The sequence below is a fragment of the Amblyomma maculatum genome, chromosome 6 (genome assembly GCF_055883805.1).
Source record: "Amblyomma maculatum isolate TAMU_Amacu chromosome 6, ASM5588380v1, whole genome shotgun sequence".
In the NCBI taxonomy this organism is placed as follows: Eukaryota; Metazoa; Arthropoda; class Arachnida; order Ixodida; family Ixodidae; genus Amblyomma; species Amblyomma maculatum.
Window position 1 is genome coordinate 77,540,449 of NC_139349.1, and position 64,987 is coordinate 77,605,435.

The following is a 64,987-nucleotide window of genomic DNA, read 5'->3' on the forward strand; positions in this document are numbered from 1 at the left end:
TCGTCAAGTTGATCGCCTTTTGAGAGCTGGCTATACATCGCACTTAGTGTCGGTCGCAGAATTAATAAATAAGAACCTAAAACGGGCACGTGCCAGAGGCGAACAAGGCCGCGAGAAGCTGAGAAATGAACGTGGTTTGCGTCCCTGCCTTATGTGCACAATATTTCCCACCATCTGAAGAAGACTGGCCGCTGGGCGCGTGTGAACCTTGTGGTCACCGCTCCAGAAAGCTTACAGAGCCTTTGTTGGCGCGTAAATGCTGTACAGACGTTAGAGCAGCAAGGATGCAAAATAAACCACCAGATTCGGTTTGTGGAATGCACAGAAGGCTCTGAAATGTGGAAGAAGATATATTATCCAAACAGGCAGGTGTACGTACAAACGATTGAGAGAGCACAAAAATAACATCGGTCAGAAATGCAGGCATATCAAAATGCATGCCAGAGATTGCCCGTCAAAAACGTACACCGCAGAACTTGAACATGGCGAAGTGCTTGGAAAACATAATGAACAGCTGGTGCGCGACATAATCGAGGCCGCTGAGATAGCCAGATTGCAAGAACAGTGCCTTAGCAAAACATCCTTGCAGCTAACAAAACATGAACCTGATATTTTAAATGTATAGGAATTTTCTGGAGTGCGCAAAAGTCTGTGTATCGCGGTGGACAGAAGCGACTGTGTGTGGCACATGTGGGGCTGCATACATGAGTACTCATTGAAATAACATTGTTGTAAGCCAGTGCCCGTTCTGTCGTCCTCTTCTCGTGTTCCCCTCACATTGTTTGCGTTGTTTACCTATAATTAATCACCAATACGTCCAACCTGCTGTTCAACAACAGGTTTGGTTATTGCCATTCAAACAGCAATGCATACATTCAAGGAAATGGTTTGAACAAGCAGAGCATACAAATGTGGGTCACATGACAAAATTAATAGCGATAGAGCAATGATGTCATGGTGCGGCAAAAATAAAAATTCACAGGGCTTACAAGCTCCTCTTCAGAATGGGTAAAGTTAGAAAACTGCTTAAAAGAATAAGAACGGGCTTTATTTGGCATCTACTGTGCTAGCCGAGAGATTGCTAGCCAGCTTGGAAGAAGCTGTTAAATCCTTTGTGTAACACATAAACAAGCTACAGCCATGTGTGCATTCTGCCACCGTATCTAAAGAAAAAGTCTTCAAAGATACATATTAGCATGTACTCAAGAATATCTGTAATCCTGCCATTACGGCACTTGTAGAGAGACCCGTAGTGGTAAGTCAGTTGCATATCCATCCTCCCTCGGTGAAGAGAAGCTGTTCTATAGCCGGCTCAGGATGTTTTTCAAAGAATGGCAGGTATGGTGGTGTTCCTGCATTTTTTTTTAAATAGAGCAAGACATTTCGCATCAGTGCACAGCGCTCAATTATCATTTTAAAAAATGAACTTGTTATATAACGTACTCTGATACTCAAAACAATATGGGCTTTTGGGGACCACGCATCAGCTATTATTAACTCCTGGGGCCCTTCCAAATCGGTTTTCACTGTTTCAAAGCAAACAGTTACTCGTGGCAATAAAAACACAATGCTTCAACTAAAAAGCAACAAAAACCACGTGCCTGGATCGTGCTCAAACTGACTATATATAAACAAGAATGTGCCCTAACATCTAAAAGGGAAATCTTAGGAAACTTTTAAATTGTTGTAACGCAAGGCATGAAATTCTTCGGCAAACAAATTCACACACACACACGCACGCACGCACACACACACACACACACACACACTTTCACATCTTCCATGGGCATTTTTTTTTAAAGAAAGAAGTAATTTTTCATGTTGAGCCCTGTATGCTTTGTATAGGGTTCAGCAGACGTCCCCCAGAACATAGTCTGATGTAGTGATGCTGCATTTAAGGTCAAACTAGTCCACCAAAAAGCAAATTAAGCATTGCATGACCACGTAATGCTCTTTCCTATTTACTTTCTGCCAACACCACGTTAGCATCTATGTTAATTCATGTACCCCCCCGAAGCCCAACCTTACAAGCCTATTACGTTTGGTATATGCCCGACATTGATATGCAACTGTATATAGCATTTTTAATCAATTGAAGATGCTTGATGGCAAGCTATGAATTTTTAATTTTTACATGAAACAACCTTTTGTTCTCCAGGCAAGATATTGCACCATGAATATCTGTTGAATGCAAAGGACAGCCTAAATATGTAACATTAAACGTGTAAACATTCATGAGTGAGCTTCTGAAAAGCTACAGCAACAGTTTGGCGAATGGAGTTGCTTGTGAGTAAGACCATGCGGGCTTTACTACCAACAGTGAAGCTCCTATTTTAACTCTAGCAACGGGCACAAATATTTGTGAAGATCATATTTCTTACCAACAGGCACAAATACCATACTAAGTACCACATTACATGCTTTCCACAAATGAAGGTGGCAAATAACAGCTTCTATTAACTATAACTCAGGTCACTGAGTGCCACTATATAAACCAGATGGACGCTACCTAAAATGGCTTCTTATCTCATGAACATACATAATGGTATCAATGTTCCGCAGCTGCTCAGGATATTAGACATGCCATAGTGACAAGCTCAAGATTAAGTTTAATCGCCTGGTCAACTCTAAAGGGCTCTGGCATAGCAAAGCACACAGGCGCCTATTACATTTTATCGCCGTTGAAACGCAGCCACCGCGGTAGTTTGGTTCGAACTCTGGCTTAGTACCCAAGCACTTAATCACTGAAACCTCTGGAAGTACCATTGCAAATTCATTTATGATAAACATCAATTTTGGCACTTCAGAAAGGTTCTATGCTCTCGTAACGTTAGTGAGAGGAGCAGAGCTAGCACATGCTATTGAGACTAATGCTTGCACATCTGTGTGGCTGCGACCGAGCATGTTACAAAAGCACATATGTTGACGCAATTGTGTTTTGCTCACAGCTTCTAATGCAGAGCAACAAATCATCAGTGAAATATAACACTGCTCTACTTGCAAGCCAGAGTCATGACGGGCTAGTAGCAGCACTTTATTATGATTACAGTGCGGCTAATGCTCTCAGCACTTCAAACCACTTCAATGCCCTGGTCAACAGATTTTTACTTTGACAAAACTAAGTAGGGCTATCATCACGCAATGAGTTCTGTGCATTAATAGTCTGGACTAGCCTAAGGGGCCTTTCTAATGCACAGTAAGTGGAACATGTACTAAACTCGAAAGTCAACGGAAACTAAAGGGTTCAGGGAGAGCCTCAGACCGTTAGCCAAAGTTTCTACAAGTGGACTTGGCTTCATCTCGGCAGGGCAATTATGACTGGCGAGGTTTATCAGCACTTTAGCTTTCAAACAAGAAAAGTAGGGGAGGATAGAGGAGGCGAGTAGCGAAAGGACTGAAACAATGAATTGAAGATGGTTTTGTCTGGAGTGGGACATTGTGATCCCCTGAACAGAACAAATAATAATAAAAATTGGCAGCGGCAAGGAAATAAAAAGCGTGAGAAACTTGATGAACCATAAGCCCGTTGGATGTTGGCATATTTTTATTGGACTGGATTAGCGACTTCAAAGTGATAAAATTAAAGCTGCAGCAGAATATTTGAGAGTGGTCTGGAAACAGTAAAACATCAGCATAGAATGGCCAAGACTGTTACCGTGAAAATAAAGGATAAAGAATAGCAGATCGCCTGAGACCTGGTCAGAAAAGCACTTGCAGTGCATTACAGGAGATTGTACCAAAAAAGAAGGATTCGAAATATAAAATTTAGTTAAGAACCAAACATAAATCTAAGCAATGCATTCTAGAAAATATATGGCAGTCATATACAGATAAGGGGGGGGGGGGGGGGGGAATGCCTAAAATGTGTATAAATTATGATGCATACATTTGCCACTAAGAGTACTCTGGGGCAAAGGGGATATATTTCAGATTTTATTTGTCATTTCAAGACATTCATGCCAGTTGCAATGCTTTGAATTCATGTGTTAGAAACATTTTTCGTCCTTGTGAATAATCTACAATTTACTAATGGAAATGACAAGAAAACGGCAGTTTCCAAAAATTTTAATTGGAACCGATGTACAATTTATGAAAAACATGTCTGTGTGTTCGTCCAGTACCCTCTCAAACACTTAGTCATGCATTACATCCTCCAGTAAAATCTTATATTGACTAGTCTTCAACTTGCCGTAGGATGAGGGGGGCACTGTTATACCCGTGTTCAAGTCGGGTGACAACTCAAACAAGCGAGGCAAGCAACCCATGTGCAGTACAAGCATATCGAGTGCTATCTCGTAACACAGCTTTTGCCATAACGTACACTGCTCTGTGGTAATTAGTATGATGTAGGGTAATGAGCTTGCAACAGCTTTTGGAGATAATTCAGTGCCCCAATATGAGCATGACCAATCCGCTTCATGACCATCAGGAGCATTGGGGGATTTTGGCCGAGGCTTTAAATCTTCAAAGGCCAAAAAACACAGGGCAGTATTTGTAATCTATAAGCTGAAAACAATGTAACAAGCGGTATTTGTAATCTATAAACTGAAAACAATGCAACAAGAAGGAATAATGTCTTCGAAAGGAAAATTAGAATATCTGAAATTACTCCACCCTGCTATTGGTATTCTAGAAGGCAACCATATACAGCATGACTTGCAGATTTTTACAGTATTTGTTCCCTCATTTACGGTGTGCACCCCATTCTTGTTGAAATATTTTCTATTTTGCGCCTTTTATTACACTTGTTTTTCTTTTGATGTTCTACTACTTTGCATGTGCACATAATTTAATTCGCTCTTTTCAAGCCCCTCTTGTTCCTTTTATTCCTTTCTTAACGTCACCCAACAAGACTCGTCAGCAATGCCTTCCTAGAACCCTTCATTTCTTTTCTTCCCTGTCCCTTCATATCTTTCTCTCAACACCTCCTTGATTTTCAGCTAAGTCGGCATGGCGATTCATCATCTGGTACCCATTCGCTTCTATACACAGCCTTTGTATTCCTTACCAAGCCACCACCTCAGCTTCTATTCTTTATCCTTTTTTCGCATTAACAATGTTTTCCAGCATATTTTGGTATTTAACCATTTTCGGTGCACGCTCCTCACATATTCTGCTGTAGCTGTATTTTTCATCAGGCTCCTTTGAAATCGCCAATCCTCTCCAACAAACACGCGCAAACATTTAACTTGCTTCTTATGCTTATACGTCACGTACCATGCACTGCTCTTTAATTCCTTGCTACTGCAACTTTTTACTTTCTTCGGGTAGTATCACAAGTTCCAAGTTAAGACAAAGCCACCTTCAAGGTATTATCCATTTGTTATTTCCCTGTTCACCTTTCTCCTTGGGAAGCACAGCCCCGCCGGGGTGGTGCAGTGGTAGACGCCCGACTACTGTGCCGGAGTTCCCGGGTTCGAGCCCGACCACGGCGGCTGCGTTTCGATGGAGGCGAAACGAAGTGGCGGCCGAGTGCTGTGCGATGACAGCGCACGGTAAAGATCCCCAGGTGGTCAAAATTACTCCGTGGCCCTTCACTACGGCTCCCCTTTCTCTCTTTCCACTTTCACTCCAACCTTCATCCCTCGTCTTACGGCGCGGTTCAGGTGTCCACAGAGCAAGTGTGACAGATACTGCACCTTTATCTTCCTGTGAACCAATTATTATTATTATTATTATTATTATTATTATTATTATTATTATTATTATTATTATTATTATTATTATTATTATTATTATTATTATTATTATTATTGTTATTATTATTGTTATTATTATTGTTATTATTATTGTTATTGTTATTGTTATTGTTATTGTTATTATTATTGTTATTATTATTATTATTATTATTATTATTATTATTATTATTATTATTATTATTATTATTATTATTATTATTATTATTATTATTATTATTATTATTATTATTATTATTATTATTACTATTATTATTATTATTATTATTATTATTATTATTATTATTATTATTATTATTATTATTATTATTATTTGTGCTGCAGCACAAAGACCACATGGTTGTTCCTGCGCACATTAAATAAAGATTGATTGATTGATTGATTGATTGATTGATTGATTATTATTATTATTATTATTATTATTATTATTATTATTATTATTATTATTATTATTATTATTATTATTATTATTATTATTATTATTATTATTATTATTATTATTATTATTATTATTATTATTATTATTATTATTATTATTATTATTATTATTATTATTATTATTGGGAAGCACAAGCATATACAATCTGCTCCAGTGATGACCGTGTAAAGAAGGAGTTCCGAGTAAGCGGACAGATAGCCGAGAAGGAAGAAGAGGAAGTGCTTTTGCGGACCAGCTGACTAAAAGTTAAGCCACCACCGCCCCGGTTTGTCTCGCTACCAGTGCCCGCTACCAGTGCCTAGATCCCCGCTTAACAACCGCACTGCTCAGTCGATAAGTTCACTTCTCGAAACATTTGCTAGTAGAGTGAGGCTCCCCCTCAACCCTTGCTTGGTCTCCTAAATTTGCGCAGCCTATTTACATCTTGTTCGACCCTATTTTATCAGAAGACGGCTAATATTCAGGTCATATTTTTATGAACGCTCTTGGTGCCAGATGCCACACGAACTACTCCGCTAGGGATTTTATACCGGCTTCACAAAGCCTTTGAGTCCAGCTGTGGCTTACTGTAAACCTGGAGCTTAAGCAAGGATTATATTTTTAAGGCGAAAGCCTTTCAAGGCTCACGGAACGAAGTCCCGTGCGCGAGATCTGTCACGCTCCGCGAGATCCCGCGAGATTTCTTGTTTAGCGTTCCTGCCATCTGCAATCTTACACTTGAACGCGCGCCAAGGAACGCCACGCGACAGTAGCGGTGGTGTACGTACCGTCCAAATTCACACTTGCCGGTGAAAGTGTGACAGTGTTAATGTGGCCTTCATTCCACTTATTCGAGCCCTAGAGGAGCCCCGCCGGGGTGGTGCAGTGGTAAGACGCCCGACTACTGTGCCGGAGTTCCCGGGTTCGAACCCGACCACGGCGGCTGCGTTTCGATGGAGGCGAAACGAAGAGGCGTCGTGTGCTGTGCGATGTCAGCGCACGTTAAAGATCCCCAGGTGGTCGAAATTACTCCGTAGCCCTCCACTACGGCTCCCCTTTCTCTCTATCCACTTTCATTCCCACCTTCCTCCCTTCCCTTACGGAGCGGTTCGGGTGTCCACAGAGCAAGTGTGACAGTTACTGCGCCTTTCCCTTCCTGTGAACCAATAAGAAGAAGAAGAAGAAGAGCCCTAGAGGCCATCCCTTCTATACGGGTGCTTGCGTATGCCGATGATATAACCTTATGGTGCTGTCACCCAGATACGTCTGTCCATCAGGCGGCCCTCCAGCATGCGCTGGATATATTGACATTTCGCCTCCCTCCTTTGGGCCTAACTCTTTCGCATACAAAATCCTGTTTCATTCGAATTGGAAATAAAGCTGGCTTACGGAAAGCTCCCAATATAAATTTTATGATAGATAATACCCCAATTCCTCAGGTACAAACCGTTCGCATTCTTGGTCTTCTTCTACATTCCTCTGGGACTGGCACACCGTGGCTGACAGCCATCCGTAAGACCGCTCACGCTACTTTAGGTCTCATTCGTCGCATAGCTATGCGCTCTGGCGGCGCGCGTGCTCACACGGCCCGCCAGCTTGTTCGCTCTGTACTCCAGCCACGTATAATATACCAGGCACAGTTTCAACGTCTCACCCGCAGACAGTGGGACTCCCTTGAGGCCATTAATCGTGAGGCTATGCGTGCAATAACGTACCTCCCCCGCCTAACACCCATACCAGTACTTCAGGAGTATGCCCAGCTAAATACGCTCACTGAACTCGTTGATCAGCGGACGGCAAACAGAGCTCGCAAACAGTCTTTACAATTACATCATTTAAAGACACTACCTCCATGGTCGTACTGCCAGCTCACGGACAATCGCCCCACTGCTTCCCCGTCGGTATCATCCGCACATCTGCCTGAAGGGTGCATATTATATACCGATGCATCACATACTGCAGAGCGAGGAGTTACTGCCGTGTATAGTCCCTCTCATCCGCATCTCAACACTCACGTGACATATACCGCGGATACGTGCACCCCTCTGGCACTGGAACTCCAAGCAATTTACAATGCTATACATTCCCTCCCACCAGTTCCGACATTCAATGCAGTTAATCTTTACACAGACTCTCTCACTGCCCTTAAACAGCTTAAGGCCGTTCGACGCACATTCCAAATAACACAGTCTATACATTTGCTATGTTCAAAGTACCCATGTCCTATTCGCATACACTGGATTCGCGGCCATGCTCGCGATCCCCATAACATACAAGCAGATGCTATGACGCATATAAACACATCAGCCGATCCACCACCTTCCCCTCTTCCCCCAGATCCGTTCCTGTCCCACGTTTCCGATTCGCAAGTTCTGCGCCACCGAACACGCGCTCTCATTCCTCCGTGTTCGCACCCTCTCCCCCGTAGTCTTACTCGGCAGGAGGAGGTGACAGTGCGCCGGATCCGGGCAGGGGCGGCTCTGACCCCATCTGTTCGACATCGATGGCGGGAAAAAGACCTACCAGTGAGTGACAGGTGCCCTCACTGTGACACTCCACCTGACGTCTGCGATGTGCGCCACTTGTTGTGGACGTGTCCATCAACAACGCACATCAGGCAACGGATAATCATGAAGGTGGGCCTGCGGTGGAATCGCGATAGTGATTATGACAAATGGACAATGGACAATCGCTATACTGCCAACCTTCTCGAATTCATAAGCACAACTGGACTGCACTCCTTCTTTTAACTTTCTATCTCCTGCATCCCATTCCTCCTTTCTCAACTTATGCCTTGTGGCAAACGCTTCGAAAAAAAAAAAAAAAAAAGTGTGACAGATTCTGAGCCTTTCATTTCCTTTCAACAAATAACTATGTAGCGCTGCAACGAACGCCGATAAGAGGTAAACGATGAGAAGCAAATGATAGGAGAGGAAGGATAAGCTTTTGCCATTCTCCTCTTCAAAAACATCTGAGACCATCTAATTTTTATTTCTTCCAGCTTTCAGCTCTGATGAATTAGGGATTCATACTTGTCTCAGCCTTTAGTCTTTTCGAATGGCTTATGTTAATGAATTAGCCTAACTATTTTGCCATATTTGGGTCCTTGCATATGTCCAAATATATTTGGTCGCAAATAAAAGCCTTAAAGTAAGCTTCCAGTGTGTTGCAGATTTTTATTTTGGCACATAATTTTAATACCTATCACTTTATGCAACGACCCTAGTTTTCCATTCGTAAAATTTTATTACGAGAAGGCTTAAGAATTTCCAATTTAATGACACATGAATAACAAAGAAGTGAGAAGCTCCATTTCTGTCAACGCACGTTCCAATCACATGATCGTAAACTTCAAACATTTATTGTTCCTGCGTCCATTTAAATCAGGGTTTTGAAGAAAATCGATGCTTAGCATTATATTCCAAGTGGATTGCAATTGGTCTAGGCTGACAGCCAACTAGCAAGAATGAACAAGTAAATTATTTAGGCATAGTTTTCATATGTATTTCACTGATTTATGCTATATGGAAAAATAAATAATTCAGCATTAAAAACTGCAGCCAGAACATGCACCTTTGATTCCATACACCTCCTGAATATTTTCCACTTGCTCCAGTTCCAGTGCTGCGAGGTCCCATGAGGTTGTTTGTCCTGCAGACGTCCGTATAATGTCATCATAAATGCAGATGTCAATGTTTCCCGATAGTGTTACGGAAATGCCGACAGCAGACGAAGCAAATTGGCCTATCGTCAGGCGTGCTTCACTCCGCAGCATTGCGAGTAGGGTAACGCGGTGCGTAAGACGGGGTTGTAGTAGCAGCAGCAACCACGTGGTATTGGCTAAGGAGCAGGGGTGGTGTGGTAGGATTGGAAACGAGCCCCACATGCGCGAATTCTTGGTGGACAACAGCCTGTATCATAGCTATTGTTGCCTCTGCAGGAGGTGATGTAAGTGTAACAGGAGTCAAGGCCTCGATTTCCCTGCGGACGATAGTAGTGAGGTTATTCTGACTTGAAGGCTACTACAAAGTGGGCAGATCGTCACATGAGGATGTAGTCGCCGTGTTGGGAAGGCGCTCAAACCGATGGACGATGCGACGCTGCTTCGCCTGTTCGAAACGGCGACCGACTTGCAGGACTGAGCCCACCGTAGAGCAGTCTTTGCAGAGAAGTATATTGAATGCGCCATCAGCGATACCCTTAGGTATATGGCCCACTTTATATTCTTCGGTCACGGAGGTGTTCCCCTTTCGACACAGGGCGAAGACGTCCTGTATGTAGGCGAGGTATGATTCGGTTGACGATTGAGCACGAGTAGCCAGGTCTTTTTTGGCTGCTAGAGCTCGCCCAATCGGCTTGCCAAACAAGTCCTGAAGTTTTTGTTTGCAGATGTCCCAAGTAGGTATCTCCTGTTCGTGGTTAGTAAACCAGGTCTTCGCCGTTCCCGCTCGGTAGAAGATGTTGGCAAGCATTATGCTAGCATCCCACCGGTTATTCTTGCTGCACCATTCGTATTCATCGAGCCAATTTTCAACATCCTTCTTGTCTTCGCCGTTAAAAATAGGCGGATGGCGGATTTTGGTTAAGACCATGGAAGCAGCTGGAGTTTCCATAGCGGGTGCTGCGTCCTGGGATGCCATGCTTACTATGGCAGTCGGTGGGTGATCTCGGGGAGATCACGTCTACTGCACAAATCCAGGTTCCTGGCGCGGAAATACGAGAAGCTGTGGCAAGGGGGCTCGAAAGCGCCTCCACCAAGGTGTTACGGGGTAGTTCAGCTTGGGACTGCAGAGAGCGGACACGGAAGACAAGACTTTCAAACAACAGGCGTTTTCTGCAGGCCCCAGCCGACACTGCTCGAATGTTTGTCTTCTCCAATACTCACGAGATTTTTCTTCTTCCGTCCTTATGCGCATATCAGTGCATGCACCGCCTAATGTAACTATATGAAAGTCCTAAAATACTAGAGAAAGCTAGGTAAATATTTTCAAACCTGAACATCACGAGACCAGTTTGTCAATAACACTGCTAGTAGTCATTATGAAGCCAAACAAAGAATAAAAAATTAGAGGGACACTTAACCTCTGCCATTAAGGGTATGATACGTTAGCATTTCACCCACAGAAAATGTTTCTCACTTTTTAATTTGTCTATTTAACTTTTTTTTCATACATAAATACAGACCATTAGGAAAAAGTTCCCTTTCATTGTGAGGAGTTTGACACATTTGCCATTCTTTTTCAATTATTTCACTTAAAGGATTGGTCAGTTACGCACAGCATAATTTTTTATCGTCAAGCACTGAATTTTCATTACGAACATTTTTACATATTTGAACCTCCTTTTCCTTATCGTTCATTTATTCAAATCAGAATAATATATTAGTTACAATTATTTCATACACTCATCATCGCCTTTCACACACCAATCAGTCCTCAATCACCAGAAAGAGGAATTACCATGATACAAATTTTTTTACGCAACTCCTGATTATTTTATATACGCGGTGCAAACTGGTAGGCCGAGAACTTTTCGACAGAAGGAACATACTGTATAAGCTACCGCTTAAAACTTGTAGCGCCCCACAGCCTTAGTGTTTCAAGCAGCACACGCTTTTTCCTATTTGTGTTTACCCGGGCAGCGCGAATGCCCATAAGCGAGCTGCCAGTCATAGAGGCCTGTTGTGCCAGTGGATCCCGCAGCTGCCACCAATGTTGTGCCGGTGGGGTTATCACACAGTAGCCCACCGTCAACAGGGTTGTGCCAAGGAGTTGGTAACGCAGCGCTCGTCACCCGTTTCGTGAACGAGGGCTGTCAGCTCCCTGGGCGGTAGCGATGAATCCGAGTCGGCGTTGGTGAGATGAAGAAAAGGCTTTATACACTATTTACAGGTACTTAAACAAGGAGTTCGGCTCTGGGGCCGAAAGCTACCATAGCCGTACGCGACTGTTCTCGCGCAGCGACGGCCGGGGAGATTCCGCCGCGTCCGCACTGTCAGGGGGCGAACTGCTCCTGATGGACGCTAGTGACGAACTCACACTCGGAGTCTCGAAGTCGAACGGAAGCACTTGAGACTCCGTCGCCGAGAACCGTTGACGCTCAAAATGGACTAATCCGAGGGCAGCACTTTCGCATGGCCAATGGGAGAGCTTGCTGCGCTCTCGCTTCAAATATGCCACGGGGCGAGAAGGGGTTCACCGTCAGGGCCACGGCGCGCCGTGCTGCCTGGACGTTCAGCTCATGTTGAAACACGCCGCTTTTCTCCCTTTGGTACGGCTCGCCTCCAGTGCATTAATGCTTTGCAGAGAAGTATCCAGAGTTTGTGAAGGAGGCGTTCGCCGAAGAGGTTTGGCGTCCGGCTGAATTTCTGGGCGGCTTTGGCCAGGCACAACAGCATGGCCAGGCACAACAGGCGGCACGCTATCGGCGCGGAAACGAGGGAAGATAAGCGCGTCGTGACTCGGAAGCAAGGCTCGCGATTTTTGCCCTGCGGGAGCCCAACGAACGTCGCGGGCCAGGGGGATGTGGACAGACGACGGAACGAAGACGAAATACGTGCCTGCAGGAATGGCTGAGGCGTACTTGCGTGAGGTGGTGCGACACGAGGAACAATGTATCTTCTACCGCCATTAGCAATTTGGCCCTATCGCTCGCCCTATCCGCGCTGCAGTGTTTTGTCTTACCGCGGTAAAGCCATTACTCTCGTTCTGTTTTATTCTTGGTAGTCCATTCTCGCGCTTCCCGACAGTACGTTTCCAGCGCAGTGCCCGCCCGATGTTGTTTGTTTATTGAATGCTTTTCAGTTCATCCGGAATAAACCGGTGGCTTAGGAGAGCCTGAATTTGTGACTCGTCGGGCAAGGTCTTAAAACTAAAGATAGCGTTAAAAAGAATGCAAAACGTCCAGATGCACAAACAAGCGGTCACCACTGGTTTCAAACGTTGTGCTTACGCAGTGTAATTCAAGCACAGCCAGAATACATTGCCACGTGCGAAAAAACCATTCGACGAGACTGAAGAGTACAAGCGCATTCTCATATACATCTAACTTCACAAATGGTAAATTTCACAGAACAACATTGCCGTCCTAAATCGTATGCACAAGTAATCTAACATTTTTTTCGTCATAACAATACCACCATAAATTGAACCATTTTCCCACATATTTTGTTCCAAGGCTGCCCCCCCCCCCCCCTAGGCTCGTGTGGCAACCGCTCTAGGTGAACTCGGGGCCCGAGCAGCAGTCTAACGCTTCTAATTATCTGAACGTCAATCTCAGCAGTATGACAGGCACGTTTTCTGCAAAACATTCGTTCTGAGATTCGCCACTCAACTTGTGTCAGTACATAAAATAGCTTACCTTTCGAGGGAGGTCGAGCATTGCCGTGCATAGAACAAAGAACGCGAAACACGCGGTATAACCTTCGAGGGCTATTTCTGCTCCTAGTGCAGGACAGGCGGCACATTGACAACAGTGAACGAAACTACGCACATTTGCAGTTAAATACACGCACTAAAACACTAATGTTGACTTCGGCACCTTGACAATATAGCCAAGAATGCACTTGGCGTGAGCACTGAAGCAACTGCGCACAAGCCACCATGCCACGCGCTGAAGAAAAAAAAATGACGGAATGACCAAGGTAGATGACGTCAGGAAGCCACCAGGTTACCGATGGCGAGCTTGGCGTCAGGCATGCAGTTTCGCTTTCGCTTTCGGTTTTATTGCGAAGTGAATAATGTATTTGCCACACAGATGCAGTAGCCAGAATGATTGCTGCCGATTGCATGTATGCCTGCTCTGGCGCCGCGCAGGATGGTCTCGCGGTACGCATTAAAATTAAAAACAAACCCGCATTAAAACACGGAAACACTAAGTACAAAGCAAACCGATTCACATGCATCCATAACGAAGCAAAAGGGGGACTTTAAATGGAGACTGTCGGCCTCCAGATCTAGGTAAGCTGGACAGCTCTAGGTGCAGCTCCAGTTCTAGGTAAGTTGGACATGGAACGCAAAAATAGCTGATTCATGAAAACTGAGCTGAAAAGAATGGTACTTTTACAATTTAAAATGACTACGTAACGCGCCACTTACCAATTTCCGTTACTTAGGTAAAGCTTCGCCTCGTTCACCACCGAATCAGTGGCGGGTGCAATGACGGCCTACAACAGATAAAATACGGTTGCAGACTAGCCCCCGCCGCGTATTTGGGTTTGCTCGCAAGGGGCAAGCAACAGAAGAGACGAAGAAAACGGGCTGTTCCGACTAGCATCTACCGCCCCCAGGAGCCGAGCAGCCTAGCGATTAGCGGCGCATGCTTTTTCAATGGGCGTCACGTTGGACGCGGCACTAGCTTGAGAGAGCCTATAATACTACTACTACTACTACTACTACCACTACTACTACTACTACTACAACTACTACTACTACTACTACTAAATAATAATAATAATACACAGTATTATTTTTCTGCTAATTATTATTATTATTATTGTCATTAGTAGTAGTAATAGTATAGAGGAAGACTCGTTTCACGAAGTTGGCACTGAATTGTCCAGTTAACGGCCGAATTAACTGGCTAAATATTATCTTCACAGTTTCAATTAATAATAATAATAATGATTGGTTCACAGGAAGGGAAAGGCGCAGTATCTGTCACACTTGTGTCTGTTGACACCAAGGGATGAAGGTGTCCACAGACACAAGTGTGACAGATACTGCGCCTTTCCCTTCCTGTGAACCAATTAATATTATCATCATTAATAATTAAAACTGGGAAGATAATATTTAGCCAGTTAATTTGGCCGTTACCTACAGACAATTCAGTGCAAACTTAGTGAAACGAGTCTTCCTCTATACTACTACTAATAATAATAATAATAATAATAATAATAATAATAATAATAATAATGATAATAACAATAATAATAATAATAGTAGTAGTAGTAGTAAAAGTAGTAGTAGTAGTAGTAGTAGTAGTAGTAGTAGTAGTAGTAGTAGTAGTAACAGTAGTAGTAGTAGTATAGGCTTTCTCAAGCTAGTGCCGCGTCCAACATGACGCCCATTGAAAAAGAATGCGCCGCTAATCGCTAAGCTGCTCCGCTCCTTGGGGCGGTATATCCTAGTCGGAACAGCCCGCTTTCTTCGTCTCTTCTGTCGTTTTGTCCCTTGCGGAGCCACCGTACCGAGCAAACCCAAATACGCGCCCCCGCCGCAAGCGGCGGTGGCCCCTGTCCCAGCTCCATCAGGGCCAGGATTAGCCACCCTTCACCATCTTCTCTAGTCGCTGACGAGCACAAGGTTGCTCTACCAGATAATTTTTTTTTTTACCTGTTGACTGGCCAATAAAGACCGATCAATTGATAAACATGCATCATAGCGCAACCTCCATGCTAACCCGGTCGCTGACGAGCACAAGATTACTCTAACAAACAACCGAAAAGAGACCGGGTTAGCATGAAGGTTGCGCAATGATGCATGTTTATCAATTGATTGGTCTTTATTGGCCAGTCAATTGACTAAATTAATTATTGAATGCTTTTGTCTGACAACGATGTTTTCATTATTTTTTTAATCAATTGACTGGCCTTTTTATTAACTTCTTTTGTCAATTGACTGGTATTTCATTGGCCAGTCAATTGATAAAGAAAATTTATATCATGGCAGCACTCATGTAATTTTGAGCAGCAGTGAGGTCACAATTAATTGATTAAAAATGAAACGAACAAATTTGCAAATATAGAAAATGTGGGGTCTGTAATTGATCAATCAAATTTTTCAGGAGGATTGCCTTCAAAGGCAGAGGCCTAAAAGAGAGAAGCATCTTGGGACTAATGCAGGCGTACATAATAAGCCGAATATTCTATGCCCCACCATTCCTCAACATCAGGACCAATGAAAAAGATAAGACAGGCACGCTCATCAGGCGTTGCGTCAAGATGGCATTGGGTCTACCCATCTCCTCAGTAGTGGCACAATGGTATTGAGGAATATTTTAAACTCGGTGATTTTAATGCGCACTTGACTTCTTTGTGAAGGGAGGAAACGGGCAATACGCGCCGTATTTGAGCAGAATTTATTTTATGAAACGACATCTGCCTGCTAAATAGGGGAAAACATACATACTGCTTCCGGAGCGCGGCAAATTAGCTACTGGGATCAATTTTTCAGCTCCCCATCTCTCTTCACAAGTTCACAAGACGCCAGAACCACAAGTTACTGCACCGAAAGAAACTTCATTGCTACCGTATTCATTATCCAGGAACGCCGCAAATGTCTCAATTCAATGCATGACTTGTTTTTGCACAATAAGTTAATTCTACTTATATGCTGTGCTTCTATGCATTAAGTCAATTTGTCATTTGAAACATGAAAAAAAAAACATGAAAACTCCACATGTTGTGAAGAAGATGATGAGCCCTTTTTGCTGGACGCTGATGAAGAGGAAGCAGTCTGTGGAATTGTGATCGCGCAGATCATCGTGCTGGTTTGATCATCGTGCGCTTCCTTGCCGATCTCGACGCCGTCCTCGACGTATAGATTAAACCTTCTCTTACACTTGGTGGAGGTGCTGGGTTACTGGATAATCTTGGATAATCTTATTGTCCTGAAATTATTTGTTTTTGTATCATGGCTTCAACTGTTATTATAGCATGACCGGCCGGGCGGGACCGGGCCTTTACATCTAAGCGCCGGGCCAGGCCGGCCCCAGACCCTTTCCGAAACGGGCTGGGATGGGCCCGGGTCTGTAGCGTCGGGACCAGGCCGCGCTTGGGCTCTACATTTCGGCCCGTGCACACCTCTAGTAGGCGGATAGAAAACCTATCTTAAGAGTTTGCTACCTTGAATGCGAACAGTGTACATACATTACTTGGGCTTTCCTTTGAGCAACAGGCCCTATTCATAGGTGAACTACAATACAGTCATGACCATTGTGATAAGGATCACTTAGCCTGCACTTGAGACAAGAATAGGCTTTTTCTTCAAAACCATCTTGAAATGTCTTTCCAGGGATTATGCATGTATATACAGGAATTGCCTAAAACCACTATTCCACCTAAGTGCGTGTATACATCATCACGAATAAATGGGAATAATCTAACATATGCGTTTCCTTTCCTGCAACACGGTCTAGGGTTAGGTTTTCTGCCGGTAGATTTCCCTCAGCTCTCGTACGAGCTATAATATCAACAAAAATAATGGAGCGTGAACAGGACAACTAAAAAACACGAACGACAAACTGAAACGATCTTAGCTGTGGTAGGCCAAACGCCAGCTCTGACTGGTTTCACTTCCAAGGCTCAAAGACGTTTATTTACAAGTGCCGATCGAACTCGCTAGTACTTCCACTCCAAGAGCTTATATACTCGTGTTTTTGCGCAGCCATTTCAGCTCTGCTCGTGTCACATTATGCACATAGCATATGTGCACACATCTCGTAGGTGCAGCGGACAGCTGTCATATACAGCTTACATGGCCCTGATACCTACTCAGAGAATCCGCTAAGTGAGGCTCGGCTTGGATAATAACTGTCTTTTAACTGCTGCTGGAAATAGGCTTTGTGACGTACATTGCCTGCATGCTCAACAGTAAAAGAGCAGATTGCATCACTGCGTCACGAAATGCATTTTTTTTTTAATTTCATGCGAAATGGAAAAGGAAATGAATGCTGTTTTTTCTTATCATGGCTCAATTGGACACACTCTGCGTACAAGCTGCCGAGGAAGTACAAAGCTTTTTATCGCGTTGATTCCATGCTACATGGCTCCGGGCAGACTTGTTCGCGCAAAGCCAGGGCGTCCTCGCAATCCGGGCTGGTGTCGTAGATCTTCACGCTGATTGGGCCGCTCGGCGTGACGACTGCGAAAAGTAAAAGGTCATAACAAAAAAAAAAACAGCATGAAATTCCTAAATACTATCAGGATATCTTTCGTTTCCTACGCTCCTCATGGGGTTTATGTTAAGCACCAGTTGTGTATATGATTGATTACAAAAGCGGGGAAAATGCAAAATTATTTTGCACCGAGATCGACGTGCGCTTTGGACACACTTACTCACGCATGAAAATATTCTGGATCCCTCTCCTATGCCAAAGTCTGATGACCGAAGCAGAAAAGTTGGTGTTAAAATTCAGCAAACTTCTCGCTTCTTCTAAGGCGAAGAACCTGTCTTGAAGAGAGGAGCCGCATTGTGTGGTAGTAACCACGTGGGCACAACACTCGGTGCAATAGCTCTATGTGTGAAGGTAGAATTGATACGGAGAGTTTTCTTTTGGCTTAGGCGTATTTCAGGTGAAAGACATTTAAACCAGTGTTCTCTGCTCTGTAGTCGCAATGAGGCCTCTTAACATGCATTGTTTCACGGTGACATCATGACGCACCGTGAGCATAGCCTATAGCACATGAACAAAAAGAAAAACGTCCTCAATATATACCGCAAGGTGCATTAAGACGTAAAAAAACTCACGGAAAAAAAAAGCTCACTGTTTTAATAAAGGGTAAAAACATAAAATGACAAAAGCATGGCGAATCCTGCATGTAGTTCCCGGCTTTATTTCTGTCAGCAAAGAAGAAGGAAAACGTCCGCTCTTACGCCAAAAGTTTAGCTATGCAAAAATTACCTGAACTGCACGTAAACTACCGACAAAAAGCCTGTTTATGCTTCCGAAAAGTTCCCGATCGTATTCCATCTGCCAAGTGCTCCTCACAACTGAAAAGAGATACTAATTTGCCACTGATGGAAATGAAGCTCATGTTCCTTATATAGAAAGTCATTTAAAACATTGTTGCTTTGGAAAGACAAAACCCAACTATATAATACTTTATTTCGGTGTCGCCGGAATAGTGCACACGTGCCTAACATGCAAGACAGCAAGCTGCGTTAAAAGCGTGGAGCCAGCAGATAAGTTGTCGCATGTTCTAACGGGGCAAAAGAATGAGTTCAGCCGCGTGTTTTCGTCGCCAGGATATGCACACGTGTCGGATTTACCGAGCGCCGTGTCTCTTACTCATACACATGTCAGATCCCAACACATGCCTGCTCGTTTTATTGATTTCTTTCTTTTTTTTGCGTGTGCTTGAAAGCAAACAATCTAACGGTTTTACCTACTTTAGCCAGAACTACCCATATGCTTCGCCTACCAGTCCTCTAGGGCGGAGAGCTACGCATTTCGTGGTGATCTATACGGGTTGCTATTCATTTCAAACTAAAATTTTACCCAAACACTCTATTAACAGTGGAATATAGAGCAATTATATCTGCTTCTCATATTCATGATTTCTATTATTATTGTTACTTCCTCTTTGCATTGCTTATATTCGCGTGTACGCGTCACATTAATTCGCTTGTGCGCTCATGCATAAATTTTGTGTTTTCAGTTCGTGAATTACGTAAACGAGATCAGTAACCACAGATAAATAGATCTCATATTCTAAACCTCAAACCTCATCATTGTCAACACATTTACCTTCACTGCAAAACAAGGTATTCTCCCACTCAGTTCTGATTAACAGTCTTCTGGCATAGATATGGTCGCCCTACTAACCCAGAACTCCTCATCCGACAACCTGTCTCATTGACCCAATATACTTTTTAGCTTGCAAGAGTATGAAAATAAGGGCACGTGTTGTCACACACGCATGAAGGATGCCAACAGTTAGGCAGCGAAAGGAAAATATTTTTTTTCTATTTAGTAATTTGAGTTGCTAGTCCAAACGTTTATTGGAATCATTTTCTTACTCAAACTTGACTAGATAGTATAAAAGCCCACCACATGTCGTGTGTGAGTTCCGAACCTGATTTGGCGGTCGTGGGTTTGAATCGTAACAACGTCACGTGATTATTTGTCTTCTACCCTCTAATTATTTCCCTTCAGTCATAAAATGATTTCAATATCAACTCACTACTAACAAATCGAAATAGTAAATAAAAATAATAACATCCCTTTATGCTTTCCTTATTTACACCAAATATTGCATTCTTAAGGGCCTTGTAATTCACGGTAACTCAGAAAGCCTTAAGTGTAATTTTGAAGATATTGAGGTAAAGTACAGAAATATCAGCCCTACTTGCGCTAGCCCGTCAGGTTAAGAACCAGGAGATTAAGTGACATTAGACAGTTTGCTGCAACAGGGAGACCCAAAGAAAAGGGGTCGGACTCATCGGAAGACAATGAAACAGGAATTTGTATTCACTTAACTTCAGCGATGAATAATATAATGGGGACCTTAGTATTCCCTCTCGTGGTTCATTCATTTATTTGAGCAAGTTGCACGCTGTTGTTCACAGATGGCCTTGCACATAGTTTGAAATTGTTCCCGACAGTCGTTCGGAACGACATGGGGAGACAGCGGAATGTGTGCCGTCTCAAAGCCGACTGTTGAAATGGACTTTCACCGCACCAGTATCACTGGGGACTGGGCACCTACCACATCCACGGCATTTCTCAGCTTCTTGGCATAGTAAACGCACACACGTAGGGTAGGAGGTCAATAAAGCTAACTGAAATTTGCACCGCTTACCTTCCCTGAAGAAGTATGCATTTCCATTGTAAGGCGGACGTAGAAGATACAGCTCCACACGCATTCCTAAAGCAAAAAAAAAAAATAAAAGAACAACGAGAAAATAGGGAAAGTTGCTAAACTAAATTATTTACATATCTCAGCAGCATTCTCTAAAAAATACTAGAGAACTTGCGAAATATTTGATTTAGTAAAATTTCTACAGCGATCTAGAGATTCCCCCTACAGGTTTCTACGTTTCTGCGTGATTTATTAACAATCATTTTGCATTCGAACTGAATATGTAACGTTTATTAGCATTTGTTACTTTTCTTTAAGTAATGTACTGGGGACGCAGTATTGAGTCTTGTGGCTAGGTCACCCACCCTGTTGAACCGTACAGCGTTAACATGAGTGCATTTGAAGCAAAGACAGAGAAACAAAATCTAATTCAAATTTGTCGTTAGAGCTCTCCGAATCAATGCATATCAAGGTTTCTGTTCGCTTTGTTGCACTCTTGGTTCCAACTTACATGGTGGTTATGTTTCAAACAGTTGAAAATTACGTAGAAACTCCTAGTTCCTTATTCTAACCAACATAAGTGTACTTCAAGGTACCTACTTATCATTATTAACTTCGAGTGTACAATTTGGCATTCCATCATGCCTGGCCAAGTTACGAAATCAATTAGTACCTTTACTGACAAATCGGACCGCATGACACACTCTAAGTTAGCTTACCTTCACCGGTCAGTATAGCATTGTCGTTTCCTGGCACGTACTCTGCGTTCACTTCAAACCTGTGAAGCGAAAAATAAGAATTTTTAGAGCGCAGCTCTTAGGCATCTATTCCTAGCTTGAGCTATGCCGCGTCGTCATCTGCATCGGCGTAACCGGTGGGCAGCTGTAGAGTGGCTCAGAGGATCGTGCTATCACAGTTGGCACTGGCCAACGTGGTGCGCCAGGTTCTGGCCGAGTAGGCAACTCTATCACAGCTGACAGTGGCCAACCAGAAGCGCAATATTCTGCTCTGCGTAGCGTAAGGCACCATAATCCACCACGCAGATGTCGCAGACAGTCGCTTCATTGGCAGAGTGTGGAACTGAGAGACCCCTTAAACCTACCGCATCCTACATTTAAAGCGAAGTATGCCTTGTAAGTGTCAAAGTGTGACTACAAGGCAGCAATCAGAACATATCAGAAGGTAACAACAGAAAGCAAGCTAACCGCACCTCATTTCTAAATTTTCATCCTTCTGAAAGCATGCTAACCGCACCTCATTTCTAAATTTTAAGGATGAAATTAAACGGTGTGTCTCACAGAAATAACCTGTATACATTAATAATGGACTATTCGTTTGGACGGCGGTTTCATATTCAAAATCGGCTCGAAAGCACAGGTATTCACATCGTTTTCTCCGGGCTCCCAGGCTCTAAAAAAGCAACTTCGCAGACTGCCTCATCCTCAGGCAGATTACCGCCGTCCCAGAGGACAGTGAGGTCAGTGGCCGATGCATCTTCGAAGCTGGTGGCATTGCGGAAACACTGGTACGTCTGCACGGGCTCCTCATGCATTCTCTGCGCATGTTGCCAAAGAATGGAAAGAGATAAGAGTAAACACAAGCAAAAAGGAACGAGCTAAAAATAAAAGTAAAATACAGAAACGACAGTACGGAAACGAGGTACGAGCAAAAAATAAAGGAAAGGGTTGTATCCCAGAAACAGATGAATCATTGGAGATCCCTTAAGCTCATTGGCTTTACAATAAGAACTGTGATTCATAATGACGCGGTTTTCATAAATGCATATGTAAACGAAGAAAAATTCTGTAAGACAGAATTTAGAGCAATGAACACTAAGGAGGGATACGCTATACAAATCACGAACTCTAACGCATGCTGGGTAAGCAGCGACAAGAAAAGCAGTTACGTAAATTGAATAGAACGGAGACGCAAGCACACTAGAGAACAGGAAGCACAGGCCTAAATTTAGGATAAATTTGAGGAACAGAAGGGCAGGTAATATCACTGCGAAAGTGGCATTGATAGACAGCGAGAAGGTAAGTGCAGAAATTGAGGCGCCGGAATGCCTGTTCAAGTGCTAACTTGTTTAATGTCTGAAATAATATCATTACCTACACAAACCAAGTGATTGGAATTCTTCCTAAATCATTCTGTCGTATAAGTTCTTTTACTTAAGCAAATACTTGCCGCCTGACTCTAACAGAAGCTTAGACAAACAGCGATCTCCTAGTGTTCAACTTTTGCACGTGGCCCTCTGTTTCCGGTAGAAGCATTTATTCGAAACTTTCGGTTAAAGTCACTTTCTGGACACGACGTGCCCCAAACTTAATGTCTATGTAAATGTTCGAGTACCCAGTAACATGCAAATTTAAATTTTATTAATTCAAGCTTTCGAATAAAGTTCCTGAAAAAAAAAAAGCCGGACGAATCATTTGCTTGCAATGAAACCCATTGCAAGCAAATGATTCGTTCGGCTTTTTTTTTTTTCAGGAACTTTATTCAAAAGCTTGAATTAATAAAATTAATAAAACAAATAAAAGCCCCGTTCCGGCAGTTCGTGATTTTGCTAACCTACTTTTTTTACGATCATCGTTTGTTGTTTTCTACTGTTTCGAACTGCTCACTTTGGCTTTGAAACAAGTGGATATAGTGACACATACTCAGTTTGTCGACTAAGAATCTGCAACAACAAAGGCATGAAAAGCAGTCAACTCATCGCATGCAGCAGAATACAAGGCACTCAATTCGCGCGCACGCAGTCACGGAGAAAAGTAAGTTTGTGCGATGTGCGCTCGGGGCAAAAAAATAGTTATTTCTTTCTGAACGGCCACAGGAAGTCAACACAAGCATTGAAGCATCAGAGGACAAACTTGCTCCCTCCTCCAGCAAAAAGCCAGCTGAATGACCTCCGCGGCAACAAAGCAAATATTTTTGCGTGAACGTGAATCCCGCGGAATTTTATTCATTATTGCAGCTAAATTTAAGTATACTTGTTGACACAGACAAATACAACGCCGCGGACGCGCATATTATGTTCCTCGTATTTGTTCCTTGCGAATCTGAGCATTTTTAGCTACATACCTCGAAGAAATCCGACATAGGCGTTCCATAAACTGCCGGCGATGCCAAGAACAAAAACAAGGCTACAAAAGTACTTGAACACATTTTTACGCTAGCCTCGAAGCCGATCTGGCTGTGGGACAAACGAGACGACTGTTTTAAATTAGTTGCAGGCTGCCAGCTGCCCTTCCAGTCACTGTCCGTCAGCCCTTCGCTCTGTAGCCTTCCGTTCCCTCACCTTTTTCCGGGAATGCATTGGAAACTTTACAAGCAGTGCCGTGGGGTGCGTTCAAAGCCCCCATGCTTGGGCCAAGGATAAAACACGACAGATTCATTTAACGTTTTTGCTCGTGGTGCTTCTATGAACCCCGCATTGCCCTGTCCTCTCATGTGGGCCGTTATGAGGTCAGTTACTGCACTATATTTTTTTACGAGGACAGCCATATGTAGCTTTAGCGTATATATGTTAAAATAAACGCAAAAAAGAGCTGACAAAACAGTGTGACAGGCAGCAGATAATCCGAAATTCTGCAATGAGTTTTTTCCCTCATGCTCGTTTTTCTTATTTCTCTTTATTTCTTGCCACGTGCGCAAAGAGAACATTGCATGTCGACTCTTCAGTGCATGCTGTTAGAGCCCTATACGCAGTCGAATCAGGGATAATTTTCCAAGTCATTTTAATTTCTCCCATTCTTCTGGCCGGTCTCCCGTCACTAACCTGGGCCCACTTGCACAAAACAATCTTAAGACTGTCTTAGCTAAGTCCAGACTTAACTGGAGTCTAAAGAATAGGCCGCTAGCATGGCCGCTTAAGACTGGGGTCAAGACTGGGCTTCAGTCCAGACTTGAATAAGTCGCTTGTATGATTACGACTCTAGTGCTGTCTTGGTTAAGACACAAGGACGCCAGGTGTCTAAGTAGAGAAATTAGGGAAATACAGGGATGCGCTGGCACTGTCCCTGCTGTAAGATGTACACATTCCGTCAATTTTGCGTTGTGTAAAATCCGTGCCATTGCTTTTTGCGGCTGAAGATTGTGTTAACAGGAAAAATGCCCCAAGTGGTTGCTGAGGCCGTTCTGGGAAGCCACTCTGGTGAACATGAACCCGAAGCGTTCGACGTTCGGAACACGAGCCGTCTTAAATAAGCTTGGTCTTTCTAAAGACACCATTTAAGTCTGGACTTAGCTCGGACTTTATCGTGTAAGCCGGCCCTGGTCTCAAAACTACAGAAGCAGTTATGTTCTTTTTTTTTTTCTATTAAGGTAGAAGCCCAAGTACTTATTTGCGCCCCTGATGATCGACGGAGAAGGCTGCGCTTACAGCACTCTAATCCAGGTGCTCAAAACAGGACATGATAATTCCTACAGATTCCTAAGCTCACCGAGCCTTATAACTCAGGTTGAGTCCCCACCAATGACGCGGTTAAATATTGATACGCAAATACGCCTTCGATAAATCATTCTTAAAACCTTTCTTCAAATCTCAACGGCGATGACTGAGTTGTTGACAAAAAAAGTCGGATGTGCCCTAGCGAAAAAAGTCATTGACTAAATGGACTTTTTAAAAAGCGCTGCATTTAAAGCAAAATTAATAGGAAACAAAAACGCAAACGGGCAAGCAAAAATGCAGGGTGATGGGGACAAGAACAAAAATGGGTCGTTTGGTGCTTTCAGCAAAACACAATGTGAAACCGCACAGTAGTACTTGCGAGCGGGCATCATCGGTGTGAACGTCTTGCTTTAATCTCGTGTGTGTGTGTGTGTGCGTGCGTGCGTGCGTGCGTGCGTGCGTGCGTGCGTGCGTGTGTGTGTGTGTGTGTGTGCGTGTGCGTGTGCGTGTGCGTGTGCGTGTGCGTGTGCGTGTGCGTGTGTGTGTGTGTGTGTGTGTGTGTGTGTGTGTGTGTGTGTGTGTGTGTGTGTGTGTGTGTGTGTGTGTGTGTGTGTGTGTGTGTGTGTGTGTGTGTGTGTGTGTGTGTGTGTGTGTGTGTGTGTGTGTGTGTGTGTGTGTGTGTGTGTGTGTGTGTGTGTGTGTGTGTGTGTGTGTGTGTGTGTGTGTGTGTGTGTGTGTGTGTGTGTGTGTGTGTGTGTGTGTGTGTGTGTGTGTGTGTGTGTGTGTGTGTGTGACTATGCAGCGTCAGAGGTCTTCGGAGAATGTGTAATCGCTATATACAATAACCAGCAAGTGCCCTCTCTGCTTAATGCTACGCAGCAGAAGACAATATTGCATATAATACGTATATTATTAACTTTTCCAAAAATATGACAGGAGATCTGCTGTGTCAAAAGATATGGCTATCAATAGTTTCTACCATTAATAACGTTTTTATCTTTCATTCTATGTACGGCATAGCATCTCTACTGCTCTTTTCTTTATGTCATACTAACTTTCATTTGTGCCTACACTCGTGAAGCTGACCACCAACCACGCTAGCACATGTTAACGGCACTCTTTGCGAATCTATGTACATTTGTGTTTTATTGCGGTCCTCGCCGAAAACAAAAAATACAGTCACTGTATTCCAACTTGCCAAAACGTCTGAAAACCTGCGAAGTATAAACGTAGACCACTCCTCAACCGTTAAACCCAGTGAAAAAATCATCATTAAACAAACAAGATGCTGTTATCAGTATGGAGTTTGTTTAATAATGCTGTGTCCTTCTACACGGCTCCCCTAAGCATGGGCTATGGAAACTCTCGAAATCTGCCATTAGGTTTCCTTGATAGACTCTTCGTTTTCTAATAACAATGTTCATGTGCAGCTTATGACGTAACGGGTGCGAACCTACTACGGTAACAGTGCAGTCGTAAAGCTTATCACCTTAAGCGAACAAATGCCGATGGTACCACGGCAAAATCAAGTGGGCGGATGAAATCGGAAAGTCCGAGGAGATAAAGGGAGAGTGGCAGAAGTATCCTTTCTCCTGCAGGACGCCAAATTCTACAAATGAATGGCTGCGATGATGATTACAGCGATAGTATTATTTTAAACTTTGTGTAAATACGTCTCACTACTTTCGGCAAATGTTTTGTTATCACGAATTTCGGTTAGCTCTTAGCTGGCAGCACTAAACATAAGCATTCCGGCCTGTAGCCCCCAATTATCGGACAGACAACAACATTTTAGGTTCTAAATAGTCTCCCACGCAAATCACAGTAAACGGTGTCTGATCCCTCGCCAAACGTTTGTTTCAAAACCATATATACTTAGAATAATGACCGCCAACAGCGCGCAAAAAAAAAAAAATCTTTTTGAATTATTTGGAGCTCCGGGGCTTTGGATAGAACAAGTCGTCCTTTACCTAAACCTCACCTTCTCATGAGCCGGTTAGCCCCCTCTCGTTGTAGGAGTAGCTTGACGCTAGACCAAGCATATAAAGAGGTTCTCAGAGCCGCCCTTCGACCAATACCATCATTTATTGTTCCTCCAGAAAAAAAAAAAAAAAAAAAAAAAAAAAAAAAAAAAACTACCTTCTTCTCCGCGACTACTCTAGGGCAAAACAGATGCACTGGATGGTGTCTCGAAAGCCTAGTAATGGTAACGCTTGGTAAATCTGCGTGATAAAAAGTAAATTATGCTCCTATAAAACAACCACTTTCAAATCTGACACTCAAAATGTTTAACAAGCAATGAAAAAGGCCTACAAAGCAATTGGCAGCTTTAATTTTCTGCAGAATATGTTCAGAATACTCTTGTCGAACAAGATAAGTGTTTAAACAGCTTGACAAGTGTAAACCCATAATTTAAAGCGAAATATTTCAAGCTATTTTTGTTCACTATAATTTAGAGTCCTAGCGTGATGAACTAAGTAAACTGATTTAATTTCACAGACGTTAACACGATACAAGAGGGAGGACTTAGTACATATCCAGTACGTTATTAACAAATGCTCAGGCACAGAATAATTCATTTAAGATGGCGAACTATTTACACAAAAACAAGAGGGATAAAAAGAAAATCAGCAAAGAAGCAATTATGGCGAATAAGTTATCGGGAGGAAGGAAACACTACAATAAAAAATAAATTAAAGAAAAAAAAACAAATGCCCTTCTGAAAGAAACGAGGAAAGGCCACTGTGGATTGCAATTTATTTTGTTTGTTTATATTGTAATTAAAGAAAGAAAAACAAATGCACTTCTGAAAGAAACGAGGAAAGGCCACTGTGGATTGCAATTTATTTTGTTTGTTTATATTGTACTCCCGACAAAAAGTTCAGGCAAACTGGGCATACAGTATTAAAAAAGTAACAAAGAAATGACTTCAGAAAGGCACGAATAGCATAGTTGGCCAGTTATCGTGGGGCAACGGTATAGGATTCCAATGTGGTATTCAGCGTGGAAAAAAAAAAAAGAACTAGTAAGACTCTACTTAACGAACATGGATGTTGACAAAGCGGAACTGCTAAGTTTGGATAAAAAAAAAACCTCAAGCGTTTAAAAATAATGAAACATAGCGTTTAGTAGCTCCCTGGAGTCCCGCCAGTTCAGTTGAGAGACAAAGCCAACTGGAAGGTTATTTGACTGAAATGGGCTGCATTACAAACCGACTGCTTCTCAAAACGTCATCGGCATCGAGGATGCCAATGAACGAAAGACAACTGAATGTTTTCGCAAAGCTGCGCGATGTGATCAAGATGCAGGGACCACACTACGGATTTCATCTCACATCCCTTTTAAATTACTTGTCCACACCTTGAAAACTACTCAGTAGCGTGTGCTCTTGTGGGTTCTCATTCGCTAATCCCACTACATAACCCAGGGCCACTATATAGGCACCGCTCGGCAATGCCAAATTTACTGCACGATGTACTAGGACCACAAAGTCATTTGCTGCTGCGCGGTATATTCATACAGTTTTTGCTGTGTAAGGTATTCAGGGCGACGCATGAATAATGTGTCAGATTTTTTTTTTTTTTTCAAATTGACCAAAAACATTCGCGAAGCGATAGTAACACACAGCAGCTTCAAGCGATGTGGAGCTGTCGCTGAAATAGACAGTTACAATATGCAGCGGTAAGAATCGACTATATGATTCACAATGCTAGTCCTCTAGAAAGGATTCCAAGCTTTTTTAAGGGGCGAAAGTTGAAATCACATTCTAAATTAGTCCCAAAATCACCTTTTCAACAAGTAATAAGCCAAAGTATCATCTTTTACTCTGGCTACTAGTTTACTAGTTTACTTTGAAGTAAACCGAACAAACTCCTTTCTTAGAGCATCATCCTTGTGATTCTGCGCTTGCAGTAATGGTGGAATCAACGCATTACCGGCACTGACGTCTTAGGCGAAATTGGACCAAACTACCCAATTTTTCCCCAGCGGCTAGTTCATTTTAATTTCAGCGCTGCCTCACCAAATTCGCATCATTGGTCTTCGCACGGGATAAAAAAGGCTTGCAAACTTCAATGACGTATATTTAGAAAAAAATTCAGTCTATGAATATGATTTATGAGACGAGGTATGCGTTGGCAAAGGTCTTATGACTATGCGACAAATTTCTATGACTGACTGAGGAGCCAGTTACAGTGACTATAAAGTGTGTTTATTTGCATAAGATTTCTTGTGCCGAAGCCTTGATTATGTCACAGAATATGCTACGTGCAGAGAAGTAGGTGCCGAGGCGTGCCGTCAGCGGCCTGAGAAATCTTGTGCACATGTGCGCGACATTAGTACACAGATTCGTGGAGTGCCAGATGTCGGACTGACTCAGCCTGACTAAGCAGCGTTTCTATGAACACACTTCGGTTGGGCCTAGATGACTGCCACACCAAGCATCCAGCAAGGAAACAATGCACAGTCTTGTGCCCAACCACCGAAGAGGCAAGAGAGCAGGCGCTGTCCCGAGATGGCAGCGTATGCATGATCCTTTACAAGCGGGTCGGGCCGAGTCAACCAACTCAGTGGAGGCTCGAGCTACTAAGCATACATGAGCCCTACAGCCTTTGTTCAGCTGGACAGATTTACTAGACCCGACATTTTCAGGCTGATGTAAACCCTGGCTGCCTGCTGATTCATGCCGCAGTTTAGTGGCTGGACCTTAGACGCTTCGGCCATATTTGGACGCGTTTGCCTCACTTTCTCCCTAGCCAGATGAAAGGAAATGAACAAGCATGACCACCCCTACCCTAATATAGTGAAGTAAAACTGTACGTATGCGGAATTTTTATAAGTCACTTGTAGTTTCATTTATAGCATAGGAAATGAAAAAGAGCAGTTATTTAGCAATTACAGCTGTCAGGGTAAGAAAGCTGACGCATTTGGTAGAGCATCTTCCGCAGATAAGAGTTGACGGCACGTAGATATATTATTTTCTACTTTCTATACAATTTTCTTTCAGCCAAAAATGGTTGCAATATAATTTTTTTGTTAATTAATGCCGTAAATAAAGAATGAAGACATGTTCTTAAGCTTACCTTGGTTTCGTTCACTTTTAGCTCCCATAATATGTACTCCATAAAAGTTTCTCCTTGCCCTGAGTTTGCCTGCTAAATAGCGCAGCGAGACCCGCAGTTCTGGCACCCTTGATGCCACATATAGCAAATAGAGTTCTCGTACGGCTGTGGTTCTCACTGTTATTACACGTTCCGATTGGCACTCGCAGTAATACACGATGTTCTATAGGTTCACTGCTATGATCGTGAATGCCGCTAGTGAGTAATCTCCGGATTGTATTATAGGCCACATAATTAGCCCGTCAATGGAATATTGGACAGCTACTTTTACAACGCAATTTATTGTGTTGTACTTTAACTGCGAAGATCAGCCCTCATGGCCTCATGTGGCTGTTCTCTCTCTTAGTTTAAAATCAACAGTAACGCGATTTCGCTGCTAATTTCCCAGCGATCAACGCCACAAATTAATAACAAAAGCAGCCGGCATTTATGCTTTGGTTTCGCTAGCTGTTCTCTTCCGTATCGTGTACAGCAGGATGTACAGTAATTCCAGATTTCCTATCACTGATCATAGCAGCTATTTTATTAGCAGTGTTCTTTTATTTTATTACCGAGGAATAAAATAACTGCCCAAAACACTTGTTCCGGCTGAGGCAACAAGCTCCAGCTGAACACGAGCTCAAATAGAGCATTAGGGAAAGCGAAGATTATCAATGTTCGGAGCTAGCTGCATTATATGTTGGGAGGTTTCAACGTAGTTCGACAAGGTGAATGATGCAGCGGCTGCATAACGCCCAGCAGATACGGTCATGCAGAGTTGGGCACAAGAAAAACAGACACGGGAGAAAGCGCCCGAAAGTGATAATGTCCTTTCATTGCACGGCTTACGCGGCGGAAGTCTCATATATAGAGGGCCTGGACAAATGACCGAAAGGCTTGTACAAGTACAGATAATAAGTTGGCGCCAATTTCAGTCCCATAGGGACAGGCACCTCGCATTGCGGCACTTATGAGACGGAAAATTGGAGTCATCAGAGCGTGTCACCACAAAATGTGGAAAGGATGCATGGGCAGGGCGTACCCACATTCTGCTGGCAATCATAATTTCAAAAAATTCCTCTAAAGGACAGGCCTCGAACTGCTATCCTCCTGTGTTCCATTCGAGAAAGCGCTAACCACTACTAAAGCCATTTTTGTTTTTAAACGTGGTATATATCACACTGCAAATATGCTTTATACGCACGAACTATTTACAGAGGTTTAATGAAACACCGCGAAAGATTAGAAAGAATACAGTGTAACATAACAGTAGACAGGAGGTAAAGCAAAGCCCTTCACCTAGAGATACCCTACGCCGATCTCATGCGACGGTGTCCATAGCTCCCTTGTCTAGCTTAAGGACGCTGGAGGGCTTTGAGAGGGTAACAAAGATAAGCGATAAGTAAATGAAGTGCGCAAGTCAAAATTACATGAAAAAAAGAAAAATAGAAACATAACTGAAATAAGACAAATAAAATCTAATTTTGACAAACACATAAAAATGGGATAAATTTAAAGACACAAACACACACACACACACACACACACACACACACACACACACATATATATATATATATATATATATATATATATATATATATATATATATATATATATATATATATATATATATATATATATATATATATATATATATATATATATATATATATATATATATATATATATATATATATATATATATATGGTACGTGGTGACAAGCAAAGAGGCGGCCCAACATGAAGACAGGATGACCGATGATTTAATGCCTGGACTAGCGCGAGGGCTCCTCTCATACCAGTACCGATCTTCTTCGCAACACTTCCCGAGGCCACCTAGCGATCGTCCCGATCGTTTCGTTGAAGCTTTTAATTACGCAATAAACAATCTTCCACTGCTACAGGTGAGCGAATACAAATATCTTGGAGTCACCATTACAAATCGCCTTTCATGGTCCAGCCACATTAATAGCATTTGCTCGTCTGCTTCAAGGAACCTCGGCCTTCTAAGACACAAATTAAAACACGCTCCCTCTGAACTTAAACAACTTGCCTTCAACACACTAATTCGTCCGAAACTTGAGTATGCTTCCGTCGTATGGGATCCGCACTTAAAAAAGGATATAAGGAAACTTGAAATGATCCAAAGAAAAGCAGTCCGTTTCATTTTTAACGCTTACCATAGCTCTATCTCGCCATCCGTTCTGATGTCTACGAAGAACATATCCACTCTAGAAAGAAGGAGAGCACTTGCAAGGCTTAAATTTCTGTACTCATTTTACTCTAGTCAATTTAATATTAATGCTGCTCCCTATATATCCCCCCGTTCTACACGACAGACACGCAATAGCCACAACCATAACCTTACCCCGTACTTTGCACGCACAAATACGTTCAAAAACTCATTTTTTCCCCGAACAATCACAACATGGAACTCACTGCCAGCAAATGTCTTTTCGGCTCAGGATGCCGCTGCTTTTGAAAAGAGTGTCTTATTGTATGTGTAAACTTAACAATATCATTGCCCTCTGTTTGGTTTCTTCTTTTATTGTTGCCGGAACGCTGGATTTGCGTAGTGTTTGATTTTATTTTTGCTTTTTGAATGTTGCCCCCCCTGCTTGGTCTCTATGACTGCAGTATGTGTAAATAAATAAAAAATAAATAAGTCGATGGTGACGTGAGGGTGTAAATGTTCTGGAAAAGATAGAAGAGAACGATGCGCTTGCCACCCGATGACAATGAACAAGGGGATGCTTGGGTGATCCGCCTCCCCTGGAGCTGTTCAACCATCCGTCACCAGAGTTCATGGGACCGATGGCTCGAGGTCGCGACGAGCGACTGGGCGGGGGTTGCGAGTGCATGTTCGGTTCCTTTGGGTCCTTCGGGTCCTTCGTCTCGGGTCTCGTTGGTCTATCTCTTCTCCATGTCTTCAGATCCGGACTGGAGGCTGGGCGGTGGTAATTGGCCGGGTATGGGCAGGAAGGGCAGGGGCAAAGCTGCTCGATGATGCCCCAGGGCTCTCGGTCGATGGTCCCGGCTTACAGATGGCGTCGATGCTTCAAGGCGAGGATGGGGATGACGTACGCCGCACCTCCAACCAAAATGTAGGAGGTGCGGAGACAGGATGGAGACAGGATGAACATGGAGACAGGATGAACGATGATTTAATGTCTGGCCTAACGCGAGGGATCATTTTGCGCCACTGCCATCTTCTTCTTCGCAACAATATATATGACCGCTTTGAGACCCCTCTCTCTTTCTAACACAAACTGTGTACATTGGCATTGGCTTACATCACACAAGAAATTGAGTACCTCTATCAAGTGCGACAATGCCACTAAGGTAAATAACGATGTCTTCTGTGTTTGCGGTGTTTCAAACCTAAGATATCTATGATATCAGTATTTGAAAAGAAAGTACGAACAAAAGCAGAAGTATAGAATGACAAAAATGGGAAGGAAGCTGGGCTAACGGCCAAAAGTAGAAGAAAGCATTCTGTCTCAAAGAGGTGCTTGACGCCGGGCAAGGACGACGAGAGGTGCACCGCGCAGGCCAAAGCCATAGCCCGGAAGCTGGAAGAGAACCTCAGGGTCCTCTACGCGGACGCCTCGCTCCGAAAACACAGTAACCGTGCAGCGGTGGTGGTTACGTCAAAAGACAGGCTGATCGTCAGCGCGTCCATAAAGACAACAGACCCCGCAGTTACCGAAGAAGCAGCCGTGGCCCTCGCACTCGCGCAGCCGAGCGTGGACATCGTAGTCACCGACTCAAAGACAGGTTACAGAAGCTTCCGCAAATGGATAATCCACTCCGCGGCACGAGCCATTCTATTCAGGTACAAGCCTCCGAGAACCATAGAGCTCGTGTGGGTCCCGGCTCACTCACAGGTAGCAGGCAACACCATCGCTGACTACCATTCCCGAGAAATGTCAATCCGGGGCGAGCACGAGCCGGAAGAGCTACCGCATCCGGTTACCAGCTTCCGGGAGATAACCCGTATGTACCGAGAGAAAAGGTGCAAACTGCCAGAACCGCACCCCAAACTCACCAGGCAACAACAACAGACGATCCTGTGTCGAGCGCAGGCGGGATCGCTTACGCATCCCGTACTAATGAACTGCGTGTACCCTGCGGAACACGATATGCTCTGTCCTTTTTGCAAAAAAAGAAAGAGGCATCCTGCTGCACGTTTTGGCAGAATGCACAAAACTCAATGCCCCCCTCCTCCCCTTCCCGCCAATACCCCCAATCCCCAACCCCTTGAGCGATGGGAGACCTTGTTATCCAGCCCCTCCTATCCATCAAGCTCGCACTGACGGACAGGGGCCAGGAGCGGCTGGGAACATATGGGTCCCGCAACTAAGGAACCACCCCGTCTGGTGCAAGCATGCACCACCGAATTATTTCGGGCATAATAAATGTTGATTCCTCCTCCTTGTTAACAGAACCTTCAGTCTCGAAGTTGGTGTGACTGAGTGATAAGTCAATAATCAATGGAAATGGCGCAAAAGCCTACTCTAGGGAGAGAGGTAGTAAGTTCAGGGAGGTAACAATACGGTGTCAATGCCTGCTCACGTGCAAACTTCCAGAGAGATAGCAGCGCGGGTGGGGCTCGAGCGTCGCCGTTGCTCGCTGTTCTCCAGGCACTAAGTGTTGTGACATGGCCTGGAAGGTACCTTTTTCTGATATCATGGTAGCCAGGGCAGTCCCACAACATGTGTTGCACTGTTGGGTGGGCATCCATGTTGCATTTTCTGCATTTAACTGCGGCCACGTTTTCGTCGTAGTAATATTTCTAATCTTCTGGCTCAGCTGTGAAGTCGGGGTGCCTGGGCTTTGAATTTGCCAGCCATTTGGCAGTCATGTCTACGATGAGTGCGTAGCGCGTGCACGCCCTATGTATGAGAACTTGGGCTCCATAGTAAAGCCAAGGTAATAGAGAGTTGGGATTAACAGGAGTCAGCGCCTCGAGGGCCGTCTTTCTTGTCTGGCCGCACTGACACATGCGATCGGGTCGGGGTCATCCGGTGTGCCGGACCGAGTGTAGTTGGCCGGTAGACATATATAAGTTGCTGTAAATAAATTGGTTAATGCTCAGTCTTAATGCCCAGCTGAAAAGAGGTAATAACTTTTTCCTATATCTTTTTTCTATCTACCATGAGGTCTTTATCAGCAAATAGGAAGCTTGCAAGGAGATTAGTTGCGAAATGCTGAATGCGTGACGGAGTGTACGAAAGCAAGCTGCTAAGAAGCTGGCACTTGTCACAATAGATTACGCTAGCAAGTTCGCCGAATTCCTTAATCAGAGTAAATTTGCACGTTTTCCTCAAGAGCTGTAATTGTTTACATGCCAGCAACAATAGCAGTGTCCAATGTGAAAATTGCTAAATTCAGTCAAGATTGGTCCGCTGTAGTTTTGTTCGTCGAGTACTACATTAAAGTCATCAACCTCGACAAGAAAGTAATACTTAATGTACTGACACCCGCCTAACTGTAGAGTTTATTATAACGAAGGGTGAAAAATCACCGCATTTGAAATCGCTTACTTTTTAGTTTGGTAATGATTAAATGCACTCAGCCATATGTGCGCGTGACGTTCGATGCTCTCTGTGGGAATAAAAGCGTCTGATGATATTTAGCTCCAAAATTCCGTTTGTATAATAGCCATGGCATTTTCAGCAAAACCTTTGTTAATAAGTATCTGTCGGGGTCCCTACATCGCTGAGTAATAATGTGCATGACAAAAAAAAACATGTTCTAGGTGATCGCAGAGGATTTGATTCATCGCATTTATTTTAAAAGCTCTCAGATAATTTCTTATGCTTTAAGGGACATATAGCGTGCTTCACAAATAGAGAAGTCAAGCGTTACGCGCAGCAGTTTGCCTCTCTTATTATGAACTGCCATTTTACCACATTGAAGAAACTACAACATGGCATTACTGCGAAATAAATGTCGACCGCTCACACAGAGTGCTCTCCCAGGCAAGCACGGAAATATGCGCAAACTGGAGCGCTTGCTATCCGCGGAAACGCGATGAAGGCCACATCTGGGGACAGTCGTAGAAAGCAAACAGAGCCTGTGAATTCCTTGTTTGTATGGGTTTTTTTTTTTCTTGGTTGGGAGAGGCGGCTAGCGAGTTTCTTCTTCTAACGATATCTGGCCCCGTGGGTAAAACGGTGCTTCACGAAGAACATTATAAGCACTGATGCACTCGATCGTGTTCATCTTTCACACGAGTCCTCAGTTTGTGATAAGCGCATTTATCTGAATCTATCGGTTCAGGCCCGCTTCAGAACACGACGCGCATTAATCTCGATAACAGTCTTCATGTTCTAATACCCCAGTTTTAACACCTAAATTAGGACTAAAGTATGCAACCTTTTATAAAAAGCTCCAACGCAAAAACCTAAGGAACGAATTGCTTGCTATGGTAAATAAAGATGCAAAAAACTCTCTCCCATAGGCTAAATTTTTGCTAAGCTCGGTTTCGTGATCGCCATTTTCATTGTGCGGAAGAATCTACGCCTCGGCAGCTGGCCCTAAATAAAGGGCTACCGCACTGCCTACTCAGGGGTCAACTGGGCATCTGCAGCGTTTAGACACTGAGAGGCAATAACTATAGCTTGCATCAAAGGATACACTCGCCTACACACACACCACATGCTAACGTAATACGCTCCTTGTATTTCGGACTCCTCAAATTGATGCTAAGAGAAATAGTAGTTCAACTTCGCAAATCTGTGATTTAGCCACGTACCTTGAAAAAATCTGCCATTGGAGTTCCGTACACCGCCGGCAATGCCAATGAAAAAAGCAACACTGCAAGAGTGCTCTGATGCATGTCAACGCTAGCGTCGAAGACGTACTGGATGTGCGACAAGCAAGATGACTATTTTAAGTGGTTTATGCATGCTATCTCCCCTCCCGCTCATCGCCCACCTTCCCTTATCCCCCAGTCTTTCTGTCGCCTCACTTCGTTCCGAGCTTGTTGGAAGCTCCATAAATCGCCCAGTAGTGTACGCGTATTGCCCTCCTGTGGTGCAAGCTATAAAATGTCACTAATTCCATTCACTGTTTTTTTTTCTCGTGTTAGTGTTTTCATAAACTCATCATTGCCCTCGTCTCTCTTGGACTATTGCGAAGATATGGCCGCAGTATATCCTTTATGACGGCAGGCTTATGCACCAGCCACGCATGAAAGGTAAAACAAGCGCAGAAAATAGCTGGAAAACAATTCTGGCCGGCAGTACACCGCCTGAAAGCTTGCTGCCCACTTCCCCCTTATGCTTGCTTTTCTTCATTTCCTTCCTAGCAATATGCTCAAAAATAACGCTGTATGTCGACTCTTTAGGACACGATGTTGCATTCGTATAGTATGGTATGTGGCGTGCAACGTCTCGAAATGGCTCAGGCTATGAAGAAAGCCGTAGTAAAAGATTAGAAGTAACTTGCATTTCTGAAAGCTCCTCTCACACTCTTTCGTCCCCTCCCACGAACAATCTTTTCTGAGCAGCTTGTAGAGTAGTTCTACGATCGTTGCTGTTTGAGAAAGGAACCTAGCGTAAACATTCACCAGTCCTAGAAAAACCAGTCCTTAAGCTCGGAGACGCTAGTCGAGGTTGGGGCCTTCAATATGGCTTCTACTTTGTATTTCGTGGGATGAATGCTGACTGCAGCTAGAGGCTGCAACGAGGAGCTGTGATCAAGAGACACAACTCAAGGCCGTCCAGCAGGTCTCGGCAGCTCTAGAGAGGCAGCGACCGAGCGAAACCGAGGAGAGGGGGGGGGGGGGGGCAGCACCCCCAAGAAGGGGGCGGCGGCCCTCTCGAACCTGCGGAAGTAGCGAGGGACGTAACAAGGCCTCAAGGAGCACAACGCACGAGACTGACGTAGTGGCCGCGTCACGGTAAAAGCTTGTGCTCCCTGCTTGGAGGGAGCCTAACCGATTCTGCAGGCATTTTAAATAAAAGTTGCTCTCTCTCTCTCTCTCTCTCTCATCGATTTCGTGACCTAGGTAGCGGACGCGGTGTATCATAAATTGACATTTATCGGCGTTGGCACGTATGTCATGCGTTCGTAGTCTCTGTAGCGCCTGTTCAGCGCGTCTCAGGCACTCGTGTTCGGTCTTTCCTGTTATGAGAACATCATAGAGATAGCACACTGTGCCCTCCAAGCCAACCAATACCCGATCCATCACAGATTGGAAAATGGCAGGGGCGCTTGCGACACCAAACGGTGAAGGCGTGTAGCGAAAAAGGCCGCGATGTGTGTTAATCGTTAGCAACTATTTCGAAGGACTATCCATTTCAAGTTGCAAGTACGTCTTCGATCAATCCAGTACACTGAAACAAGTCCCCCCTGCCAATGAAGCAAACACATCTTCCGGCAACGGCCACGGGTAATGAATTACGGTTATACAAGGGTTTAGGGACACATTGTAGTCGCCACATATCCTGACGGCTTCTCCGTCACTCTTCAGACCTGATACAACAGGCGTTGCCTATTGGCTTTCGCGTACCGGGTACAACACACCTGCCGCTTCCAATTCCTTCGACTCTTTTTCAACTTTGTCTTTCAGGGCGTACGGCACTGGCCTGGCTTTACAGAATACAGGTTGTGCTCCCTGCTTCAAAAATAGAGCCCACAAATTCTTTCATAGTTCCAATTGGACCTGTGAATATGTCCTTGTACTTGTCTAGCAGCCCTTCCTGTTTAGTAATTGCGTTCACTCGGAAGACCTGTGACCCGTTTAGGTGAATGTGATTCAACCAGTCTCGGCCAAGCAATGCTGGCACCGTGCGCCCTTGTTCATTTGCAGCTACCACTAACGGCAGTCTAAAAGAAGTGCCCTTAGAGTTACAGTTACAGTGACCCTGCCCTTCAATGGCACTCTTGAGCCGTTGTATGTCCTTAATCGAAATTGCAGACGCTGATATGGCAGATGTCTAAAATGTTTTACAAATTTATCTTCAGGAAAAATAGATACCGCTGAGCCTGTATCTATTTCCATAGCAATGGTTTTCCCGCTTACATTCATGTCAATTTTGTACGGATGAATTCTTTCTCCTAGCGCGTACAATTCCAAACTAGACACCTTCGCCCCAGTAAAATTGATTTGCCTTGTAGCCCACATGCTAACTGAATGTCCTGTCTGGGAGCAATTGTAGCACCTTGCCTTGATGTGCCAACAGTCCTGTGGGTGGTGGTGACCCCACAACGAAAGCACGACGGTATCCTGTCCATGTCAGCGGACTCTTTACTTGCGCCCAGCGTCCCACGTCGCCAATTGTGGTTGTCCGACTGCATAGTCCCTGCACTGCCACCACGTTGCCACCTGACCTCCTCCTTCGGTTCTCGTGTCACGTTGGGTCCTGGTAGGATCTCCCTCGCGTGGCTCTCAGCGGCTTCCATAGACGTGGCGATAACGCACTCTTTATCCCACGTTAAGCCCTTGTCTTCAGCGGACAGAAGCTTGCACCGAATAGCCTCGCTGCGCACACCCACGACAAGCTGGTCCCTGAGTGCCTTAGACAAAAACGTTCCAAATGAGCAGTCTGTCGCCAACCGCTTAAGTTCTACGATGAAGTAATCAACTGTCTCCCGGGGTCCCTGTGTACGCTTATGGAAGTTATACCGCTCTGTGACTACCGAACGTTTCGGCGCGTAATGGTTCGAAGCGTCTGTTTTATCTCTTGATAAGTCCAAGTTCCGCAAAGTGGTATATGCGCCGTCACCCAGTTAGTGATAAGCACGTCCGTCTTGCTTTGCTCGTCCAGTTTATTCACTCTCGCGAAAGCCTCGAATCGCTCAAGGTATATAGGCATGTTACCTGTCGTGGTGAAGAATTCCGACAGACTCCCGATGAACGGTGCTGATTCTTGGGCGGCGTTCATGACGGGTGCTGCGTTTCGCTGCTTTAGCCAAAGCCGGCAAGTTCGTGGCACTCTCGTCGCCATTGTTAGAATCGAGACGCCGGTAGGAACGGGTTTATTGTCCACGGCTTGTTGGTACACACACGGAACACCCAAAGAATGCGTCTCCCTACTTGGGCAAGTTATGTATATCATTGTGGTGGCGCTGAGGTACAAATGACCGTGGCCCCCTGCTGGTTATAATATGCAACACCTGGTACATTCCTACGTCTCTGAGGCTCCTTGGAACGTGTTGCGCTTAGAAGAGTAGGCTCGAGACATCGAAAAAGCAAACTGGACTATTCTTACGGACTCATAAGCTTCTGGCCATGTCTTTTTAAGTCGCAACACAAGCTGGATATCTGGCTTAACCAGATAAAACAATCTCAAGCCCTCAGTTTCGCACAGTTTCGTCTTCAAGAACATGAGCTTAAGAAATTTTACTCTTTTCCCCTCTCTTCTTTATTTCTAAATGTGAACATTTTTATAATATTTTGAAGCAAGAACATTCCTCTTGAATCATTCTCCAAGCTTGAGTTCCCATAAACTTGACGATTGAGTTCTTGCATGATCAGTAGGAGGTGCTACAGGAAAGAAAACATCGGCTTAGAAAGTGCTACGTTCAAAACCGATTTGAATAAAAGCAACACGGCGAACGTTGAAGCTGAAAGAACTGACATGATAGCGTGTTGTAAGCGAAAACCGCCTGTCAATATCGAATATACAATCATCATTAACAGCCCTGTCATCTCAATACAAGCCAGAAGACTGAGCCATTGTATGTGTATAAAAATATACAGCGAGACTTAAGCCTTTCCTCAAGGTAATGACGTCATAGTAGTCTTCAGTCCTCTGGGGTAATTCCTCATTGAAAAATCGATGTAGACGAATAGTTTGCACTCAGAAACTTATAACGTGGAGGCACGCTTGTTTTGACGAAGACGTATCGGAACTCGACGGAGTAGCGATGGCCACCGAGGGCAGGCCCCACAGAAAATTTTCGGCGCGCTTTTTTTTTTTTCAATTTTGTGATACGACGATGGCTTTTAGGTCACACGAGCCTAATACGATATTGCTTAACATTAGAATTCGGCACAAATTAGGAATGCAGGACTACCCAATCACATGCGCTATATACTGTGAACAGCTTCTACCATTCGTTCTTCTTCGCTCTCTTTTTACGCCCCGTCGCACATGTGTTCATTGTTCATCTCCCTGTCATACCTTCCTTTGCATCTACACTTGCGCAACTCACGATTAAGCGGGCTAGTAGGTGCGAACCGCACCACGCTGATAGCCTATTCAATGGATGTATAGTGATGATATGCCAGTACTTATAACGTCATCGCATACTGACTGGAAAGGTACGTGGCACAAATCCTAAGCCGCTTCTCAACCAATAACGCCGCCGTGAAATCAATAACCACTCATTCTTAACCAAACTCCAAGCAGTAACCAAGATAACAAGCTTTGTTTTATTGTGTTATTTTTGAGCAACAGCTGTGGAATATCCTGAACTCTGCTATGAGGTTTTATTATAAGCTGGTCAGTTTCTAATGACAATGTGGACGCGTGATTTATGGCATCCATGACTTGTCTGCATTTTCGCCAAGGACACCATGGAAGGTCGGTGTCTCCCGCGACTGCTGCACCACGGTGGAAGGTAATGCAGTAGTAGTATACATGCCTATTTTTTTGCTGTACGGTCGTTGAGGAATGTGCTGGGTGAAATGGTTGGGTCGTAGCGCTAGAAACTCCAGAAGCCCAAACTATGATTGAAGGCCTTGGCTGACGTTGTGCGCATGTGTCACTTCAGCGGAATCATATAACTCTCGCGGACTTGAGTGGGGTAGTCCGAGGCATCGAATGCGTTACCCTGCACGCTTTACCAGATGTCACGGGTGTTCTGGCACGTCTTAGGAGGGAAGCCGCAGGGCAAAGACAGCCGAAGACATTAGCGGCCCAAAATGAGAGCATCCGCTTATCAGACACGTCAGCATCTCCAGGCAAGGTCTCACCAACGCCACACTCTCGAGGTCCCAGAAGAACGACGACGACAAACTGACCATGTCATTATTACATACTATTTTGTTGCACATCCAGCAGACTAGAGGTTTTGAAACTAGGACAAAACCGCATACAGGTCACCTGTTCCAATATTTTCTGCTAACATATGCCCAGGAAACTTGCAGAAAAGATTGTTGTTGCTGATGGACACAATATTTGAACGTAAACTCCTTCTAAACATTTTTATTAAAATACATCAGGCTTGTAGTGACGAACTATATAATGTAAGGGACGAAAAATTGGCACAGTATAGAAGACAACATTCGTTATGCCTACAAAGCATTAGGGTAATGGAACCGCGCCTCTGTGTGCTCAACACTACAAGCAAACATCCCCAAGCCTTTCATCATTTTTCTCCAGAAGCAGATTTTTTTAATTTTTTAATCTAACACAAATTGACACAGTTGATAAAAATATGAAAACGCAGCTTGTCTTCAGTGAAGTGCAATTGGACGCTCACTGTGCCGTATTGTCCAGCCACGCCGAAGCCATCTATCGAGTTGGCTCCAGATCACATGACTCGGGGCAGACTTGTTCGCGTAGTGCCTGGGCATTCTCACATGTAGGGCTGGTGTCGTATATCTTCATGCTGATCTTGCCGCTCGGCGTGACGACTGCGAAAAGCCAAACGCGACAGCAGCGAACGGCATGAACACGATATGCCGAAAAATACACACTAGAGATTCTCTCGTTTCTAACCCTCGATCTTCAAAGGTTCAGCGTAAATAATGCACTACTTTTAAACACCTGTTGGGATGTATACCGTACCGTAAAAGGTGAAATCCGACAATCTTGATGCACCTAAATATTAATGCCTTGGAATAGTTCTGTAGCCCCCTTATATTACATTCGTAACAGGCGCTTATAGCTCAAGACGGTACATCTGGGACTTAAAAGTCACCTAACTTTTGCCTTCTTTTCGGGCGAAAAGAACATGTATTCAAACAATAAACCGTGTCTAAGCTAGTAACTACATATCTAAGACACTCAGTGCAGTGACAGTATATGTAGACGCACTACTGAGTCCTGACACGAACCGAGTCCCTGAATTCCACCCCAGGTGCAACTTACGTGTCAGAAGCTAGAAGCAGAGTTTATAATAGGCAATTTCCTCAGATAAATACAACTAGCCTAGCGCAAGACAGCCTGACTTGGAGGATAGGAAGAGAAACCTTCATCGGCGTAACCTAATTAATAACTATGATTATGACGACCTTGTAGTACTGCCTCAGGTTGTGAGATCATTGTTGGAACACTAAGAATGCAATTGTGTATGTGTGGTGTTGCATGCACATTGCAAGCCTCCTGACAGCCGTTAGGAACTACAGAAAAAAAATGCAAAAGATGGCATGGCTTATGACTCCGGTCCAAGTGCATGCATGCAGAAGTAGAATTTAGGTTTCTGCACCCTACCGTATACGCCCCTTATTACCTTATTTGCTCGTAAACCTAAATTAGCGGGCTAAAAAAGTTGACAAAAATTTTGCAATGCTTACCTTCCTTGAAATAGTAGGCTTTTTCATTGTAAGGAGGAAGAATATACAGCTCCACACGTATCCCTGTGTTAAGGAGGTATACCAACGAGAAAATGTGGGACATTCTATAAATCGCTTCAGAATACGGCAACAGAGATACAATAGCGGTACAGTGACAATTAAATAGTGACAAAGATCATCCTCGCAGTCGCCCTATACAAGCGCGTACTTCGCTTATTATTCACCATTTTGTATTCCACAGTATGATAGAATGCTCTCGTGCTTGAGCTACTGTCTAAGCATATATAAAGAAGAACTTTATTATGTTCCTTTCTTCCCTGAATGTTATTTACATGGTGATTGCCTTTTGACCAACAGGATAGCGCTTTGAGACATGCACTCCTCTATAGCAACTTCGAGAGTACTCAATGACGTGCCTCTAGGCAATCTCCATTTACCGGCGATACTGGTACAATTTAATGATAATTGCATGTTCATAGCACCTATACAGAAAAAAAACGCCTTATATTTGGTGGGAAATTATTGGTTTACCTTCACCGGTCACCACGGCGTTGTCATTTTCTGGAATGTACGTTGCTGTCCCTGGGAACCTGCGGGACGAAACATAAGCATATTTTACATTTTTGGATCAAATGCTGCTTGAAGAACCAAACCGAAGCCAAGATATATTTGCAATCAATAGCGAAAAGGCAAGGTAACTATTTCACTCGAGGAGAGGGACCATTTCAGCCATGAGGCAAGGGATGAACAGGAAGAAATAAGGGATCAAAAAATTAGTGAAGGTAGCATTTTTTTTCTTTTCTCTCCAAATCTTTCTTTCCCTCCAGGCACGTTTTATGTCGCAGCATAATATATTATTCCTGGGCTGGACAAAAAGTGTTGCTCATGTTGAATTCTAATGGCAGATCGCGAGCGCTTGGTCGGATCACAAAATGAGCACGTCGCTCCGGCGTAGATCCATTCTCCATATTTGTCCTTGAAATGCATTCGCTCCCGCATGAGCGTGTTCCCTAGTGGACGTAAGCTAATCAGCGCGCAGAACTGGTTCTTGTTGCTCTGCCCTTTGCAATGGCCGCCGTCGCCTTCGGTAGCCTTCGCTCTGTTGCGAGCACATTTTATTGCGAAAGCAATACTGCTCGCAGTTTGAGCCGTCAGCGTGGCCCAGCGGTGACCACCAAGTTGGCAGGAGCTGCCAACTTGGGTCTCTCGTTTCACATGGGACGGTTATGTCAGAATCAGCCTGCCAGGACCCTGGCATTCACGTTACCCCTATAGGCCACTAAGGCACGTTCATACGGCTTGGTTAAAGACGGGCTTTATATGTGGGCTGGCAGGAGCTGCCAACTTGGGTCTCTCGTTTCACATGGGACGCTTATGTTAGAATCAGCCTGCCAGGACCTTGGCATTTCGTTACCCCTCTAGGCCACTAAGGCACACTCATACGGCTTGGTTAAAGCGGGGCTTCATGGGCGGCAGAAGAAGAAGAAGAAGGAGAAGAAGAAGATGATGATGATGATGATGATGATGATGAAGAAGAAGAAGAAGAAGAAGAAGAAGAAGAAGAAGAAGAAGAAGAAGAAGAAGAAGAAGAAGAAGAAGAAGAAGAAGAAGAAGAAGAAGAAGAAGAAGAAGAAGAAGAAGAAGAAGAAGAAGAAGAAGAAGAAGAAGAAGAAGAAGAAGAAGAAGAAGAAGAAGAATGCTCGGTCACCCGCAGCTATTGATTTCGCCGAATATTCGGTTCAGCAGCGTTGAAATCTTCTAATTTTTTGCAGTTGTTGTCAGAACAAGCGTACCTAATAGCATACATGATAAAGCATAACCAAATCTTAGATCGAAGCTGACACATGCGTCTTTGAAGCGACAGAGATGACGTTTGAAAAAGCTGCCGACGCCGAGCGCAGCGTGACGGCATCTCGAGCGACGCGAATGCAAGTTTTTTCTATCTACAGTAATTCAGGGGCTCACTAATTATAATATAGATGCCGTAAAGAACGCTTAGAAACACTGTTTTCACGTCGGTTGTGATGCGGAACCATTTATGAGATGCGAATGCGAAAACATTATGCTTAGAATGTCTCATTGTCATGGCCGGCTGCGCCGTTTCGTCGTCTTGCTGCCGCCGACGTATGCAGGAACAACGTTGAGAATCATGCGTATAGCTCATGCGACCTGCTTTCTAAGGTTAGCATGAAAGAAAAGCTTACGACAGACACGTTATTCCGCAGCATCTTTTTGGACCAGCAGCCGCTGCTCGTCGCTGCGACGGCTACTCACTGCGATAGGGATGATGCCGGTGCTTCCCGACGGCGTCCACTCCTTGCGCGATTTCTATATACAGCTCGCCGGCCAAGGTTTTTCACCGCGAGGATTTCGCAGTGAAAGTTGACTCCGTGGAGGTCGGCAAGCAGACGCAGGTTTCATGTCATCCACAGCTGCTTGTACCACCGCTCAGCGACGACGAAGCGAGGATGCGCCGGTCGGGGCAGGGAGCAGCAGCGGAAACATGAGGTGCGACATACGGGCTTCCGGCCAAATCTCCCAATTTCGGTGGAGCAAGTATCGGTGCTCCACGGATCGATCCGAGATCCACACCTGATCCCAATATGACATTGGAACAGGTAGCTCTCGTTCCCATTCTATCATTGGAATAAAACTGTCCCAAACAGAGCAGAAAATTTTATCCGGATCTGCCACTGGAATTCAACGTCAGTCAGATGGCTGTTTTACCATTGTTTTTGTTGTTGTTCAGAGTTTGCAAATTTACTCATCGCTGCGGACGCGCTCGCGAGCGATTTTCGAGCCACAACAGCAACGACATTTACGACATTTTGCTTTTGCCGTTTCCATTTTGCCATTTCGTACCGCTGCATAACCTGACTTTCTTGTGGCACCAGTGGGAGAAGTCATCGCGCCTCGTCGACCTCGTCGCGGGTGGCTTTTCTGCGGCATTGTCATGTTACGCTACCGCACGCTCATATTTCACAACGGCATGTGTAATGCATCATATAGCGCAAACTGAGCGCGACACCTCTTTTCTGCATCCGTCGTACTCTTCTCCTTAACTCTCCACCTTAGGCTTCCACCTTTCCCTTTTCCGTCACTGCCTTCATCTCTCTCTCCCGCCGCATACCCCTCTTCCACCCCCCTTCCACCCCTCATTCTCGCCATCGCGTTGTGCCACACCTCCGTTTGCGCCATAAAAATCTGCTTTCAGAATAGTCGCCATTCTGCTCCTTCTTTTTTTAGGTTGCGCTTTACCGGCACTCGTGATAGCCTCCTGTTTCCATGCGCGGTATTTTCCATTTTGGCCACCTGTGGTCCTTCAACTTGCACTGACGTCGCACTGCATACGGACGCCTTGCTTTTCGCCTCCTTTGAAAAGCAGTCGCCGCGGCCTGCATTTGAACCCCCGTCCTTGGGTTCAGCCGTCGAACGCCCTAAATGCTGAGGCACCGCGGCGGATTGCACCGGTAGCTGGATAACATGGTAGCTCCAGACTGTATGCAAAGAAACTCAAGTTAAGGAGTAGGGTGCTAGCTACGGGCGACAGGTTAAAGGTAACGATTTTCAACAAGCTTAGGTTTTATCCTCCGCCAATCGGAAAACTTTCTATTTCTTAACGAAGGAGGGGGGGGGGGGGGGATTAATCACGTGATGATGACAAGATTTGGTATTCCGCACATGTAACTATGTAACTCCTTGGCATAGAAACACCTACACAGAATCGCATAGGATGCTCAAGAGCAGTCGCAGAGGGGATGATTTAAAGGACCCCTAAAATGTTACTTCCTCCAATATTCTAGTGGAATAACGCATCGACGTGGTCCTTGTGAGTATTCGATCCAATTTTAGAAGCATTGTGTGCAGCCGGTAATTTACAAATAATCTGTAAAGAGGTGCTCCTGAGGACCACTCGCAACCTATTAGAGTGATATGTTCCCCCCGCCCAAACCTCCCATGTGTCGTCATCGGGGCTTGCTGAGTGCTTCCACTCATTGGGCGCTCCTATGTGCACGCGGACGAAACGCAGCTTGGTGGCGGTCATCACGGCTTGCTTTTAAATGCGAAAGCATTACTTCGCTATGTTCGCGGATTTCTGTCCGCTGACCGCGCCCGCAGAACGTGCCCGCAGAACGTGTCCGCACAATCGTGTCCGCAGCAGTTGTGACTAGTTAGGAAGTCGTAGAGGTTAATGAGTAGTGTCAATCGATAAAGGGTGACGTATTGTTGTGTTCGAAAAATTAATTAGGCCAATAAGTTAATTAGGTAACTAATTAGAGGCAAAAAATGTGAAAGTAAAGGCGAAAATGGTATCATTAGCCAATGGCTTGCACCACATTTAAATGTATCAAATACTAAAATAGTTCATTAAATCAGTCAGTTAGGGGGACGCCAAGATATATCAAATACTAAATAGTTAAATAAATCAGTCAATTAATGTGATGTCAAGGATGTGACGCCACGCAACCTGAAGTCGAGCCAAAAAAAGGGCGTAGGGACGGATTGGCGCGCAATTTGAAAGTACCTAAGACTAATGTGGGTAAACAAGAAGTGAATTAATGTGACGTCAAGGATGTGACGTCATGCAACCGGAAGTAGAGACAAAAAGGACATAGGAAGGAATTGGTGCGCAAAGAAGCAGTTACAACAAAAAAAAAACAACCCAAATTCAAAAACAGCAAAGAGGGAAAAAGCATACAAAAAAAGTATCCGTGTTTTCGCATTACTCCAATGCAGATTCTGCAGTGCTCTTTTTTTTTTCATTTATTTGCTACCGCGCCGATGTGCGTTGAGTTGAGAGGGGAGAGGAGGAGTGTCATTTCCGATCGATGATGTTTTCGATGTTAGCGACGCTAGCCTAAAGGTTTTGTGTTGAGAAGAGGATTAATGAGACTCCTATTACTCTACACATATTACTGATCAGCGCCAGAAGTGGTGTCACATAAATGGCTCGCCGTACAGACCCCATGTCACTCAGTGTCACACCGTCATTTTGATGATAACCATCTACATTGTGTTATGACGTCAAGACAAGCTGGAGTTAACCTAGTTTCTCTATTTGACAATGAAGAATTGAAAATCCTGCTATAATGTTTGCTTTTTTTTTAAATACGCTGCTGTCTCTGAAGCAATTAGTCAAGCACTGCAGTCAAAAAATATCCTTAAAAATCTAAAAACGGACACTAGCGAAGTAAAAGCGCAAGGACTGACCTCGTCTTTGCCTCGCTTCCGGGCATAGAATACACAGTGAAGTAGAAAACCTGGTCTTCTGGAAGATTTTGGCCTTCCCAAAGGATGGTGAGGCCTATGGCCGAGGGATCTTCGAAGCTGGTGGCATTGCGGAAACACTGATACGTCACCAAGGGCTTCTCGTGAATTTCCTGAGGCCAGACGGAGCGGAAATAAAATAACGCAGGGAAAAGGAGGAACAAATAAATGAGCAAGAAAAATAAAAACTATATTATGGAAAACTACGCCAGTGCAAAAAATTACAATGCTTCAGTCGTAGGTAAGCGCCCGTTTTACGTGCCAAAGGTAGAAGGACTTTTGCCCAAATATGCTTCGATAGATCAGTTGACATCTGCTAAACCTAATCCAGCCTATTTTGACCTAGGAATGGTGTATTCAGACAGCACTGCACTATTCCAATGTGTCTTTATAGCCATTTTCACCTTCTCGGTTTAGCTAGGCATATCAGGGGCAACCAAGCCTGACATGTTCAGTTCGGCTAGGGAAGTGTATTACACCAACGTGTGTGTTCACAGGTATTCAGAATTCATTGCCTAACATGTGCTTCACATAGGTTTTGTTAATGTCAACTCTGTTCACCTGACCTTGGTCATGGTCATGAGGCTCATGATAGTCATAGTCGCTCATAGCAAGTCATAGTGCAAGAAGTCAAAGTGGGACAATTGGAAGGCTATGAGAGGCCCTTGTCGTGCAGTGGAGATTGACTGACAAATCAATCAATTAATCAATCAATATATTTAGAGCACCCAGGAACAAACAGTCAGTCCTTGGTCTGCCGTAATACTAGCACAGCGGCTAACCGATATGAACGCAAAGCATATCTGAAAAATATTGGGCGCGTGGACATACAGTTCAGTCGTTCAGTCGTGTCCGACTCTTCGTGACCCTATGGACCATGTCACGCCACGCTTTCCGGTCTCTCACTATCTTCCTAACATCACATAACTTCATCTGCAGTGCCTCGAGGATGCCATCTAACCATCGCGTTCGCTGCCTACCCCTTCTCCGGCGACCCTCAACCCTTCCCAACATCAATTCCTTCTCCAGCGACTCCTCTCTTCTCATCAGATGACCAAAGTAGCTGAGCTTTAACTTTAAAATTTGACCCTCCAATGAGCAATCAGGGTTTATGGTCGACAATATCGACTGATTTGATCTTCTGGCAGTCCAAGGAACTCTTAAGAGTCTTCGCCAGCACCACAATTCAAACGCGTCAATTCTTCGGCGGTCAGCCTTTTTCACAGTCCAACTCTCGCATCCATACATCACAACTGGAAAGACCATAGCACGAGTTATACGGATCTTGGCTGGCAGACTAATATCTCTGCTCCTTACTAGGCGGTCAAGGCTAACCATTGCTCTCTTTCCCAGAAGCAGGCGTCTCCTAATTTCATGGCTGCAGTCTCCTTCCGAGGTAATCTTGGAGCCCAAGAACAGAAAATCTGTCACAGCTTCCACTTCTTGTCCATTGATGCTCCAGGACTTTATAGGGCAAGACGCCATGATCTTTGTCTTTTTACATACAGTGGCGCCAAATCTTAGCAGCGTCTGCGTGACGCATTAATTTCATAACGCGTTTTGAAATTGCTTTCCTAGCCAGTTTAGCTGCTACTTAATAATACGTTTATTTATTTATTTTTCGTTTGTGGTGTTTAACATCTCAAAGCGTTGTTTATTTATTCGGTTTGTTGTGTTTAACGTCCCAAAGCGTTATTTATTATTTTTTTGACACAGGCTTCGGTCTTGGCCTGCTTAAGCTTAGTTGCACATACGAGGCCCGCTCACTTGGTAAAAAAAATTAAGCATTTCACTGCGTCAGCGAGCTGTCGAAGCCCAGCCAGGCGAGTTTGAACTACTGCGACGAGGACGCGTACCGACCAGCGTTGTTGATGCTGATACTGAGAGAACTGACCCTGCCACAGAATCAGTCAGAGGTAAGCGGTCGCTGAATCTCGATAACTAGATTTTTATGTGAGAGAAGAGGAGCTGTCCTGTGATTAGCATTCATATCGGTTCCATATATGTTCATTGATCCAGCAGAGACTTAATAGCAAATTTCTTCGCCCTCGCATCGCAAAACTATGCTCGCTTTACCATAAGCAATAAAACCACTTTCTTCAAGGTTGGCACGAGATAAAACATAAACTAATATGCGATTCTGTTTCCAGGTGACAAGAACGAGTGCTGCCAATTGTGCACACTGGATTTGTTGGGTCATTATCCGAAATATACCATCGAAATATTTCCCAACTTGTTCCTTGTTGTCATGATAGCTTACTCTATCTTTGTCGCATCTATATTGCTAGGACATATATTCATGTGGCTCAGAGTCACTCTCCTACAACGTAACGTGGACCTGTCAGCATCACCAAAATCTTCCATCCATCCCTTTCTAGTGATCGGAAACCTCGCAGCTAACGGACAAAGTTCACAGTGGAACGAGCCAATATAGCAACACGCAGCGCTGGAGCGCATGAGTAAAAGCCCCAGCCGAGTTTGACCATTTTTTCACCGCATTAATGTTTTCACATCCGCCACCACTAGTCGAACAGCGGTCAAGTTCCGGACCCCAGTCGCGCTTCCAGCATTTAGAAGTGATGTCACTCTGATTTCACTCATAGACGGGGGAGTTCTATTACAAATACGTCGTAAAAATGACGTAAACGCGCTTATTTCACTCAGTTTGAATACGGAATCATATAGAAGAGTTTTGGACCATTCATTGCTAATGTTTTTTCACAAATGCAACACCTTTCCACGAAAAAGAATAAACGTCTTTATTATGCTCAAGCAACAATGTGGCCATCTTGTTTAGTTTAGTACTTGTTTAATGACCTTTTAGGGCACAGTAACTATTCAGCCCATAGCATATGGCAAATGAGCGCCGAGCATTAATGTACACGTTTATACGTTCCCGTACTTGAAGACAGATTACGCGCACACCAACTTCTCAATTAAACGTACGCTGCTTACGGTCTAGGACAGATACTTGGTGGTCTTTGCAGGAGAGTCATCAAGCCACGTACCTGGAAAAAGTCTTCTAAAGGCGTTCCATAAACTGCTGGCGGTGCGAAGCATAAAGTAATGACTAGAAATTTGCTCCAAAACATGTCTGCGCTAGCGACGGTGCCGCACTGATAAGCGGGACAAGCGAGATGGCAAATTTAAAGGGATTGTAGTCCTCCACCTGTACTTGCAGTGACTGCCCGCCTCTACGTATCTCTGATCCTTTCATTCGCCTCCCTTCATTACGAGCATGCTGGAGTTTTCACAACCACATGGCAGATGGTATATTTGTTTCCATTTATTTTTTAACGTTTTAGCGGTGTTATCATCAACTGTCCATTGACTTTTCTCCTCGTGAAAACTTTACGCAGCCAGTGAAGTATTTTGTTATTTGTGATGGAAGGCTTATGTACCAGCAAAGCATGAGAGTTAAAATGTACGCAGAGCGGAGCCTCGAAACCTGTATTACAGCCGGTAAAAAGTAAGAGAGACCTAGGCAAGCGATTTAAGCGCCTTTTTTGTTCTGTTCCTTCATTGCCACGTGCAAAAAGAGCATCGTGTGTCGAGGCTTTATCACGCATTGTTGTAACCTGATCGTAGAAATCAGATCAGGCTATAGTTCTCTGAGGATTGTAACTCGTTACATTTAGCCGGGCCGACCACAAAGCCGTCTTGGTGAAACTACGAGGTCCCCTTACGTAACGTCGATCCGGTACCAGGGCGCGGTGCAATGAGTCGCGAGAATGCAACAATGAGGGTATCAGACTGGTCAGACAGAAATGCATATGCTTCCGACAGCAGCTTTCAGATTCAAGCTGAGGGTATCAGACTGGTCAGAGAGACCAGCGCTGTAGGCCCTCAAATTCTCAACTCTATCTTAAACCTGCCTGACTTGAGGAAGTCCGCCTTTCGCACGTCTCCACTTTTTTTTTCTTACAGGAATAACGTTTGTGGTTTCCAGCCATAAACACGCTTCAGCATTAAAGCCGAGAGCCATTCTACTTCAATCATTTTAGGCCCTTAGTTCAGGCATCACTGCGTTAATTCTGACAAAGCAAAGGGAAACAAAATGGACACATGCAGCGCAAAAACATACTGACCTAGAGGAATGTGGCACGCACAAAAGCGCCGAGTTCACAATGTATGTAATCAGAAATCAATGCAAGCTTCGCAGATAACATGAGAGCGATGGACATTAATATGAATCAGGGGATGAGTAGAAACATCATGTTGTCGTCAAAACATGTAAAAAAATTCATACATGTAGAGATCGATAATTTTACCTTCTACAGAAGGCCTACTAACATATTACATTAGGAATATATTCGCATATATCAAGGCTTTGTCAAGAAATTCGACGCAGGGATTACTTTAATGGATGTGTTGGTTATACGCAGAGCTTTCCGCGTAAATTCTTTTCCAATGTGACATTGTAAATGTGTTTATTGCTTTTTTTATTGCAAACCCTTTTTTGAACGAACAGTCACGCAGCTGGTCAGCATGTACACAGCAGGTAATGACGGCAGTGTTGTGAAAGCCTGTATAGGGACTGGTTTTATGGTGCCCTGATAGGAAGAAAAACTTGTGATGATACTTCGGCTAGCTAAACGTCCTACGATCAAGGATGTTAGAGTACGTGGCACTAACGTGAACTGCGCCTCAACGTAGAAGAGACCAAAGGCGTCATTTTTCAAGTTAATTAATGACCAAAATCAACGCTGCAGTCACGACACTACAAACAAAAGAGATTTTTCTCTTCAGACGTCAAATTTATGTGAAAGCTGTTACCGTTCATCCGCAGAAGTCATTTGGAATCACGAATACTGCGCCTAGAAAGCCGGATTTTAGACACATTTAAAATTGACTAGCCGACCAGCGCACAAGATAATGCGTGATACACAGGGCAGTCTGCACAACCTCTTGACAATATTAGCGTATAAGGATTTCTGTTCAACTTTGGCGCGCGCTTTTAATGTCGCTTATAGCTGGTTCGCAGTTCGTTTATGTTAGCAGGCTGCGCCGAGCACGTGGGAAGCCTCAGATTCTTCCTAATCTCAAAGCAACGTACTCAAATTCCACGGCCCTGAGGAATCACAAAACGGAAATTTCTCAGGACGATCACCCTAAGCATGCTGCGACTGACAGCGGCAGCTGTGCCTGGACGTATAGTGTAGGCATGTTGGAATAAATGCGGCCGCTACGACCAGAGTTCGATGTCACGATCTGCTCAGCAGCCGCAAGTCGTAACATCTGAGCGAATGTGGCGACTAGTGTTGTATGCTGAAAACAAGGCTCATGACTTTTCAAGTGAGCCTTTAGCATGTTGTTGAAGGAACTGGAAATCATAACACTTTTTTAGCGTGCATGCTGAATTCGCGTTGTTTTAATGGGCCGAATGAATAAATGCGATTTAAAGGTAGCGACGAACCGAGTGTTACGATGGGCCTCCGGGACTCAGATAGCATGAGGTGGTTGCTGAGTCAGAGAAGACCCGATGATGAGAAAAACTAAAGACGATTTATTTACATAGCAAAAATGAAAATGTATCTATTAGTGGCTGTACGAAGGAAACAAAAAATGGAGCGACAAGAATGGGCGAATACTCGTCTTATTGCGGAGAGAAGAGGGCTCATAAGAATCAAGAGATCCGTGAGAGGGGTGGAGCAAATGCGCATCTCTACCGCCAAAGTATTGAGGACGGTTACGAGATCAGTTAGATATCTTTCTTATTTTTTTATTTTTTAGGCGGGAACAATATCGTACCAACAGGTCTCTGACATCTGATGCGCTGTCCTTCAGCTAAGGCGAGCAGAGAGCGGTGTGGGGCCGATATACACCCATTAAATCAAAAGCAAATGCGAGTGAGCTTCAGTCCCGGTGGCATCGTTCATGTAAGTTGATAACTACATATCCCCTAACAGCAGGCGTCCATTAGAACGCGCTCCAGCCGCTTAAATAAGAAGAGGAAAGCATGAAATCTTCTGCAGGAAATACGTAGTCTGACAGAAAAAAAAAAAAAAGACATTATTCAGTCGAAACATACAGAATTTAACCAGCGCTTATATCAATTGACTTCCTGATGAAGTTGTGTGGAATTTTGAGAAAAAAACATGAATCAGAAAGATGCATGAAAAGGTAAAGGCCTAAAAAATATAAGTAAGGAGCTTGAGGTCACATGCATCAACTTGATATGCTGGATAAAACGCATAGTGTAAAATGCCTTGAAAATAGGCTGACAAACTTCACTGCATAGAAGCCGCAAATTACCAGGAATACGAAGTGGTCATAGTTTTTCTGGGATATCAAGTACACCATAGCTAACCAAATAAATAATTATTTTCCTTCCCGACACTGAGAGTAGATGCAAGAATGAAATGTTTACTGGCATAGCATGATGTCGACAGGGGTCAGCTGTGACTGACTCGCAAAGCGATAGGAGGAGGAGGAGGAAACAACTTTGTTTAACGCATTACTAAGCGTCAAGAATGTCCTGGGCCAGGGTCACCAAGGCCAACAGATCTTCAGCTCGTCAGATGCTAACCAAGCCCTCCACGCTGGGGGAGGAGGGTGTGGAAAGTGAGGTGATTGAATTGCGACAGGGCATGCAAAGATGCAATGTTCTAAGTTTGTATAGTGTCCGGAACAATTTGGGCATGCGGGGGAATGTTTGATTTGGTATAGAAACAATCGGGCAGGAGTAAGCTGTTTGTTGTTTGTTTGTGGGGTTTAACGTCCCAAAGCGACTCAGGCTATGAGAGACGCCGTAGTGGAGGACTCCGGAAATTTCGACCACCTGGGGTTCTTTAACGTGCACTGACATCGCACAGCACACGGGCGCCTTGCTTTTCGCCTCCACCGAAAAGCGGCCGCCGAGGCCGGGATTCGATCCCGCGTCCTTGGGAACAGTAGTCGAGCGCCGTAACCACTGCGCCACCCCGGAGGGGCATTAAGGGGTTGTGATGGTGACGGCGTTTGAGTTCAGAACAATACAGATACGAACACGCCCACGAAGAGACGCTGGTCTGGCAAGAATGTAGGAGAAGCAGCGCGCTCGAGTGCTTCCCGAAGCTGTATACAACAGCGTCTGCTAAAGAGGGAAATGTAATGAGCTGACGCCGCAACACAGTGAGATTTGATTGCAAATGACCGAACGTGCTTCGAACCGACCACCGGGGCAGGGCAGTCCACTACGGGGCTTTAGCTCTAAGCGCGTGTGTGTGGAACCGTGGTGCCATCCTGGGGAAGGGTGCGGAAGCCTTAGAGAGCAACGAGCTTGTCTTAATTACTTAATATTTAGACTTTAAGGTCAATGGCTGTGGTGACAGAGACCGCCCCTCATATGACAAAAATTCCACCCCTCATATGATAAAAATTCCGTTCGACGGGCCACTTAGTTGCAAGCCCGTTGATAAAGCTTTTCTTATAGTTATTACTGCAATATTAAAGCAAGACAAAAGTTCACTTCTCAATCAAAGCTTATTGGCGCATAAGCTATTATCCCGGCCCGGGCACCTAAACTTCTTTATGGCGGTATGCGTCTATGACCCACGATATAAGTTTTAGAATGGGAAAAAAAAACTCATCGCTCACAAGTGGGGGTAAATTTTATCTTCATTTAAGAATCAAATTGATTAATCGGTCCAGGAATCATAAGTTTTTAGTAAAGACGCTGAAGATAACTATTCGACCCGAGAACGTGTTTCGGTTAATCAAAATTGAGAAGAAGTGGGAACGAGAGTTTCGCGCAGATTTCTGTACCTTTTTCTTATTCGGGATAATTTACGACCCATATTTTTTCTCTTCACAGCTCTCACATGATTGCTTTCAAACCCTGTTCACGCACACGATTACCTTTTATACGGTTAAAGATATGACCTCTTTGTGCCGCTTTGCATAATCGGAAGGTGCTGGTAATCGAAGCAATTTTTCTGCCTCAGTAACCAGAGAGCACGGCCATGGTATTCATCACTTACGCCCTACTCTGGTGTCTGTGTGCAAAACACTACAAGCAAACACCCCCAGGCATTTCATCATTTTTCTTCGGGAGCAGACCTTCTTTATTTGTTAGTCTAACCCAAATATATAAAGTTGACATAAAATATGAAAACGCAGCTTGTCTTTATTAAAGAGCAATCGGATGCTCACTGTGCGGTAAGTCATCTATCGAGTTGGCTCCAGATCACATGACTCTGGGCAGACTTGTTTGCGCAGTGCCTGGGCATTCTCACATGTAGGGCTGGTGTCGTATATCTTCATGCTGATTTTTCCGCTCGGCGTGACGACTGCGAAAAGCCAAATGCGACAACAGCGAACAACATGAGCATGAAATGCCAAAAGAAACGCACTATAGGATTACGTTCATTTCATACTCTCGACTTTCAATGTCTCAGTGAACATGGCAGACTGCTGTTACACACCTTTCATTATGCATGCCATATCGCGAAAGGTAAAATCTGATAACCTTGATGCACGTAAATATTAGAGACATTTACTTTACCGCTGCCGCTTACCGCGGCCGTCTACCGCTACCGCGCGCCGTCAGCATAACACGCGCTGATTGGTTCCTGCGTGCGGAGTCGGCTGAAATTTGATAGGGAGTCGCGCCATCTCTCGCTCTTGGGGGGATGTGCGCATGCGTGCTGACGCTCGCGCGGTAGCGGTAGGCGGTAGCGCTAAACTAAAAGTCTCTGCTAGTGCACCGGAATATTTCTGCGGCCCTATTGTATGGCATTCGTCGCAAGCGCCTATAGCTCAATAGGGGACATTTGGTCACCGAAATTCTCGCTTCTTTTCGGACAAAAATAACATCTCTTCATGCATTAAACCACGTCGATAGTAGCAGCAACATTACTAAAACACTCAGTGCAGTTACAGTATATGTGGACGCACTACTGACACCAATGGGATCACTGAACTCCGCCCCAGATGCAACTTACGTAAGTGTTTCAATATACGTAAAATGCGCACTTTCGGTTGAGCTCAGCGCGGAAACCATGTAGTACGCCTGCACGCAAACTGCACTTCTTATCAATGCCTTCGCGATGCAACAGCGAGGACGGTAGCGCGTAGCCGATGAAAAATATTCCTAAATAGATACAGAATCGCAAATTTAAGTCATAAAAGAAGCATTCGAGAGACACATACGGGATAGAGCACAAAATGACCAATTTCTCCGCTTGATTATGTGCCACACAGCATTCTGGCTTACGAAGGAGGTGTGAGCGTAGGATTTATCCACTGCCTCGTCCGAGCACAAAAACGGTATCATGCATTCATCCTGTTTAACATGCGCACTCGCGTCGGGGTTACCGAGTGCTACGCCTTTGGCCCATAACGAATTCAAAGTCCTACTTGTGTGTATGTCCGTTACTTCTTTTTTTCTGGTCAGGTGCTGATCGAACGATCTATAGCGCAAGTTATATGGCCTACTCTCGCCAGAGCTACACGATTGCGTGACTTGTGAATTAATCAGAAGGGACCGCTACTGATCATATGCTGATGTGAGCACCTTGCCAATTATTTAAAACTGCGCTCTTGCGGACCTTTTTTCTCACACGAACCTTTATTTTACAGCAAAAAGCCCCCACCCCCGCTCGATGTAGTTACTTCCTTCTTCTTTTCATAACTTCGATAAAGATTGCTACTTTCACTGTGTCTTTTTTTTTTTTTAGTGCACAATTTATGTTTGCTGTTTCGCGCGTTGACATTTCTATTGACCTACTAAATTTCAACTTCTTCCCAAAAACAGGCCAACGAAAGCAGCAACCAAAAATACCTTGCTTTCAGTTTCGTTTAGATTTGCATGGTCATCGTCATCATCTGCCAGGCAACCTCCTCGGAAAAACAAGATCCCCTCCCATCTAGTTCTTATTAACAGTCGCCTTGGTTAGAGGAGGCCACCCTGCTCTCGCCAATCTCGTTTTCTCATCCGCTTACATGTCTCTGTAACTAATAAGTCGGTATATGAAGGGTTTAATGCGCACTTACGGTACATTTAATTAAAGTCTATGTTTACACACAATAGGTCGGGTCAAGAGCCAGGATAAGCATTTATAATAGGAAATTTCCTCGGAGAGAGACACCGAGCATGGCGCGAGACAGTGAGGAGAAAACTTCGTCGGCGTAGCCTAATTGATGCCTATGAATATGATGACCTTGTACTGCTGCCTCAGGTTGTGAGATCAATGCTGAAACACTAAGAATGCGATTGTGTACGTGTGGTGTTGCATGTACATTCCAAGCCTCCTGACAGCCGTTAATAACGATAGAAAAGAAATGTAAAAGATGACATGGCTTATGACGTGTTCTAGAGCGCGCTACTTAAATCCAGTCCAAGTTCATGCGTGAAAGATCAGAATACAGGTTCCAGCACCCTACCGTATACCCACTTCATTACTTTGCTTGCTCGTAAACTTATATTAGCGGGCTATAAAAGTTTATAAAAATTTTCTATGCTTACCTTCCTTGAAATAGTAGGCTTTTTCATTATAAGGAGGAAGAATATACAGCTCCACACGTATTCCTGCGTTAAGGAGGTAACAGCAAAAAAATGTGAGAAAATCTAAAAATCACTCAGGATACATCAATAGACATACAATACCCGTGCAGAAGCAACAGAATAGCGATAAAGATCCGCTTTGCAATGTTTAAACTAGATCACCTTACACAAGCGTTCATGATTTATTATTCAGCATTTCGTATTCCACCAGTACATTATAACGCTTTCGTGTTTGAGCTGCTGTTAAACATATACAGATAACTTTATTAATTTACTTTCTGTTATTTACATGGCAATTGGTCAACAGGATAGCGCTTCGAGACATGCACTCTTCTATAGTAACTTCGAGAGTACTCATTGAAGTGCTTCTTGGCAATCTCCATTTACCGGCAGTACTGGTACAATTTAACGATAAATGAATGTTCATAGATCCTGTACAGAAAAAAACGCCTTATATTTGGTGCGAAATTAATAGCTTACCGGCACCCGTCACAACGGCGTAGTCATTTTCTGGAATGTACTCAGCGGTCCCTGGGAACCTGAGGGACGAAACATAGGCGCTCTTACATTTTCGAATCAAATCGCTGCTTGGGAAACCAAACACAAGTCCAAGTTATGTATTTTCAATCAATAATGAAAAAGCAAGGTAACTATTTTCCTCAGTGTGGATATTTTAACCATGAGGCAAAGGATGAAGAGGAGGACGAAATAAGGGAGCAATAATAAAGCGTGATTCCGTTCTCTCAACGGTAGGGTCCTCTGAGCAGCGTCATCTGGCGACAGATAGCGGAAATATTGTAAAAATTACTAAGAGCGCATTTAAAGCCTGTTGTACTCGTTGCCTCAGTGGCGCAGTGAATTAACATTACTTACCTGACTACTTAGCGAATACAATATATGTTCGAATCCTGTCTTTTTTAACTTTTTCTAAATTTGTTTTTTTAAATTGCAACATTAAAATAAGCTACCAATATCTTTCCTGAAAGGTGTTCTCCTTTAGGTTGCATTATGCGATGTTTTTATTTCTTAATAGCCACGAAACCAGCCGTGAACATAACTACGAGACAACAGCATAACAACGCTAACACAATTTAATTATTTTCACCGTAATCATTTCCTGCCTTTAGAGAGTGTATGTTACCTCTAGGTTGCGTTCAGACACACCTCTCGGTAACAATCGCTGTTTAACCCGCTGAGAGGCAACCAGTGACGAGAAAGAAGTTGCGGGACTCTACCGTTGAGGAGACGGAATTACGCAGCAATAAAATAGTGAAGGTAGATTTTTTGCTCCTCTCTCCTTACCTTCCCCTTCCTTTAGGCACCTTTCATGTCGCAACATAACACATTATTCCTGGACTGCACACAAAGTGTTGCTTAGTCACACGACTGTTTTACTGCTGTTTTTGTTGTTGTTCACAGTTGTTTACAAATTTACGCATCGCTATGGACGCGCTCGCGAGAAGCTTTCGAGCCACAACAGCAACAGAAACATTACGATATTTTCTTCTTACCTGTTCCACATTGTCATATCGTACAGCTGCATAATCAGTGTTTCTTATGGAAGCAGCGTAGTGTGGGTAGTCCTCGCGCCACGTCGATCTCTTTTCAGCCGACGCTTCTGGGGCATGGGCTTGTTTCTCTACTGCACGCTCATATTCAAATCTCAAATAGGTATCCAACCTAATAATAAGTGTTTCCAACTCAGTGATGACTCCCAAATTTAGGTGGGCAGCCCCCGATTAATTTGGCCTAGCGGACCTCCGCAATTCGGCTCCTAAATATTTCCGAAATTCGCGTCGCACGTAATTTAAACATGGAAATCTTATTGAAAAGTGCAGCGGCTAAAATATCTTCTAATGAGAGTTCCAAAATTTTCAGTAAAAAAATTGGCACGCGCGCCTTCCTTTCAAAAATTAAATGACGTGTTAACGTCTCAACACTTGCAAAGCAAAGAACCCTTATGTGACCCTTTTAAAACGTATATCATTCATAAGCAGCAAGCCTGATGGTGGGATAGACTGTAAAATTTTACAGCCACTGCGCCCTTAATATCTAACGTGAGAATTTAGCTTTTCATGTCGAAATAAATTTCGTTCACTACAGAAACTCCACTTTTCTTTTTTAACGCGCTTTCAATTTACTCTAACCTTAAACTGAAGACGCTCAATGGGCAAGTGCAACCAGAAAAACAAAACGAAGCTTCGGAATGTTCATACGTTTTGAGGAAGAGAAAATAGGCTTTAAAGAAAACTGCGTTTCGTGCGTTGACCTTCCCTTTGATTCAGAGCTTTGGCTCAAAATTATGGGCTAACTCGTGCATCATGCGGCATCGGCTTCATTACATCAGTCCCATTTTGAAAATTGTAAGCAGCTCATGCTTGAGACCGTGTTGGTTATCTTTGAGCCATACTAAACTGATTTACTCATGCATGGCGTGATATACCTATTATACACATGTACTTGCTTCTTTGTGTTCCGCTTTGATCTGTCACTTCTGTGGGTTTTTGTAAGTCCATCATTTCTATGCTGCGCATCACTGCAGTGCACTTGCGTTCGCACCAGGAAACCAAACATATCGTCTTACATCACCCTAATAACTAATTTACTGTACGCCTCCATAAACACCAGCCACACGTTAGATGTGCTGCACTAGTTAACTTAAACACATCAACATATGCCTGTAGCAGTACTTAGTTGATTACGAGCCAAAAAATACCACATCTCCTTTCACGAGCTGTTTTTGTACCACGAAGCTCGCTGAAATAGGTGCCTTAAAAAGGAACAAAGTCTACAAAAATTGTTTTCTCTTAGCAATCTCATCGCTTTCGTAACAGTTTATGAGAATTCATTTCACCATCGAGGCTGTAAACTGTCCTAGAAAAGCACGTCATCATTCAAAGGAGCAGCTGGCTGGCGTGCGCTAGGGTGAAAAATAGTGCCGTGTGCAGCAGGAGAAACAAGGCGGAAAACGCCGCGAAGGAGGAGAGTGTCGCTGATTTCAAATTATCAAGAGACTTTAATCGAGGCACCCCCCCCCCCCCCCTACACCTCTCTTCTGTCCCCGCCGTACTCTTCTCCTCCACTTTCCACATTACGCTTCTGCCTTTCCCTCTCCCGTCACTGCCTCCCTCTTCGCGTCACCCTCTTCCATCCTTCATTCTCGCCATCGTATTGTGCCATTCCTCCATTCGTGCCACCAATATATCTGCTTTCAGGGTAATCGCCATTGTGCTCCCTGTAGCGCCACCCTGCGGTTACGCATTATACGGCCCTCGTGATAGCCTCCTGTTTTCATGTCCGGTGTTTTCCATTTCCGCCACCTGTGGTCCTTCGACGTGCACTGACGTCGCACAGCACACGGACGCCTTGCTTTTCGCCTGCATCGAAAAGCAGTCACCGCGGCCGGCATTTGAACCCCCGTCCTTGGGTTAAGCAGTCGAACGTCTCTAACCGCTGAGCCACCGCGGCAGTGCCGACCGGTGGCTGAATAACATGGTCGCTTGAGACTGTAGGCTAATAAGAATATATTAGAGGCACAAGTTGCACAAGTTAAGGGCTAGGGCGCAAGTTACGGGCGACGACAGCTTAGCAATAAGCATTTTAGGCTTAGCTCTTATGCTCCGTCAACATGGAAACTTTCTTTTCCGAGAGGGCAGGGGAGGGGGGGGGGGGGCATTTAATTACGAGATGGGTGACAAGATTTCGTTCCGCAGACGTAACTCCTTGGCCTAAAACCGCCTACATAGACGCATATAGGATGTGCAAGGGCAGCGTTTTAAGGGACTCCTAAAACGGTATTTCTTCCAATATTCTAGTGGAAGAGATCCATCGACGTGGCCTTTGTGAGTACTCAAGCCAAATTTAAAAGCATTGTCTGGAGCCGATAAAAATAATCTTTAAAAAGGTGCTCCCGCCGGCCCCTCGCAACCGATTGGGGCGACATGTTCCTTCCGCGCAAACCTCCCATGTGACGTCATCGGGGCTTTCTCAGTGCTCCCACTCATTCGGTGCTCTCAACTGACGCGGGCGGAACGGAGCGTAGTAGGACGCCGTCACGGCTTCTACTCTTTCTTTTTTTTTTCTTCCTTGCCGTCGTGCGTTGGATTTAGAGAAAGAAGAGGACCTCCATTTTCAATCGCTGATATTTTCGATGTTAGTGACGTTAGCTGATTTTTTTTTTTTTTTGCGTTAAGGAGGGGACTATTTGGATCCCTATTACTCGTGTGCGTTTTCTTGTTTTTTCATGGACCCTTCAACATATCACGCCATGCCCTTAAATGCTGAGTAAAGGAGTGTAGACACCAAATCCTGGTGGCATTTTGTTTTTTGTTAAAGATACGTGAGTCATTCCTGTATATTGAACCGCACGCAGTTTTCGCCTACGACCGCTAAATAATCTATAATTGAATTTTATTTTCTCTCCAGTTTCAGTTTCAGCAGCCGAGAGATGGCTTTGACGTCACAATCAAGTCTTGACGCGAGGCATTAAAAACAGCGATATAATCGCTGATTATTGACTTCACTTGTAGTGATTCCTGTTCTTAAGGCAGGCTGACTTTATTATTGTAGTGAATTCAAGCGACAGAGGAATGATTACATCACTGTATTTTCATCCCTCAAGTGACCTAACTTGAATTTGACGTCACAGCCATCGTTCTGCTGTTGAAAGCGATGCAGATGAGAAAAGAAATTCGATTATAAATTATTCAGCAGTGTGGCGATCCGTGTACAGTAATGTCTGAGGCATCATAACAAAAGATAAAAATGAAACCAAAAAGTAGGTGTCTATATATTTTCATTTTAGCATTGCCCATATTGCATTTGCATACAGCTATATGTCTTTCCACAGGGGCAGATTAATCATCATTGCTCGCCAGAGAGACCGCATGCCACTCAGTGTCACATCGAACATTTTGATGAAAACCATCTTGTGACGTACAACGCAAGCTGGAGTTCACCCCCTTACTCTATTTGACAGTAGTGAAGAATGGGAAACTCGGCAGGAACGTTTTTCTTTTTCCCGAAATATGCTGAGGTCTCGGAAACAATTATTGAAGCACTGCAGTCAGAAAATATCCTTAAAAATCTAAAAACGGACACTAGCGAAGTAGAAGCGCAAGGAATCACCTCGTCTTTGCCTCGCTTCCGGGCATAGAATACACAGTGTCGCAGTGGGCTTCATTTTGGGGAAGATTTTGGCCGTCCCAAATGATGCTGAGGTCTGTGGCCGACGGATCTTCGAAGCTGGTGGCATTGCGGAAACACTGGTACGTCACCACGGGCTGCTCGTGAATTTCCTGAGGCCAGATAGAGCGGAAGTAAAAGAAAACAGGAAAAGGAAGCAACAAACAATTGAGAAAGAAAAATAAAAACTAAGTTATGAAAAACTAGGCAAGTAAGAAAAATGACATTGTTTCAATGGAGCTATAAGTGCAAGTTTTACATGCGAAAGGTAGAAGTGCTTTTGCACAAATAAGCTTCGTTGGATCAATTAACCTTGCCTTTGATAAGTGCAATCAATCCCAATGGGACACATGAAAGGGGTATTCAGATAGCACTGCACTATTACAATGTAAGTTTACGGAACTTTTCACCTTAGATATAATGAAACCTAACACTTTGAGTTAGG

The 64,987-nt window shown here is 44.2% G+C and overlaps 2 protein-coding genes across 3 annotated transcripts; both read right to left on the reverse strand.

The window, feature by feature from the left end:
• Positions 1 to 17,735: 17,735 nt before the first annotated feature.
• On the reverse strand, positions 17,736 to 40,160 carry LOC146186052 (uncharacterized). 2 transcript variants are annotated; one of them, XM_084606972.1, is made up of 5 exons: positions 39,960 to 40,160; positions 22,021 to 22,190; positions 21,355 to 21,413; positions 20,636 to 20,701; positions 17,736 to 17,975 (listed from the first exon to the last, which is right to left on the reverse strand). In XM_084606972.1, exons 2-5 carry the CDS (start codon positions 22,185 to 22,187, stop codon positions 17,854 to 17,856), a joined length of 414 nt encoding a protein of 137 aa, XP_084463098.1. In that variant the 5' UTR covers positions 22,188 to 22,190; positions 39,960 to 40,160; the 3' UTR covers positions 17,736 to 17,853. The 2 variants fall into 2 exon arrangements, with proteins under 2 accessions (XP_084463098.1, XP_084463097.1); XM_084606971.1 differs by lacking the exon at positions 39,960 to 40,160 and adding an exon at positions 23,717 to 23,802.
• Positions 40,161 to 42,254: 2,094 nt separating this feature from the next.
• LOC146186053 (uncharacterized) lies at positions 42,255 to 51,974 on the reverse strand. Its single transcript, XM_084606973.1, has 5 exons — positions 51,881 to 51,974; positions 48,816 to 48,985; positions 44,136 to 44,194; positions 43,605 to 43,667; positions 42,255 to 42,722 (listed from the first exon to the last, which is right to left on the reverse strand). Exons 1-5 carry the CDS (start codon positions 51,962 to 51,964, stop codon positions 42,601 to 42,603), a joined length of 498 nt encoding a protein of 165 aa, XP_084463099.1. The 5' UTR covers positions 51,965 to 51,974; the 3' UTR covers positions 42,255 to 42,600.
• Between the last annotated feature and the right edge of the window lie 13,013 nt (positions 51,975 to 64,987).

Excerpts from the sequence above, each read along its gene's own strand:
- LOC146186053 (XM_084606973.1), bottom strand. The coding sequence starts at position 51,964 with ATGTTTTGGAGCAAATTTCTAGTCATTACTTTATGCTTCGCACCGCCA. Across the intron at positions 44,195-48,815 it reads GGAAGCGAGGCAAAGACGAG|GTTCCCAGGGACAGCAACGT; the intron begins GTCAGTCCTTGC and ends TTCGTCCCGCAG. Across the intron at positions 42,723-43,604 it reads AGCCTACTATTTCAAGGAAG|TCGTCACGCCGAGCGGCAAG; the intron begins GTAAGCATTGCA and ends GGCTTTTCGCAG.
- LOC146186052 (XM_084606971.1), bottom strand. The coding sequence starts at position 23,800 with ATGTGTTCAAGTACTTTTGTAGCCTTGTTTTTGTTCTTGGCATCGCCG. Across the intron at positions 20,702-21,354 it reads TGCTATACTGACCGGTGAAG|GAATGCGTGTGGAGCTGTAT; the intron begins GTAAGCTAACTT and ends TTTTTGCTTTAG. Across the intron at positions 17,976-20,635 it reads TGCATACTTCTTCAGGGAAG|TCGTCACGCCGAGCGGCCCA; the intron begins GTAAGCGGTGCA and ends TACTTTTCGCAG.